Source organism: Thalassophryne amazonica, chromosome 5, assembly GCF_902500255.1.
Source record: "Thalassophryne amazonica chromosome 5, fThaAma1.1, whole genome shotgun sequence".
Taxonomy (NCBI): Eukaryota; Metazoa; Chordata; class Actinopteri; order Batrachoidiformes; family Batrachoididae; genus Thalassophryne; species Thalassophryne amazonica.
Window position 1 is genome coordinate 69,363,274 of NC_047107.1, and position 72,089 is coordinate 69,435,362.

General features: G+C 42.0%; 1 protein-coding gene across 1 annotated transcript; it reads left to right on the forward strand.

The window, feature by feature from the left end:
- Positions 1 to 30,391: 30,391 nt before the first annotated feature.
- On the forward strand, positions 30,392 to 32,243 carry atoh1a (atonal bHLH transcription factor 1a). Its single transcript, XM_034169469.1, has 2 exons — positions 30,392 to 30,616; positions 30,714 to 32,243. Exons 1-2 carry the CDS (start codon positions 30,403 to 30,405, stop codon positions 31,514 to 31,516), a joined length of 1,017 nt encoding a protein of 338 aa, XP_034025360.1. The 5' UTR covers positions 30,392 to 30,402; the 3' UTR covers positions 31,517 to 32,243.
- Positions 32,244 to 72,089: the final 39,846 nt, after the last annotated feature.

Consider the following 72,089-nt stretch of genomic DNA (forward strand, 5'->3'; position numbering starts at 1 on the left):
TGAACATTTTTTGAATTTATTTTAACTATTTATAAACCACCCTTTTCTCCTAACTCTAACCATAACATGTCTCCCTTCCCCTAACCATAACCCCCCAGACTCCCCCTCCCCCCGTCACCCTCTATTTTGTGCCCCATCACAAAATGAATTTGTGCTCCCATCACAGAAAGCACCCCATTTTCATGACGATGTCACTAACCCATAGATTAAACTGCCATGAAACTGGGCTGAATATTCCAGGTTCAAGGCTGCCGTAGCCCATCCTTCTGGAGCTGGAATTGTGTTAGAAAAGGATCATCAACATGTGGATCCCCTGCCCCACAAAAACAGCACATAGTATAAAGCCTTAAAACTCATAATGATTAAGATGCTCATAACTATTAACATCATGATAAAATCATGATGACAGTGATGAAGACTGAATGTTCATTCAGTTGCAGTTGATAAGTGTTACCATGACAATGAAAACGTAATCTTAAAATTAAATAAAGAACCAAGTTCGTAGTCACCTCTTTGTTGGGAAAGTGTAAGTACACGGACCCACAACAGGGGGCGCAAATGAACGGACAATAGAATAGGTCAAATAACAACACTTTACTGTTGCGAACGTGCACAACAAACACAACAGATTACACAATAGATCAAAGGTCAAATTACAAGGTGTCGTGTGGGCAGGCTCGAAGATAGGAGACGCCTGTCCAAAGCAGAACCGGAACCACACGATTTCCTCCGCCACCAGACCCCGGGAATACTGGAGCCGCCAAGTCCCGAACTCCCAGGTGGCCACTGCCTCCGCGTGTCGTACCTGGTACTGCTGGCGAGGAACAAAAACACAATTAAACGTGGGTGCGTCTGCACCCAGCAATCTGCACGGCAGGGAAGCTACCTCCACCTCTCGTTGGAGAAAAAGTCTGTTATCACTCACAAAAATCACAACAAAAAGGCTTTCTATCAAGCAGTCAGTCTGAGGATATTACCTTTCAGGTAGAACGATATCTCGGCAAAGAGGTGGAGATGACGTCTTGCTGATATACCGATGCAGATCAGATGAGAGTGTCAGCTGTCACCCCGGCTGCTCCTGTGAGGCGGCAGCGCCCTCTGGTGCCTGGAGCCCGCACTCCAGGCAGGGTGCCCTCTGGTGGTGGTGGGCCAGCAGTACCTCCTCTTCAGCAGCCCACACAACACTCTTGACACTAATGTGCAAGTTCCAAAAAGTAAGCATGCAGGAGGGACCAACCCAGTCTCACAGCAGTTCGTGAGACTGGGTCACAAAAAGTACATTAATGTATGAGTTGGTGATGGGGTACGAAAATGGGGTGCTTTTCGTAACGGGGGCATGAATTAATTTCATGACAGGGACACAAAATGTTGGGTGAAGTGGGTTGGGGGATCTGGGGGTTGTGGAGGATGTGAGAGTTGTGGATTTTTTTTATTATATTGTTATTTTTTAGCAGCTACTTGAGCATTATTGGCACTGCTGATTTTAAAATGTATGTTTAGGAATAAATGCAGCAGAACCAATTTTAGATCATTGGAATATTTGATAAAATGTCCAAAATTACTGAAGAAAAACAACAGCTAAACTGCTTGCATATAGAAAAAAAATTAACCCAAACATGAAATGCATGCATGGCACAATTTTTCACGTCCATGAAGGAATTTGCAGTAAAATGTCACTTTATGCATATCTTTGAAATGACTTGCTTTGTGATTTGGCACCATCTAAATGAATAGAACTGAACTCAGTTTACGTATGTGAATGGAACATCTTGCTTTTGACTGGAGTATGTATCAGAAATTATCTTGTGCATGCTTGACACTGTACACAGTACGTGCACTAAATATCTGAAGGGACATAATAATTGTTTAATGCTTTTGAAGAACAGCTGCAGCACCAATATTCCAGCACCTCCTATTTTTAATAAACTAATATTTGTCTGTATTGTAACTGCAGCATTGAACCAACATTGAAGGCACTGAAGGGACATTGCTGAAAATGAAATAAATTTCATTAAAATGGCTTCAAGTTTGTGTAATGTCCATAAGAGTTCATTTGCAAACAAAATAAGTTAAATATTTGAGAATAATCTCATAGCTCTCTCGTGTTCTTATCCATGTGAACCTGCATGCTCACAAAGTTATCAAACACTTTCATCAAATACATTACTTTACTAATAAATAAAATCTGTTAAATGGCCTTCAGGTGTTTCTCAATTATTTATTTTGTTTAATGTATCTATGATGTATAACCAGTTATTTGAAAGTGCAGAAATCAAACTGACTAATTATTTAAAATCATAAATAACACAGTAATATGCCCAATAATATGGATTGTTTCTTTTCCTACAATTTTCAAGTATTAGCAAGTTGATTTTAGAATCCTACCAAAATGGACTGAAGTCGATTTTGATTCAAGAAAGAAATTGTTCTTAACTTACATTTTCATTTTCATCTTTTTAAAAAGCTGTAAGTACACATCTATTTTGTTTCACTTGTGGGTTTCTTGAGTTCTGTGTTTTATGTCTTTATTACAAGACATTCAGTCTTATTGCAAGTGTTTCCTTGCACTTGAGTTAAAAAAGACTTTTGCCTTCCATACAATCTGTATTTGTTTTTGGGTTCCTGTGGCAGCAGAGAACAGCCACTGACAGATAAAGCTCTCATTATTGTTCCTTTTACACATTGGGTACTGACTGTGGCATTCTGATCCACCTGGTAATTAGGTAAATAGATTATTTCCGCCCATTAATTAGCCTGTTGTTGGTCTTGATTTGATTTGATTTGTTTATTCGGCAGACAATACATACAAACACGCAACATGTAAATATGACATTATAAATCAGGATAACACATGAAATAAATGTTTATTTCCAATGTGGTCACAACTCAACAGACAATCATGGTTATGGGTACATTGTTTGTAATGCTAACAATTAAAAAAATGAACAAATATAATAATAGAGAAATAATACAAATGTAATTATGAAAATATCTATAATAATAATATCAATATAGAATAATAAATAAGTATAATAAACAAATTAATTATGACAAATAATGATAAAAGATAGGTGAGAAAAACAAAAAAGATAGGATACTAAAACAAAAACAAAAAAGATAAAATAGAAAACTAAACAACAGAATGACTGGTCTCAATTAGAATGACTAAAAGAGAAAGAGAACTAAACCAAAAAGGAAAAACTGGAACTGACTTTGCTAAAAAATACATAAAAGTGTTTTGCTCCTGGTGAGTTAATTCCCTTAAAAAAAAAAAAATCACATTTAACAGCTGATTTAAAATGATCAAGAGTGGTCTGAGTCTTTATACTGCTTGGAAGGCTATTAAATGCAGTAATGGAGGTGTATACAAAGGAAGATTTGCCGAATGCCTTGACGTGAGGAATCTGCAGGGAAGAGGCACATGATCGAGTACTGATGGAATGTAAATTTTGAACCAAGCTGACCTGATATGAAAAATAACTGGGGGCCATACCAAGAATAATTTTAAAAACAAGGTTCAGCTTGAGCTGGGCAATGCGCCTGTGGACTGCATTTTGACCTGATTGAACTCAGCAGCACCAACATGCATTGTGGCCGGTGCATCCAAAAGAAAACAAACAATTTTGTTCTGGGAAACCTGTAATCTGTCTTTGCATCTTTTAGTTAGCCCAGAATACATGAGTATTCTGGTGCATGCATAGTCATAGTGACTCTAAAATTTCCGAGACCAATGGTCTTTTAGTTTCTTGGCTAATGTGCTTAGCCTGCCGATACAGAAACTTCAATTTTGCATTGGACTTCCTGATTGTATTGTACATTATCAGATCTCCATCCAGAGATTGGTCCCAAAAAAGGCCCAGATATTTAACATACGAACGACTTTGCAAGCATGTTGCCATCACATTGCACCTGAATGGTTTTAGTTTTTCTGAGTCTTCTCTTTGAGGCAAAGAGTATAGACTCCGTTTTTCCTAAATGTAGGGATAATTTATTGTCGATCATCCATTCCCTGATAGATTCCAACTCCCTTGATAATCTATGTTCTATTACCTCAGGACTCGATTAATCTGCTATGGTCCACCATATCAAAAGCTTTTTGGCGGTCCAGCAACACCATCACAACACCCCTTTGTCCTGTTCCTGCCTGATAAAATCCAATAGGTGGACAAGACAGGTGTCAGTCGAAAATTTTGATCAAAAACCTGATTGATACTTGTATAAGAGTTCATTATCAGTGCGATACTTGTGCAACTGGTCAAACACAACTCTCAAACAATTTAGAGATGGTACTGAGAATTGAAACAGGTCTGTCAGGATCCGTCTTACTTGCCTTCTTATAAAGGGGAATCACCCTTGCTGATTTTAGATCAGGAATGACCCCGGAAGCAATGGACAGATTCAGAATACGTGCATGCTTGGGGTGATGAAATGAGCATGGCACAATCTTTAATAAACTTTGGGGACAGCTGGTCTAAACCGGTAGCCTTGCTGGAATTTAGAGTTGACAGGATCTTGTACACTTCATCTGCAGAAACCTCTAAAAAACAAAACTTATTTGGGTGAACACCTTTAGCAGAATAAAACAACTTACAACCATATTTGCCAACAGCAACTGGAAGTTTCTCAACCAGCTTGGATGCTACAGATGTAAAATAAGAGTTAAAACAATCTGACACTTTGTCATACACTTCCTCATCAATAATAAAAAAAATACATTCCTGCCAGTCACGGGTTAAGCACCTATGATTCGTCTCTTCTCGAGTGGGTCTGTCCGCGTGCAGCTTTTCAGCCTCGCGCCACATCCAACTCGTGTCGGGACGGCGACACCGTGCGCGAGCCCCCTGCTCATGTTTCTCTTCCCTTGATACTTTTTTCTTTCTTTCTTTGCCGACAGGGCGTTCCGAGACCGGATCAGAAATTTTCAGACCCCGGTGCAAAAGAAAAATGGAAATTGGAGATGAACCTGAACGAACCTGAAATGAAGCCGCACAGACCTCCACCTCTTTTGTTTTTAATAAATTTCCAAAAAAAAAACTGTCATTATGGGCTGCTATGAGTAGAATATTGAGGGAAAAATAAATTTACTCCATTATGGAAAACGGCTGTAACAAAACAAAATGTGGAAAAAGTGAAGCACTGTGAATACTTTCCAGATGCACCGTATATTCTATTTCTGCTCTAGATCCAACACACTGTCAAAATGTGAAAATTTGTTGATCAAACAACTCAGTTAGATGGTAAGAGTGGTAGCTCAAAGTTGAACCAGAAATATGTTCACTGTAAACACAGCATGGCTTTTACAATCAAACTATTGGTAAAGATTAGCATTGATCATTATGTTTTTTTATATTCACTCAAAAATATCTAAAGTGGGAGAACCATATTTTTCTTGATTTCAGTGAGTAGAATGTTTTAAAGAAATTATGAACAATCCTACAAACATAAATATGCAAATATTCATTATCTTCTTCTTAGGGATTAGGATTTTTTTTTTTTTTCTTGGTTCAGAAAATGATTTTTTTTTTTTTTTGAAGAACTAGAAAAACTAAATTGAACATTTCCTTCAGAAAATGAATGAATGATGAATAATATGCTAAAAAACATGAAATGAAACAATTATTACATCCGCCAAGGACATAATAAAATCATCTGCATTTATTTGACTGTTAGTAGGATTACGTCAAAACTACTGCATTGATTTTGATGACATTTTCACCACAGATACATATTAGGCCATGGACGAATCCATTAAATTTTGGAGGTGATCTGGTTCCAGATTCTGGATCAAGATTTCCTTTTATATAGGTTTTGAAGGATTTCTTCAGAATTCTCACCAACTTTGCACCACAGATAAATATTAGGGCATGGAAGACTCCACTGAATTTTGGAGGTGATCCAAATCCAGATTCTGGATCAAGATTTCCTTTGATTACGCTTTGAAGGATTACTTCAAAACTACTTAACATATTCTGACCAAATTTGCACCACAGATAGATATTCGGGCATGGAAGACACCACTGAATTTTGGAGGTGATCCGGTGTCGCAGACCAAACGGTCCCCTCTAAAAATTGGTCTGCCCTGCTTTAACTGCACATGCTTCATTTTGGACCACAGCAGCACACCCAAAGTGATCAAAGGGAATAATGTGATTATTAACCATCAGATGACAAGGTAAAGGTGCACTGACACTAACTGCATGCACTTGCACACACATTGTCATGATGATCCCACCCGCTGTGATCCCAGCTGGATGCTGTGCTTTGTTCCACCTCCTGCCACATGCTCTGTGCTGGACACTGCGTATATAAAATAATTATTTTGTAGCGGATTAATCATATTTCTCTGCAAGTTGTCTTTTGAAAGTGGCTGTAATCACTTCCAGAATCACAGAGGACCACTCCAGCAACTCCATTCGCGCGCGCTCTGAATGAGCTGGAGAAAGCATTTTGAGCCGTATAAAAAGTTAATTATATGTCATGTTTACATTATTATGGCTTGGTAAAACAGTTGCATTTTCTTTCCTTCTTGTGTGCAGCTGTTAAAGTATGTTTATGATAAATTTAACATCTCCTTATAATCACTCAGACGAGCTGCGCTCTGATGCGATCCACTGACGCAGTCACTCGCTCTGTTCATTTCTTCTTTACTCCACTTGACGAGCTGCACGTTGTGCTGGCGAGCAGATCATGCCACGTTGCACAACATTTATATGTGAAGGATTTTTTGAACATTTCAAAATTCTCTTTGTGCAGTTGCACGCACCGGTGCCCCTCTCACGTTCAGTCTGCACCCATTAAAGTTTAGTCTCCTGCACGACACAGGTCGTGCAAGTGTGTGAATCAGTGTCAGTGCACCTTAAAACCTCTTAAATCATTCTAAAGTCAGTTTTAAGCAGAAACAAGGCCATTTTAAACAGAAAACAAGGCAATAATTGGTGAGTCGTTACTGACACTCTGAAATGACAGAGGCGCAGTGAACGCAGCAGCAGCTGCTGTGCTCTGTGATCAGTCTGCCGTCTTTTATTACGAAATAATGCTGAATTTATGTGGAAATGATTGTTGTACAAAAAGCTTCAGAAATCTGTCGCTGAGATAGATAATTACTGGAGTGCAGTTTTAAGCAGAAATGAGGTGATAATGGTGAAAAGCTGGTGACGCTCAGCAGTGACGCATGCACAGTGAAGGTAGGCAGATCGATTTTGATTGTATTTTCCAGAGTAAAATATAAGTCATGTTTTGTTTTTTTACTCATTTGGGAGCCCGTCCAACTTTTATACCCAAAAAATGACTGTTATTCATAATAATAATAATGACAGTAAAGCCTAGTGTCCAGATGCTCCAGTCAGCTTGCAGAAATGCTCCAGATAAAATTTGGGAAGCAAATGGTATCCAAAGCCACAAAAAGGAAGGAGATTAATCTGGCAGTGACTTTGCCATTGGTGACATCTATTCAATGGATGAAATATTTCACCGCCTGCTTGCTGCACTGCCGCCGTGAGTTTTAGGATAACAGATTGGGTACAGATCTGCATCAGTGTTCGGTACAAATCTAATGCCGTCTTCTTGCAGCACGGTTCCCACGACATTGCAAATGGCTGGTTAAGCTGCCACAAGCTTACCAGTGACTCGGTCGAGTCCCTGATGATTTCTATCGCCGTTGACATTTTGAACAATCCAAAGTTTTGTTCCCAGTGATCCCGAAACTCCAGTTGATGGGCAAGATATTCCAGGATGACCATGTATGCTTGCCGATTGGTTGCAGCAGGGTTGGTGATTATCTCATGAGTTTTGCCATATTTTCTACCGGGAAGCCAACTGCAGCCTAACAGGATGCATGTGGACAGGGGGTTTAACTGTTTATATCAGAGTTTCACAGGAATCAAAGCAAAACAAAACAAACTTGTATAATAAAAGAATAAAAGTAAGTCCTTTTGGCTGCTCCCGTGTTTTTCACTCGGGATTACCACAGCAGATCCAAGTTGGAGCTGCATGTTGAATGGGCACAAGTTTTATGCTGGATGCCCTTCCTGACGCAACTTCACATGACATGGAGAACTGTGGCAGGTGTGGCGTTTGAACCGGGAACCTTCCACACTGTAACCAGTAAGAAGTACACTTTAATAATGCACAAAAATCCCAAATTAATGGGCTGATAATACAAAAAAAGTGTGACTTATACTCATGTGCGACTTATATATGGGTTCTTCCTCATCAAGAGGCCTTTTTTAACAGATGCTACTTATACTCCAGTGTGACTTATACTATGGAAATTTACTTTTGAAAATGATTCACTGAACAATGGTGATTCCTTGGATCTGAACATTATTCCCTGTTTGGAATGCTTGAAAAAAAAAACAATTGTTTCAGGAAAAAAAAAAAATCTTCACTGTAAAAAAGTCTTGATGAAGCATTTATTTCAGAAATAAATTGAGTAGTTCAGAATGCTAAAAACATTACAACAGTTGCATTATTTTTAATTACTTTTGTAAATGATTGAATCACTGTGGTGCATCTGGTGAGGGACAGGGATTCTTTGGTTTAGAAAAGGATTCAATTGGAGATGTCTGAAAAGCTAATTAAATATTTATTTCAGAAAATCATTCACTTTTATTGAACACACCAATTTGAAACAGCTGTTTTAAAAAATGCACCAAGCATGAAATAAAATATTTGACATGATGACTGGGCACTCAGACAATAAAGGAATCTTGAGATAATTAGTCACTGTTTCAAAATGATCATAAAACTGTAATGGTGGAAGTTGCCACAAAGAAAAAGGAGCTCCGGAGCATTCCATAGATTCTGAAACAAAGGTGTCTTTTCACCTTTCCACGATGTTCAGTTCCACAATTGTGCCCCTCTTTTCCTGTTGGTTAAATTTGTGCCATAAAAAACTACACATCTCTACTTTTACTTCATCCTAAATTTACATTTCATCTGTTAATTACAAATTATTAATTACAACATGAAACTGCTCCAGTTCTCGATAGAATTCATGCTTTCATTCCCTGAAGTGAATGCTGTGTGTTTTTTCGATGCACCATTAACTCTGTAATCAGTCTGTAAGCAGCCATGCTCTTGTATCATGCAAATAAAATGACAAACATTCAATTCACACACAAAAATAAATAAATAAATGATTTTTAAAACTTGTCAATGTAAACATGTTTTAATTTAAGTGTCTTTCACTTCAAACTTGAAAAGCGTGTGAACAGCTGGGTGCACAGTGTGCTGCTGAAGACTGCAATCAACTTCCACCAATTTATTGTCCTCCTTCTCACCACATGGTGGCACTGTTTCGCTCCTTCTTTATGTGACTGCAAAATCTCAGAATTTCAGACTAATCTGTGTGTTCATGACAACAAGAACTCTTCATATTAATTGATAAATTTAGTTTCGCTGGCTTTCATTGTGTCTTTAAATTCACAATAAGATTGAGAAATACCTTTAAAGCAAAGCCGGGATCAATACTGGATGTGGTACCTGTTTATATGATGAACTTTGAAGACATTTCTCGGGGAATATGAAGAGGTTTTGACTTGTATTGGTTTCACTCTCATCACTTTGATTTTCAAAGTCACAACAAAGAACATTTGCTTGTCTGTGTCGTATTTTGATTTACTGAGGTTACTGTGGAGGTTTATAGGGAGGGTCGAGACCCCCTGTCCTTTACTCCATCTCCGTCTCCGTCTCCCTGGAGATGGGAATGAGAGTGCAGCACGCAGACTCCTCTCGCGCATGGGGATGGGCGATCCCCCCACTCTCTTGAGGAGCACCCCCAGGCGTGACCAATGGAACATAGAGTCTCCATTGTGGCCGCAACACTTTAATAATCGCCAGATACAATATCCAACCTGTCGGTAGCTTCAGGAGCCCGCACGGTTGGGGCACTTGTAGGTGGGAAGAGGTGGGGGGGTGGAATGCTCGGCGCCAGGTCTTCGGACCGCAAGACGTCCCCTCTGATGAATTCATGAATAAAAAATAGGGAAGATTGATGTCAGTGTATGCCTGAAATAATGGCATTTTCCCCCACGGTTTGAGGCTGCCCACACTTTTAAGAGTTTTTGCATGTGGGAACATGCATTGGGCTTCTTTTAAATATTCTGCAATGTTTATGGAAGTGCTGTATTTTTACATGTGACATATTTCATTAATTTTTTGGTGAATCATCAGTTCTGAATAACCTGATATTTTAAAAAATGGGTAAGCTATACGCTTGCCACTAAATACACAATGCATGACATCATATATAGCGTTGTCCTTTCAAGTGTGCTTTGTGAATGAGTCTTCAAAAACTGACTATTCAGAGTTGCAGTACAAGCATTAACCACACAAGCAGATAATGCTGCATTTACATATTGCCCATAAGTGGCAGAAAAGAAAATAAGCCCCTTCAACTTCTCCCTTGTTTTCACGTGGGGTCGCCACTGTAGATCAGAGGTGGATCTATCTGCATGTTAATTTGGCACAAGTTTTTCACCAGATGCCCTTATTGATGCAATACATAGAACTCCTTTAGAGTTGTCACAGATATCAACTCCCACATGTGCCTCCTGGCAAACTCCAGCTGCAATTTACCATACTCACCTGAAAAGGGGCAATGGTAAACGCACGTGCATGCGGCCAATATTACGTTCACTGGAACATGCACCCCTCCATATATTTCCTAAAATGTCTGATTTCATCACAAATATCTCACCCGTTTAGTGCTCGGTGGTGACAGAACCATTCTGCCTTGAGCGCAAATCTCATACTGCAAACATTTAAATTGATTTGAATTGCGGCCTCAACTTTATCTAAAGTCTGGGTCTTTTAGTGAAGCTTAGGGCTGGTGGCTGGCGATCACCTTATTATTTCTTCTGTTTTTCTTGTTTCTAAATGCTGATAAATTATGCTGTATTTGTTGTCTTTCTGCTGCCTGTTTCTGTTTTTTTTCTCTCTCTCTCTGTTTGAGGTGTGGCTCCATCCAGAGATGGGAGTGGGTGTTACTTCTGCAGGCCTTCCTTCCTGTGCACCAGCATAGACTCCCAAAATCTTCCAAAATTTCCTGTATAATTTCCTGTATTGTCTATTGCGTCTGTAGCATGGCCCAAGCAGAGGGTCACCCCTTTGAGTCTGGTCTGCTTGTGGTTTCTTCCTCAAATCATCAGAGGGAGTTTTTCCTTACCACTGTCACCTGTGTGCTTGCTCTAGGGGTTGGTAAGGTTAGACCTTACTTGTGTGAAGCACCTTGAGGCAACTTTGTTGTGATTTGGTGCAAATAAAAGAAAATAAATTGAAATTGATATTATTGTTATGCGACTACAGTAGAAATTTATTCTACCCCACCTGGACGTCTTGTTAGTCTTCAAGACATCTTGTCACTCATCTAAGTCACTTCATCAGTTAAAAAAATAAATAAAAATCTTAATACTCTGTGCACTGCCAAGAAATAGAAAATTCAGTTGTTTTTATGGAAACAAATGGCAGCTGCTGTTGCCAGAATAATTTAGGAAAAAATATAGTAAAATAACTACCTTGCTAGAAAATACTGTAAATTTTACAGTATAAGACCATTGTAATTTGCATAAAATGAAATCATAAAAAGGAGAATCGGATACAAGCGTTGTGAACCAGGAACATTCTGTTTGGGAAGTTGCTTGCACCACCATTCTGTCACATGGGGTGACATAGTCTGAAAAAAGTAATGAACTGCAGATTCAGTTTTATTTATTGATCTATAGCCTACTCAATTCTAAACAGACATGTTTTTTTCAGAGCTCCTTGTATTAACATATTTTGTACAAATACTATAGCCATTCATTCATTCATTTGCTGTCCGGTTCAAAATGGTTTTTCATTTGCTGCCACTTATCTGTGTCTGGTTCAAAATGGCAGTAAACGAAGTACCTCATCCCACTCTTCCACATTCTAGACCAAATCCTACTCTTCTTGGGGGATCCTGAGGCATTCCCAAGCCAGCTGGGAGATATGATGCCTTCAACATGTCCTGGATCTTCCCCGGGGGCCTCCTCCCAGTTGGCCATGCCTGGAAGACCCCCCTGAGGAAACAACCAGAGAGTATGTCACCAGGTGCTCGAACAACCTCAGCTGGCTTCTTTCAGTGTGAAGAAGTAGTAGCTCTACTCCAAGTACCTCCCTGGATCCATGGATTGCCACCTTATCACGCTGCAGGAATTTGTGTGCTCCATTGATTTGTGTTGTCTGGAGCATTAGCTAGCTGGTAGGGCCACCTTTGGAAATTGGTCGGAGACGGACAAAGGGTGATTCAGGAAGGTCCTTTAGGATGTACACGTAATAATAGAGTCATCTTGCCTGCCTGGATGAGGGAAACTTAAGGTTCCTACTGGAACCAGGCCTGGGGATTGAGCTTGCAGGCGACTGCCTGTTGGCTGGGTCTAGAACCATGGGGCTCTGATGGGCTCAGCTGGAAAAAACAACATGGTGTCACTCAGGGTTCAAAGTAAGCCGGTGTGGTCCAGAATGTACTGGTAAAAGACTGAGAGGCGGTATGCAGTTGTGGTGAGAGAAGAGGGCTACTGTCTGCCAAAAACCCACATTCAAAACCAATCAGGACCACAGTTTCAGCATAAACACATCTGCTAACAACATGTCATCAGAAACACATGTTATTCTCCTCATCAAATGTTTGTAAGTCATCCTGAAATCCCTCTGAAGTCAGGGCTGGACTGGAACAAAAATTCTGCCCTGAATGTTTTGGGCCAGACTGGTCCACCACTACAATCCGCATGCAGATACGATACTGTGCCAAGTCAACCCCCGTTAAAGTACATATAAACACACAAGCCCTTAATAACACAACTATACTGAACGATATCCCTTTTTATTATATGGCTACGAACGTATGCTTGCTCTGATTGGCTGATTTCCGGTCTGATATTTTCCCATATCAGACCGTTACTATGACAATCAGCCCAAATCGTGTATCAGATATGCTATTTTGTTTACAATTTTCACGAATAAAACAAAACCAAAAGCTAACAAAAAAATTACAAGCGATGAAGAAGACCATTCTCCAAGCAAATTTTATTACACTGATGAGTTTGAATTGGAGTAATTAACAGCAAATGCGCTCAAAGTGCACATGGAAAATGAAGGCCGACAAGATGAAAACACAGCTCCGAACAACCATATAATAAACAAATTATTAACCTTGCTTGCTCTGTCTATATGGGAATATCAGACCCTGTACAGACTGTGTGCTCGGTTAATAATTCTTTAATATTCTGGAGCCTTGAATAAAATAAATGATGACGACACAGTATGTTGCTCACTTGGTCTTAAGAAGGATGCTGGAGAAAGGATTTAAGATTTAAGAGTGTTTATTTATCACTCACTCACTCATAGACGGTGAAATTGTCATGGCATTGACAGGCTGGCAGCAGGGCATACTGTAGGTCCACATCAGACAAATACATAGCCCTGTGAAAGACAGACAACAAAAGATCAATGCATTATTTAAGTGATTACTGAACAATATCCACGCAAGTTGTCAAGTCTTGACTAAAATAAATGTATAATAGATTGCCAAGAAAAGAGGAAAGTAAATGTATTGCTCTTCCAAGGAGGATGCTGGCTGAAGCACATCAGGACACTGACAGCAAAGAAGACAACTGTAGGTTTCACCGCACAACAACTCAGATCATTCCAGGTGTTCTCATAAAATACTCCATACTCTACTCTCGTAGAGCGCAGACATCCTAACGGATCAGATATCTCTGCTGCAGTAGATACGCTGAGTGAAACCCTTGTCAGATTTATTGTTAGTTACCCCCTGGCAGATCCCGAGCAGCCGGGAAAGCAGCCGGACTGGGTGACTGTGAGGAGGAAGCGTAGTTCTAAACAGAAGCTCCGTGTACACCGCCAACCCGTTCACAATTCTAACCGTTTTTCCCCACTCAACGACACACCCGCCGAGGATCAAACTCTGGTTATTGGCGACTCTGTTTTGCGAAATGTGAAGTTAGCGACACCAGCAACCATAGTCGATTGTCTTCCGGGGGCCAGAGCAGGCGACATTGAAGGAAATTTGAAACTGCTGGCTAAGGCTAAGCGTAAATTTGGTAAGATTGTAATTCACGTCGGCAGTAATGACACCGGTTACGCCAATCGGAGGTCACTAAAATTAACATTAAATCGGTGTGTAACTTTGCAAAAACAATGTCGGACTCTGTAGTTTTCTCTGGGCCCCTCCCCAATCAGACCGGGAGTGACATGTTTAGCCGCATGTTCTCCCTGAATTGCTGGCTGTCTGAGTGGTGTCCAAAAAAATGAGGTGGGCTTCATAGATAATTGGCAAAGCTTCTGGGGAAAACCTGGTCTTGTTAGGAGAGACGGCATCCATCCCACTTTGGATGGAGCAGCTCTCATTTCTAGAATCTGGCCAAATTTCTTAAATCCTCCAAACCGTGACTATCCAGGGTTGGGACCAGGACGCAGAGTTGTAGTCTTACACACCTCTCTCAGCTTCTCTCCCCCTGCCATCCCTCATTACCCCCATCCCCGTAGAGACGGTGCCTGCTCCCAGACCACCAAATACCAGCAAAAATCTATTTAAGCATAAAAATTCAAAAGGAAAAAAATAATATAGCACCTTCAACTGCACCACAGACTAAAACAGTTAAATGTGGTCTATTAAACATTAGGTCTCTCTCTTCTAAGTCCCTGTTGGTAAATGATATAATAATTGATCAACATATTGATTTATTCTGCCTTACAGAAACCTGGTTACAGCAGGATGAATATGTTAGTTAAATGAGTCCAACACCCCCGAGTCACACTAACTGTCAGAATGCTCGTAGCACAGGCCGAGGCGGAGGATTAGCAGGCAATCTTCCATTCCAGCTTATTATTAATCAAAAACCCAGACAGAGCTTTAATTCATTTGAAAGCTTGACTCTTAGTCTTGTCCATCCAAATTGGGAAGTCCCAAAAACCAGTTTTATTTGTTATTATCTATCGTCCACCTGGTCGGTACTGTGAGTTTTCTCTGTGAATTTTCAGACCTTTGTCTGACTTAGTGCTTAGCTCAGATAAGATAATTATAGTGGGCGATTTTAACATCCACACAGATGCTGAGAATGACAGCCTCAACACTGCATTTAATCTATATTAGACTCTATGGGCTTTGCTCAAAAAGTAAATGAGTCCACCCACCACTTTAATCATATCTTAGATCTTGTTCTGACTTATGGTATGGAAATAGAAGACTTAACAGTATTCCCCTGAAAACCTCCCTTCTGTCTGATCATTTCTTAATAACATTTACATTTACTCTGATGGACTACCCAGCAGTGGGGAATAAGTTTCATTACACTAGAGGTCTTTCAGAAAGCGCTGTAACTAGGTTTAAGGATATGATTCTCTCTTTATGTTCTCTAATGCCATATACCAACACAGTGCAGAGTAGCTACCTAACTCTGTAAGTGAGATAGAGTATCTCGTCACTAGTTTACATCCTCATTGAAGACAACTTTGGATGCTGTAGCTCCTCTGAAAAAGAGAGCTTTAATCAGAAGTGCCTGACTCCGTGGTATAACTCACAAACTCGTAGCTTAAAGCAGATAACCCGTAAGTTGGAGAGGAAAATGGCGTCTCACTAATTTAGAAGATCTTCACTTAGCCTGGAAAAAGAGTCTGTTGCTCTATAAAAAAAAAGCCCTCCGTAAAGCTAGGACATCTTTCTACTCATCACTAATTGAAGAAATAAGAACAACCCCAGGTTTCTTTTCAAGCACTGTAGCCCAGGCTGACAAAGAGTCAGAGCTCTATTGAGCTGAGTATTCCATTAACTTTAACTAGTAATGACTTCATGACTTTCTTTGCTAACAAAATTTTAACTATTAGAGAAAAAATTACTCATAACCATCCCAAAGACGTATCATTATCTTTGGCTGCTTTCAGTGATGCCGGTATTTGGTTAGACTCTTTCTCTCCGATTGTTTCTGTCTGAGTTATTTTCATTAGTTACTTCATCCAACCATCAACATGTTTATTAGACCCCATTCCTACCAGGCTGCTCAAGGAAGCCCTACCATTATTTAATGCTTCGATCTTAAATATGATCATCTATCTTTGTTAGTTGGCTATTGTACCACAGGCTTTAAGGTGGCAGTAATTAAACCATTACTTAAAAAGCCATCACTTGACCCAGCTATCTTAGCTAATTATAGGCCAATCTCCAAACCTTCCATTTTCTCTCAAAAATTCTTGAAAGGGTAGTTGTAAAACAGCTAACTGATCATCTGCAGAGGAATGGTCTATTTGAAGAGTTTCAGTCAGGTTTTAGGAATTCATCATAGTACAGAAACAGCATTAGTGACGGTTACAAATGATCTTCTTATGGCCTCGGACAGTGGACTCATCTCTGTGCTTGTTCTGTTAGACCTCAGTGCTGCTTTTGATACGGTTGACCATAAAATTTTATTACAGAGATTAGAGCATGCCATAGGTATTAAAGGCACTGCGCTGCGGTGGTTTGAATCATATTTGTCTAATAGATTACAATTTGTTCATGTAAATGGGGAATCTTCTTCACAGACTAAAGTTCATTATGGAGTTCCACAAGGTTCTGTGCTAGGACCAATTTTATTCACTTTATACATGCTTCCCTTAGGTAGTATTATTAGACGGTATTGCTTAAATTTTCATTGTTACGCAGATGATACCAAGCTTTATCTATCCATGAAGCCAGAGGACACACACCAATTAGCTAAACTGCAGGATTGTCTTACAGACATAAAGACATGGATGACCTCTAATTTCCTGCTTTTAAACTCAGATAAAACTGAAGTTATTGTACTTGGCCCCAACAAATCTTAGAAACATGGTGTCTAACCAGATCCTTACTCTGGATGGCATTACCCTGACCTCTAGTAATACTGTGAGAAATCTTGGAGTCATTTTTGATCAGGATATGTCATTCAATAGCGCATATTAAACAAATATGTAGGACTGCTTTTTTGCATTACGCAATATCTCTAAAATCAGAAAGGTCTTGTCTCAGAGTGATACTGAAAAACTAATTCATAGCATTTATTTCCTCTAGGCTGGACTATTGTAATTCATTATTATCAGGTTGTCCTAAAAGTTTCCTAAAAAGCCTTCAGTTAATTCAAATGCTGCAGCTAGAGTACTGATGGGGACTAGAAGGAGAGAGCATATCTCACCCATATTGGCCTCTCTTCATTGGCTTCCTGTTAATTCTAGAATAGAATTTAAAATTCTTCTTCTTACTTATAAGGTTTTGAATAATCAGGTCCCATCTTATCTTAGGGACCTCATAGTACCATATCACCCCAATAGAGCGCTTCGCTCTCAGACTGCAGGCTTACTTGTAGTTCCTAGGGTTTGTAACAGTAGAATGGGAGGCAGAGCCTTCAGCTTTTAGGCTCCTCTCCTGTGGAACCAGCCTCCCAATTCAGATCAGGGAGACAGACACCCTCTCTACTTTTAAGATTAGGCTTAAAACTTTCCTTTTTGCTAAAGCTTATAGTTAGGGCTGGATCAGGTGACCCTGAACCTCCCTTAGTTATGCTGCTATAGACGTAGACTGCTGGGGGGTTCCCATGATGCACTGTTTCTTTCCTCTTTTTGCTCTGTATGCACCACTCTGCATTTAATCATTAGTGATCGATCTCTGCTCCCCTCCACAGCAGTCTTTTTCCTGGTTCTCTCCCTCAGCCCCAACCAGTCCCAGCAGAAGACTGCCCCTCCCTGAGCCTGGTTCTGCTGGAGGTTTCTTCCTGTTAAAAGGGAGTTTTTCCTTCCCACTGTAGCCAAGTGCTTGCTCACAGGGGGTCGTTTTGACCGTTGGGGTTTTACATAATTATTGTATGGCCCTTGCCTACAATAATAAGCGCCTTGGGGCAACTGTTTGTTGTGATTTAGCGCTATATAAAAAAATTGATTGATTGATTGTTGTATGCTAACGGAATTAGCACTTTTAGAAGCTGTCAAGAGCTTCACCTGTTAGCTTCACTTAATGTATGAGTATGGAAAAAAAAAATACTTGGCTCATAACTTTTAATGTCCACAACAAGTAAACTGTTAGGAGCAGTGTTGCAAGGCGAAGACTCTTGCTTCTACTGGTGGTTGGCTCTCACTGCGGTATTGTATCACTTCCTGTTCCGGAGCACAGCGGTGTTTTGCTGTATCTGTTAGCTGTTTAATCTGCGCAGTTAGATTGATCTAGTTAACTAGATAACGATTTGTTTCACAGTGTAATCTTCACGTGCCTTAACTAAAGCACTGCCCTCTGCTGAATCACCTCTAAATTATTTACACATTATTCACTTTGTGTGTTTTTAGAAATCCGCTAGCTTAGCACAGCTACTAGCTCTTAGCCGGTTTAGCATGGCAGCTCTCCTGTCTCTCCCGCACTATTTCTGCTCTGGGTGTGAAATGTTTAGTTATTCCTCGCCTCCTTTAGCAGTAATGGTACTTGTAATAAGTGTAGCTTAGTTCGTAGCTTTGGAGACCAGGCTGGGCGAATTGGAGACTCGGCTACCGCACCGTGGAAAATTCTACAGCTAGCCAGGCCCCTGTAGTCGGTGCGGACCCAAGGTAGCTTAGCCGCCGTTAGTTTCCCTCTGGCAGATCCCGAGCAGGCCGGGAAAGCAGGCCGACTGGGTGACGTGTGAGGAGGAAGCGTAGTTCTAAACAGAAGCCCCGTGTACACCGCCAACCATTCACATTTCTAACCGTTTTTCCCCACTCGAACGACACACCCGCCCCGAGGATCAAACTCTGGTTATTGCGACTCTGTTTTGAGAAATGTGAAGTTAGCGACACCAGCAACCATAGTCATTGTCTTCCGGGGGCCAGAGCAGGTGACATTGAAGGACATTTGAAACTGCTGGCTAAGGCTAAGCGTAAATTTGGTAAGATTGTAATTCACGTCGTCAGCAATGACACCCGGTTACGCCAATTGGGGGTCCTAAAATTAACATTGAATCGGTGGTGTAACTTTGCAAAAACAATGTCGGACTCTGTAGTTTTCTCGGGGCCCCTCCCCAATCGGACCGGAGTGACATGTTTAGGCCGTAATGTTCTCCTTGAATTGCTGGCTGTCTGAGTGGGTGTCCAAAAAAATGAGGTGGGCTTCATAGATAATTGGCAAAGCTTCTAGGGAAAACCTGGTCTTGTTAGGAGAGACGGCATCCATCCCACTTTGGATGGAGCAGCTCTCATTTCTAGAAATCTGGCCCAATTTTCTTAAATCCGCCAAACCGTGACTATCCAGGGTTGGGACCAGAAGCAGAGATGTAGTCTTACACACCTCTCTGCAGCTTCTCTCCCCCCTGCCATCCCCTCATTACCCCCATCCCTGTAGAGACGGCGCCTGCTCCCAGACCACCAATAACCAGCAAAAATCTATTTAAGCATAAAAATTCAAAAAGAAAAAATAATATACACCTTCAACTGCACCACAGACTAAAAGTTACATGTGTCTATTTAAACATTAGGTCTCTCTATTCTAAGTCCCTGTTAGTAAATGATATAATAATTGATCAACATATTGATTTATTCTGCCTTACAGAAAACCTGGTTACAGCAGGAGAATATGTTAGTTTTAAATGAGTCAACACCCCCCGAGTCACACTAACTGCCAGAATGCTCGTAGCACGGGCCGAGGCGGAGGATTAGCAGCAATCTGCCATTCCAGCTTATTAATTAATCAAAAACCCAGACAGAGCTTTAATTCATTTGAAAGCTTGACTCTTAGTCTTGTCCATTCCAAATTGGAAGTCCCAAAAACCAGTTTTATTTGTTATTATCTATCGTCCACCTGGTCGTTACTGTGAGTTTCTCTGTGAATTTTCAGACCTTTTGTCTGACTTAGTGCTTAGCTCAGATAAGATAATTATAGTGGGCGATTTTAACATCCACACAGATGCTGAATTACGCCTCAACACTGCATTTAATCTATTATTAGGCTCAATTGGCTTTGCTCAAAATGTAAATGAGTCCAACCCACCACTTTAATCATATCTTAGATCTTGTTCTGACTTATGGTATGGAAATTGAAGACTTAACAGTATTCCCTGAAAACTCCCTTCTGTCTGATCATTTCTTAATAACATTTACATTTACTCTGATGGACTACCCAGCAGTGGGGGAATAAGTTTCATTACACTAGAAGTCTTTCAGAACGCACTGTAACTAGGTTTAAGGATATGATTCCTTCTTTATGTTCTCTAATGCCATATACCAACACAGTGCAGAGTAGCTACCTAAACTCTGTAAGTGAGATAGAGTATCTCGTCATAGTTTTACATCCTCATTGAAGACAACTTTGGATGCTGTAGCTCCTCTGAAAAAGAGAGCTTTAATCAGAAGTGCCTGACTCTGTGGTATAACTCACAAACTCGCAGCTTAAAGCAGATAGCCCGTAAGTTGGAGAGGAAATGGCATCTCACTAATTTAGAAGATCTTCACTTAGCCTGGAAAAAGAGTCTGTTGCTCTATAAAAAAGCCCTCCGTAAAGCTAGGACATCTTACTACTCATCACTAATTGAAGAAATAAGAACAACCCCAGGTTTCTTTTCAGCACTGTAGCCAGGCTGACAAAGAGTCAGAGCTCTATTGAGCCGAGTATTCCTTTAACTTTAACTAGTAGTGACTTCATGACTTTCTTTGCTAATAAAATTTTAACTATTAGAGAAAAAATTACTCATAACCATCCCAAAGACGTATCGTTATCTTTGGCTGCTTTCAGTGATGCCGGTATCTGGTTAGACTCTTTCTCTCCGATTGTTCTGTCTGAGTTATTTTCATTAGTTACTTCATCGAAACCATCAACATGTCTATTAGACCCCATTCCTACCAGGCTGCTCAAGGAAGCCCTACCATTATTTAATGCTTCGATCTTAAATATGATCAATCTATCTTTATTAGTTGGCTATGTACCACAGGCTTTAAGGTGGCAGTAATTAAACCATTACTTAAAAAGCCATCACTTGACCCAACTATCTTAGCTAATTATAGGCCAATCTCCAACCTTCCTTTTCTCTCAAAAATTCTTGAAAGGGTAGTTGTAAAACAGCTAACTGATCATCTGCAGAGGAATGGTCTATTTGAAGAGTTTCAGGTCAGGTTTTAGAATTCATCATAGTACAGAAAAAGCATTAGTGAAGGTTACAAATGATCTTCTTATGGCCTCAGACAGTGGACTCATCTCTGTGCTTGTTCTGTTAGACCTCAGTGCTGCTTTTGATACTGTTGACCATAAAATTTATTACAGAGATTAGAGCATGCCATAGGTATTAAAGGCACTGCGCTGCGGTGGTTTGAATCATATTTATCTAATAGATTACAATTTGTTATGTAATGGGGAATCTTCTTCACAGACTAAGGTTAATTATGGAGTTCCACAAGGTTCTGTGCTAGGACCAATTTTATTCACTTTATACATGCTTCCCTTAGGCAGTATTATTAGACGGCATTGCTTAAATTTTCATTGTTACGCAGATGATACCCAGCTTTATCTATCCATGAAGCCAGAGGACACACACCAATTAGCTAAACTGCAGGATTGTCTTACAGACATAAAGACATGGATGACCTCTAATTTCCTGCTTTTAAACTCAGATAAAACTGAAGTTATTGTACTTGGCCCCACAAATCTTAGAAACATGGTGTCTAACCAGATCCTTACTCTGGATGGCATTACCCTGACCTCTAGTAATACTGTCAGAAATCTTGGAGTCATATTTTGATTAGGATATGTCATTCAAAGCGCATATTAAACAAATATGTAGGACTGCTTTTTTGCATTTACGCAATATCTCTAAAATTAGAAAGGTCTTGTCTCAGAGTGATGCTGAAAAACTAATTCATGCATTTATTTCCTCTAGGGGGTCGTTTTGACCGTTGGGGTTTTTACGTAATTATTGTATGGCCTTGCCTTACAATATAAAGTGCCTTGGGGCAACTGTTTGTTGTGATTTGGTGCTATATAAATAAAATTGATTGATTGATTGATTGTATAGTAACGAAGTAAAAATACTTCACTACTGTACTTAAGTACGTTTTGGGAGACTTTGTACATTATTTGAGTTTTTTAATTCAGCTTACTTTCACTTATACTTCACTACATTTCTGACCTTAATTGCATACTTAAATACATACATTTTCTATGCTCCATGCCGTTACTCGTTACAAAAAAAAAAAACACACACACACATGAATAAAGTCCTGTTTTCACCCAGAGACACCACTGATTACTAGTGACTGCAACGAAGTCAAGCCGATTGTCATGAAGCATGTCCGGTAGGCTTTTTTTCAGTTGCGCACTTGGGGGGGTGTTTGTCAGGAAAATTATCATTTCTCTAAATTGATTATAGACCTGCAGTGGGTCTGTAATCAACTTTAGTGCAGCGCGGCTTTGCTTTGAACCTTGAACCAATCGAAGCAGTGATTCGCAGATCGCAGCACTGCTTTGATCTATGATTCGTGGATTCATTGTTTCATTTCGCTTTATCCTAATTTTTCCCTGCTAAAACCCTGAAGAGCATATGTCTGTGAGTATTATTTAATATTTTTATGTTAAACCGACCTGTTATGGTCTTCTGAAACATTTGATAGATGTATTTTATAACTTAAAAACGGGACCGATGCTAACGCGTTAGCGTGTCTATGGCGTTTTCAATGTTAAAGTTAGCATGTTTGTGTTTTCTGTATAAATAATGGCTCAGCATTCGTTGTCGTAATAGTAATTTTTTAATTTATTTTTATTCATATATTAATAATAATAGCAACAACAATAATAGTCTACATAATAGACAATAATAGTCAATAATAATAGACTAATAATGTTACAATACAATTTTTGAGAAAGAGACAAAAGAACCTAATGAAACAAAACACAACAGAAAAGATAAAAAAAAATGTAACAATGAAAATAAATAAATACATATACAAATAAATAACTGTTTCCTGTGAACTCCTGTGAGTAGCCTACTCTCGTTTAGGTTATGAAACCTTGTTTCTGAAGTGTTTTTGTGTGATGTGCACAATTTTCAGTATTTTGACTAATACTACCAGTTGTGCACAATTTTCAGTATTTTGACTAATACTACCAGTTATTTACAAGCCCAGATGAACTTTGTAATATAAAAAAAATCAGTCTGTTTTTGATTATTAACATTTACTTGTACTTTTACTTTCAATACTTGAGTACATTTAGTTGTACATTACTTGTCATACTTAAGTACAATAAATACTAGATACTTTAAGACTTTTACTTGAGTAGCATTTCAATCGGTGACGTGAACTTCTACCAAAGTCATTTTTTTTAATGGGTATCTATACTTTTACTAAAGTGTGATTTTCTGGTACTTTATACAACACTGGTTAGGAGAACCACCATGAGTCCCCAAAAATATGAAAACACCCGAACCTAGGTTAGATGGTTCAGACTTCATAAAGAGGTATGTTCGGGCATCTTTTGTCACACGTAGGACCACGCATGCTCTACCCCTTTATGCATTATTGAGTTTTGACTTTCTAATTGCCTGAGACTTGTACATAATGCCAGAAGTATCCTATGAACAAAATCTTGCAGGCTGGGAAAGTTACCATGAAAAAAACGAGCAGCCATTGGCCCATTTATTGATCGGTCCACCGGGAAAAATCCCGGTACTCTCAATGGTCAATCCACCCCTGTCTGAAGTGTCCATACAGTGATTTTGATTGGTACATGTCAGACGTTTATACATGGCTGTTATTCATGGTCACTATGAGAGTTTGGTAGGAGGATGTTTAAATCACCCAAATAAAATGTGTGGCTCTTTCATGATATTGTGTGCTTTTATGTGTGCCAGCATCACAGAAGGCAGGTACGACATTTTGGCCATGTGGTTACAGATGTGGGAATGGGCCGGTTGTTTGCCTGGGTAGTTCCATGTTGTGGTGTGGTGTTGTGGATGTGGATGTGGCAAAGTGCAGCACCAACTCATGGTCTCAGACTTGACTTAAGTTCCTGTTGTGTGAGAGCCGTGGGCCACAAACAGACAGCCTGCTTACTTCTCAGTTCTCACTCTTTTTTCATGCCCCATTCAAGAAAATGGAGCACTTTTTGTGAAACATTTTTTTGAATTTATTTTACTATTTATAAACCACCCTTTTCTCCTAACTCTAACCATAACATGTCTCCCTTCCCCTAACCATAACCCCCCAGACTCCCCCTCCCCCCGTCACCCTGTATTTTGTGCCCCCATCACAAAATGAATTTGTGCTCCCATCACAGAAAGCACCCCATTTTCATGACGATGTCACTAACCCATAGATTAAACTGCCATGAAACTGGGCTGAATATTCCAGGTTCAAGGCTGCCGTAGCCCATCCTTCTGGAGCTGGAATTGTGTTAGAAAAGGATCATCAACATGTGGATCCCCTGCCCCACAAAAACAGCACATAGTATAAAGCCTTAAAACTCATAATGATTAAGATGCTCATAACTATTAACATCATGATAAAATCATGATGACAGTGATGAAGACTGAATGTTCATTCAGTTGCAGTTGATAAGTGTTACCATGACAATGAAAACGTAATCTTAAAATTAAATAAAGAACCAAGTTCGTAGTCACCTCTTTGTTGGGAAAGTGTAAGTACACGGACCCACAACAGGGGGCGCAAATGAACGGACAATAGAATAGGTCAAATAACAACACTTTACTGTTGCGAACGTGCACAACAAACACAACAGATTACACAATAGATCAAAGGTCAAATTACAAGGTGTCGTGTGGGCAGGCTCGAAGATAGGAGACGCCTGTCCAAAGCAGAACCGGAACCACACGATTTCCTCCGCCACCAGACCCCGGGAATACTGGAGCCGCCAAGTCCCGAACTCCCAGGTGGCCACTGCCTCCGCGTGTCGGACCTGGTACTGCTGGCGAGGAACAAAAACACAATTAAACGTGGGTGCGTCTGCACCCAGCAATCTGCACGGCAGGGAAGCTACCTCCACCTCTCGTTGGAGAAAAAGTCTGTTATCACTCACAAAAATCACAACAAAAAGGCTTTCTATCAAGCAGTCAGTCTGAGGATATTACCTTTCAGGTAGAACGATATCTCGGCAAAGAGGTGGAGATGACGTCTTGCTGATATACCGATGCAGATCAGATGAGAGTGTCAGCTGTCACCCCGGCTGCTCCTGTGAGGCGGCAGCGCCCTCTGGTGCCTGGAGCCCGCACTCCAGGCAGGGTGCCCTCTGGTGGTGGTGGGCCAGCAGTACCTCCTCTTCAGCAGCCCACACAACACTCTTGACACTAAAGTGTGCAAGTTCCAAAAAGTAAGCATGCAGGAGGGACCAACCCAGTCTCACAGCAGTTCGTGAGACTGGGTCACAAAAAGTACATTAATGTATGAGTTGGTGATGGGGTACGAAAATGGGGTGCTTTTCGTAACGGGGGCATGAATTAATTTCATGACAGGGACACAAAATGTTGGGTGAAGTGGGTTGGGGGATCTGGGGGTTGTGGAGGATGTGAGAGTTGTGGATTTTTTTTATTATTATTGTTATTTTTTAGCAGAGCTACTTGAGCATTATTGGCACTGCTGATTTTAAAATGTATGTTTAGGAATAAATGCAGCAGAACCAATTTTAGATCATTGGAATATTTGATAAAATGTCCAAAATTACTGAAGAAAAACAACAGCTAAACTGCTTGCATATAGAAAAAAAAATTAACCCAAACATGAAATGCATGCATGGCACAATTTTTCACGTCCATGAAGGAATTTGCAGTAAAATGTCACTTTATGCATATCTTTGAAATGACTTGCTTTGTGATTTGGCACCATCTAAATGAATAGAACTGAACTCAGTTTACGTATGTGAATGGAACATCTTGCTTTTGACTGGAGTATGTATCAGAAATTATCTTGTGCATGCTTGACACTGTACACAGTACGTGCACTAAATATCTGAAGGGACATAATAATTGTTTAATGCTTTTGAAGAACAGCTGCAGCACCAATATTCCAGCACCTCCTATTTTTAATAAACTAATATTTGTCTGTATTGTAACTGCAGCATTGAACCAACATTGAAGGCACTGAAGGGACATTGCTGAAAATGAGAATAAATTTCATTAAAATGGCTTCAAGTTTGTGTAATGTCCATAAGAGTTCATTTGCAAACAAAATAAGTTAAATATTTGAGAATAATCTCATAGCTCTCTCGTGTTCTTATCCATGTGAACCTGCATGCTCACAAAGTTATCAAACACTTTCATCAAATACATTACTTTACTAATAAATAAAATCTGTTAAATGGCCTTCAGGTGTTTCTCAATTATTTATTTTGTTTAATGTATCTATGATGTATAACCAGTTATTTGAAAGTGCAGAAATCAAACTGACTAATTATTTAAAATCATAAATAACACAGTAATATGCCCAATAATATGGATTGTTTCTTTTCCTACAATTTTCAAGTATTAGCAAGTTGATTTTAGAATCCTACCAAAATGGACTGAAGTCGATTTTGATTCAAGAAAGAAATTGTTCTTAACTTACATTTTCATTTTCATCTTTTTAAAAAGCTGTAAGTACACATCTATTTTGTTTCACTTGTGGGTTTCTTGAGTTCTGTGTTTTATGTCTTTATTACAAGACATTCAGTCTTATTGCAAGTGTTTCCTTGCACTTGAGTTAAAAAAGACTTTTGCCTTCCATACAATCTGTATTTGTTTTTGGGTTCCTGTGGCAGCAGAGAACAGCCACTGACAGATAAAGCTCTCATTATTGTTCCTTTTACACATTGGGTACTGACTGTGGCATTCTGATCCACCTGGTAATTAGGTAAATAGATTATTTCCGCCCATTAATTAGCCTGTTGTTGGTCTTGATTTGATTTGATTTGTTTATTCGGCAGACAATACATACAAACACGCAACATGTAAATATGACATTATAAATCAGGATAACACATGAAAGCATAAATGTTTATTTCCAATGTGGTCACAACTCAACAGACAATCATGGTTATGGGTACATTGTTTGTAATGCTAACAATTAAAAAAATGAACAAATAAATAATAATAGAGAAATAATAATACAAATGTAATTATGAAAATATCTATAATAATAATATCAATAATAAATAGAATAATAAATAAGTATAATAAACAAATAATAATTATGACAAATAATGATAAAAGATAGGTGAGAAAAACAAAAAAGATAGGATACTAAAACAAAAACAAAAAAGATAAAATAGAAAACTAAACAACAGAATGACTGGTCTCAATTAGAATGACTAAAAGAGAAAGAGAACTAAACCAAAAAGGAAAAACTGGAACTGACTTTGCTAAAAAATACATAAAAGTGTTTTGCTCCTGGTGAGTCAATTCCCTTAAAAAAAAAAAAAAAAATCACATTTAACAGCTGATTTAAAATGATCAAGAGTGGTCTGAGTCTTTATACTGCTTGGAAGGCTATTAAATGCAGTAATGGAGGTGTATACAAAGGAAGATTTGCCGAATGCCTTGACGTGAGGAATCTGCAGGGAAGAGGCACATGATCAAGTACTGATGGAATGTAAATTTTGAACCAAGCTGACCTGATATGAAAAATAACTGGGGGCCATACCAAGAATAATTTTAAAAACAAGGTTCAGCTTGAGCTGGGCAATGCGCCTGTGGACTGCATTTTGACCTGATTGAACTCAGCAGCACCAACATGCATTGTGGCCGGTGCATCCAAAAGAAAACAAACAATTTTGTTCTGGGAAACCTGTAATCTGTCTTTGCATCTTTTAGTTAGCCCAGAATACATGAGTATTCTGGTGCATGCATAGTCATAGTGACTCTAAATAATTTCCGAGACCAATGGTCTTTTAGTTTCTTGGCTAATGTGCTTAGCCTGCCGATACAGAAACTTCAATTTTACATTGGACTTCCTGATTGTATTGTACATTATCAGATCTCCATCCAGAGATTGGTCCCAAAAAAGGCCCAGATATTTAACATACGAACGACTTGCAAGCATGTTGCCATCACATTGCACCTGAATGGTTTTAGTTTTTCTGAGTCTTCTCTTTGAGGCAAAGAGTATAGACTCCGTTTTTCCTAAATGTAGGGATAATTTATTGTCGATCATCCATTCCCTGATAGATTCCAACTCCCTTGATAATCTATGTTCTATTACCTCAGGACTCGATTAATCTGCTATGGTCCACCATATCAAAAGCTTTTTGGCGGTCCAGCAACACCATCACAACACCCCTTTGTCCTGTTCCTGCCTGATAAAATCCAATAGGTGGACAAGACAGGTGTCAGTCGAAAATTTTGATCAAAAACCTGATTGATACTTGTATAAGAGTTCATTATCAGTGCGATACTTGTGCAACTGGTCAAACACAACTCTCAAACAATTTAGAGATGGTACTGAGAATTGAAACAGGTCTGTCAGGATCCGTCTTACTTGCCTTCTTATAAAGGGGAATCACCCTTGCTGATTTTAGATCAGGAATGACCCCGGAAGCAATGGACAGATTCAGAATACGTGCATGCTTGGGGTGATGAAATGAGCATGGCACAATCTTTAATAAACTTTGGGGACAGCTGGTCTAAACCGGTAGCCTTGCTGGAATTTAGAGTTGACAGGATCTTGTACACTTCATCTGCAGAAACCTCTAAAAAACAAAACTTATTTGGGTGAACACCTTTAGCAGAATAAAAACAACTTACAACCATATTTGCCAACAGCAACTGGAAGTTTCTCAACCAGCTTGGATGCTACAGATGTAAAATAAGAGTTAAAACAATCTGACACTTTGTCATACACTTCCTCATCAATAATAAAAAAAAATACATTCCTGCCAGTCACGGGTTAAGCACCTATGATTCGTCTCTTCTCGAGTGGGTCTGTCCGCGTGCAGCTTTTCAGCCTCGCGCCACATCCAACTCGTGTCGGGACGGCGACACCGTGCGCGAGCCCCCTGCTCATGTTTCTCTTCCCTTGATACTTTTTTCTTTCTTTCTTTGCCGACAGGGCGTTCCGAGACCGGATCAGAAATTTTCAGACCCCGGTGCAAAAGAAAAATGGAAATTGGAGATGAACCTGAACGAACCTGAAATGAAGCCGCACAGACCTCCACCTCTCTCTCTCTCTCTCTCTCTCTCTCTCTCTCTCTCTCATCTCTCTCCTCTCTCTCTCTCTCTCCTCTCTCTCTCTCTCTCTCTCAATTTCGATTATTTATGCAGTTTTGGCAATGTACGGAAATTTAATAAAACTGTCAAAAACTAAAACGGTACTTCTGTTTTTAGATATGAGTAATACAAGCCGAATTATTTACCTCTTTCCAATGAAGTTGTTTTCAGTAGTTCGTCTGTAGCACGATTGTTATTTAAATAAATAAATAAAACAATCTGCATTACTATCTCTTGAGAAAATAAAAAAATGCTCAATCTCGCAATGTTGATGTAAGACTTAAATAAAAACAAGCTTGATCCGCCTCCTTAATCGGATCTGCTTCAAAAGTTCATAATTTCCTCCACTTTCACCGAGTTTAAAGAAGTTTTAAGAAGTTTTAATCCCGCCAACACAAACAGCACGGAAAACAGGTCATTTAAAAGTTTCAAAATCAAATGAGACAAATTACACATTACATACATTATATATAATTATATGACAACCGGATTGTTTTATTAATTGAAAACTTTTCATTTTGCAACGACTGATCCAATGTGGCAGACCTTGAAGTGTGTGTGTGTGTGTGTGTGTGTGTGTGTGTGTGTGTGTGTGTGTGTGTGTGTGTGTGTGTGTGTGTGTGTGTGTGTGTGTGTGTGTGTGTTGTCTCCTCTCAATTTTAGTGGGGCTTTATTGACATGGGAAACATACTATTCATTGTCAAATAAAAATTAAGATGTACAGACAATTAATAATATTCTACAGTAAATAAAGGTGTAAATCTCTCTCTCTCTCTCTCTCTCTCTCTCTCTCTCTCTCTCTCTCTCTCTCTCTCTCTGACCAACTGTTGTCTCTCTCTCTCTCTCTCTCTCTTACCGTCACATCCCCGCGTGCGTCCTGTGGGAGTGTCCTCTTACGTCCCCTCGCGCGTACATTCCTTAAATCGGGCGGTAATCATATAAACACTCCGGGTGTGGGGGGCATAATCAGCCCTCTCGGGCTTTAAGGAGACTTCTCATTGGACGTTAACACGCGACCAGCGCGAGGAGGGGGGCAACGGACGCGTGCCACTTTTTAAACCGACGTCGCGCCTCGAGACACCAGAGAAGGAGTCCCGCACGCGACACATCCGTATACTGTGAACACAGTAAACTTCAGAGGAAAAAAAAAGAAAAAAAAAATACCCCAAACTCGTCAAGCCTCTGTGTGTTTGGAGAGTTTAACATGGATGCTCTAATGGGAGAAGACTGGAGCGATGGAGCGGGCTCGCGGGGCGGGCAGCAGCAGCTCCACGAGCCCCACTTCGAAGCTCATGTGGCGCTCGTGGACGGCGGCAGTGACCCACGCGCTTGGCTCGCTCCGGTGCCGCCTTCTGACACCTGCGCGGCACGCGACACCTCACCGGACTACCTGCGTCACTCACCGTGCTCCAGCACGAGGTCCTACCACGGTGAGAACACCTGCTTTGAGCTTAGCAAAACATTTTCAGCGACTTTTTTTCGTTTTTATTTATTTATTTTTTGAATGTATAACGCTGCTTCTTTCAGAGAGTGGCTCTCCGGGCTCCTCGTGCCACTCCAGTCCTCCCAGCTGCAGAAAGCCTCCCAGGAGCACCTCCTCCTCCTCCTACTCCTCGTCCTCTGTCAAAGTCAGGGACCTGTGCCGTCTAAAAACCAGCAGGAGCGTGGAGGAGGCGGCTACGCGGCAGAGAGCCTCGTCCACTAAACCCGTCACAGGCATCCAGAGGCAGAGGCGCGTGGCCGCCAACGCGCGCGAGAGGAGGCGGATGCACGGGCTGAACCACGCGTTCGACGAGCTGCGCAGCGTCATTCCAGCGTTCGACAACGACAAGAAGCTCTCCAAGTACGAAACCTTACAGATGGCGCAGATTTACATCAACGCCCTGGCGGAGCTGCTCCAGGGCCCGGTCTCCTCCTGCTCCTCCTCTGATGTCAGCACCGACACCTCTGCCAGCTCCTCAAACTGTGACGTTCTGCTCTCCTCCTCTTCCTCCTCCTCGGTGCCGGTTTCAGATGTGAGCAACAGCGGGGGGTCTTTCCGCTCCTCCTTGAACGCCATAGTGGAAGAAGGGATGTGTTCGCCTTCCTCCTCATCCTCATCCTCCTCCTCCGCGTGCGCGACCGGCTCGATCGCAGCTGGGATAAAAGGGTCCCCACGGAGCGACGGGGAGTTTTCCCCACGCTCCCACTTCAGTGACTCAGATGAAATGGCGCTGGAGCTCAGCGAGGAAGATGAGCTGACGGACCTGAAGCTGCCCAGCCATCATCATCACCACCATCATCATCATCACCATCATCACCAAGAAGCGCAAACCAACAGACTCTTTTAGTTCACAGCGAGTGTCAACAGCATCATCTGTTCCTAAAACTTATTTTTAACAAAGCTTTGCTTCTTCAGAAGAATAATAAGTTTCGGTTTTAACACCAGTTGCATATTCTAAAGGTGATTTTATATGACATATAGGCCTAATTCGGTTCTGCCAATGTAGCCGATCATTTTAGTGACAGGAAAAACCCCTCTGCCATGTTGCGCGCAGCACAGCCACGGGTACCTCCCACGTCACGCCGACCAAAAAGCTGTCTTCCACCAATACCCTAACTGCGTATATTTGGTAATGTTCAAACCATTTTATAGTTATAAATCTTTTTTGATTATTTGCGATGTATGTTTTATTTGCTTTTTAATTATTGTTTCGTTTTTGCAACTTCTAAGTTAAGGATGTGCACTTTAAGTTTGACAAGCCAGAGGCTTGAGCTCATTTGTTTTCAAACCATACATACAATACCTTTTTTTGTTTTTTTTGTTTTTAGCGTAGTACTGCCAAGTTCGAACAAATAGCCTATTTAATGTAGCCATTATTGCAAAGCCTCCTTTTGTATTTTGTATTTTCACATGGACTTGTGTGTCTTTGCTTTCACTGGATGAGATTAATTGACATGTATTTATTGCTGATACATTTCATTTGATTGTTTTTTATAATTCAGTAGATAAAGCTATAATTTTTGCCATTTGCTGTTACGTTCATTTGTTTTTGAGAATAAAAAATCCAAAGCGTTTATGTTGTTCTGTCTCATGTTTTCAGATATTAATTATTACAACTAATATATTGTGGTCATATATCTTTTCATAAATGTTTCAATGCCGTCACATTTTATTTTTGCATTTTTATTATTATTATTATTATTATTATTATTATTATTATTATTATTATTATTATTATTATTTAACTAGGTTAGTCCCATTGGGATCGAGACCTCTTTTGCAAGAGAGACCTGGACAATTATAAAGTTTCCAATTCACCATGACTTTCTTGCTGTGAGGCAAAACAGCACTTGTGTAAATTATTAAACACAAAAAAAATGTTTAAAAATACACAAAAAAATTATTAAATAATAATAACAACAATAATAATAATAACTATTATTATTATTATTATTATTATAGAAATATACAATTACTTTATTTTATTAATAACAATTTTAATTATGAATATTTGACATGCAAATTATAGTCTGTGAGTCCTCTAAGGTTGAATTTAATCTCTTGACTGCATATTCAACATCCCAAAAGCCTAATTTAAAATACGTCTAACAGTTAGCAGTTATAATGCTATCATGTTCAGCATTATGATGCGCAATTTGACCAATATTAACTTGAACAAGGTTCTGCAAAACAAATTTTTCATATTCATGACTGGGAAAATAATGTAAGAACTTTTAAAACTTCTTTGCCTTCCTTAAATTTAAACGAATATATAAAATAGTTCACGCAGTATTTTAAATACAATTTATATTCAACTAATAATGAAATGTGCCCCGCTTGCCATATGCTGTTGGCGCATGCGCCAAGTATCTTAAGCAGTTTGACCTCCAACCCTCAAAAAAATAAAAAAAAATAAATAAAATAAAATCTTGCATTAAATATTATCGATACCAGTATGAGTCATCTTAATGGACCGTTTTTTTTTCTTCCTGTTGTCATGTGCATTCAGTAATGGGCAGTGCGCGTTCATTTAGTCTATTGTTGTCAGGCTCGTGCGGGCCGAGGTGTTGGGTGTCCTCAGTGGAACACGCGCTGTCAGCTGGTGAGCGCTCGCGGGTCCCCGCCGTGTCCCCGAGGACGTGACTCGAGAGGAAACACACTTTCGCTCGTGGACGGACGGACACACACACACGCACACACACACACACGCACACACACACACACACACCACCTCCTTCTGCAGAATGCTCCCTCTTTCCATCAGCTTTTAACAAACGCACTCGTGGACGCAGACACGCGCACACCGATACGTCAGTCGACCCCACCTGCTGCGGAACGTGTTCGAGCTGGAAATGTCTTTCTGTCCATTCAGGGTTTAAAAGCCATTCACCCCGGTGGACAAAAGGGCGTGGCACACCGAAATCAAACCTCGTATAATTATTGATGAAGCTACCTGTTTACTACCTGTCTGAACCAATCAGCACTCTGCCCCGTGCGCGCCTTCTGAAGGCACAATAATGGACAATACACTGACGATGGAGTGTTTAATAATTTACACAATTTATGCAGGTAGGAGTGTATCTGATATGATGTGAAAGCCATCTGCCGAAAGTTCGTCTTGCGGTGAAGAGAGATCAGGTTGCCGTAAACATGTTCAAACGGTTACAGTGGAAACATCAGACTTTAAAATTCTGTGTAGGGATGTTGTTCTTCTTCTTCTTTTTCGTCTTCATTATTATTATTATTATTATTATTATTATTATTATTATTATTATTATTATTATTATTATTATTATTATTATTATTATAATAATAAGAAGAAGAATAACAATTATTATTATTATTATTATTATTAATAATAATAATAATAATAAGAAGAAGAATAACAATTATTATTATTATTATTATTATTATTATTATTATTGATAATAATATTTTCTTCTTCTTCTTCTTATTATTATTATTATTATTATTATTATTTTACAAATGCATACTTAAAGATTTGCTTTGACCTTTATTGACCCTTAAATTTGTCATAGTAGCAGTAGTAATAATAATAATAATAATAATAATAATAATAAGAAGAAGAAGAAGAAGAAGAAGAAGAACAATAATCGATTTATTGTATTATTTGGGTTACTGGGCAGGTAACAAGGTTGGAAACTTTACACAAACAATAAATTGATAGGGGGAAATATTTCATTTGGTTTCAAATAATTAAAAACCAAATGGTATCCACATTTATTTGGATTGTGAAAGAGAAATGTGGTTGTTTTAGTCATTTTTAGGAACACGTTTGTCTATTGTAAGAAATTCAGTTTACTTTATGTAGATGTATACGTATATATAAATAAATTACACAACAGGAAAAAAGCAAAATGTAAAATTGCCACATATGAAAGCATCACATTAATTTATGAAACAAAAGAATTGCAGAGAATGCAAATGAAAAAAACTTAATAAATGGTAAACCATTATAATCAATTCAACCTTTAAAGTAAAAACACATTTTGTAAACAAGTCTACCGGGAAAGGTTGGCACATCTATTCAGTTGTCATTTGTGGCCGTTGAGGCTTCATATAATCTTCTTAATTTTGTGGAGGTCTACAGCATGCTTTTTGTGTGTGATGGAGTTAAAAAGAGGAGGCACTGTGTTCAACAGGTGGGATGCTGAGCAGGTTGATACTTCGCACATTAATTATTGAAGTGGAGTTGGAGAGAACCTGAGATGCACTGATGCCTCTGTGAATGTGAGAAGAAGGAAAACATCATGCAGGATTTCAAAAAACACAATGAGATCAAACATAATCCATCTAGAACAACCTCCCAGAACACAGTGTTTAAAGATAGTAGTCTTATCAGACCATGAAAATAAGAACAACAAAAACAGAATAAACTGTGAGTTCTTGGTCCATAAAAAATACAGGTGTGCATGCAACACTTTTAAACTTACTTTTATAACAATAACATCATGCATTAAAGCTGGTTTGCATGAAAAAAACTGCAAAACGTTCCAGACGATGTGATAAAACCGATTCTTTCAGAAAAACATTCAACATGTTTGAAGCCTGTGTAGTCATGCTCATTATAATAAACATATTCAGAATATGTGCATTCCACAGCTCGTGTTTTTAATCAAAAGAGAGGCCCTTGCATTTTGTATGAGATACAGGGAGCCGGCCTGTGTGCTGTCCAAAAAGCCACCAGTCTCTCTGGGGACCTGGAACAAAAGGCAGAACTGGGCCATAGTCTCCATCTGCTGTCTGACACAGAGAGAGAGAGAGAGAGAGAGAGAGAGAGAGAGAGAGAGAGAGAGAGAGAGAGAGAGAGAGAGAGAGAGAGAGAGAGAAAACAAGACAGAGAGATGGACAGACAACGCAAGAGACAGACAGAGAAGCAGAGAGCAAGGAAAAGAGAGCAAGTGAAGGAAACAGAGACAATACGATCACTTAAATAGTCTTTCTTCCCTAAACTACAAAAAAACTTTCCTCAATTTTGGAGCCGTCGTCAACAACAGCAAATTGGCCATAATTCTCAGTGAAGGGCCTTCTGCTACCTCGACATCAAAATATGTCTTACAGTGCCATGATCTGAGGGAATCCACCTCAAGAAAAGTTGTGTCCACACACACACACACACACACACACACACACACACACACACACACACACACACACACACACACACACACACACACACACACACACACACACACACACACACACACACTGCCGTATTTTATTTCTTTAGTTTTTTCTCCTTTTTTATTTTCACTGCTTTGGTAACACTGTACTCAAAACAATCATGCTGATAAAGCAATTTGAATTTGAATTTCAATTTGACAGAGTGGAAGAGAGAGAGAAGACAGACAGACACAAAGCAAGAGAGAGATAGAAAGACAGACAAATAGCAAGAGAGCTAAACTGAGAGAGAGTGTCAGACAGACAGACAGACAGACAAACACAGTGCAAGGGAGCAAGTGAGAGAGACAGAGACAGACAGAGAGCAAGAGAGCCAGACAGAGAGCCCAGGAGAGACAGACAGACAATGAAAGAGAGTCAGAGATTTCTGACGTTCGCCAATCTGCATCACGTCCAAAATTCAGTGGAGTCGCCATGCTCTAATATCTTTCTGTTGCCTCATAGCAAGAAGGTCATGGGATTGATTCCCACCTGTGGCTTTTCTGTGTGGAGTTTGCATGTTCTCCCCATGTTTGTGTGGGTTCCCTCCAGGTGCTCTGGCTTCCTCCCACATCCAAAGACATGCAGGTTAGGTGGATTGGAATCTTTTAAATTGTCCGTAGGTGTGTGTGGGTGTGAATGTGTCTGTCTATGTGTGGCCCAGCAACAGACTGGCTTCCTGCCCAGGGTGTAACCTGCCTCATACCCTGTGACTGCTGGGATAGGCTCCAGCCCCTCCTTGACCCTTAATTGGAGTAAGTGGTTGAAGATGAGTGAGTGTTACCTCCATTCGAAATAGGGTTTTGGGAAACAGTTGTGCTCCAGCTGAATAACTCCAACCATTTAAGTTGCAAATGTAGTCAGCAATGATGCTTTCGGGAAATGTACCCTAGTTCAGTGATCAGTCTGGCTTCATGCCGAAGAAGTCAACCATCAACCACATCTTTGTTCTGCAAGTATTCATTCAATGCAAATTAAATAATCAACATTGTTCTCTTTGTAGCCTATGTTGAGTTTTGCAGTACATTTGATTCAGCTGTCAAGGCTGCACTGTGGGACATGCTGAGAATTGCTTTATCCCTAATAAGTTACTGGACATCATAGCTGGCAGAATCTTTGGCTTCTTCCCACTGAGGGCTGGTGTTCATCAGGGGTGATGTATTAGTTCTTGCTCTGCTCAGTGCTTGCATGTACTGGGTGTTGGACAGGGTTGTGGAAACCAGTAGCTTAGTTGCCTTTGTAAGCAAGGAAAGGTTTGGTCGCCTCAAATTCACAGATGATCAAAATGGGTCAAAATGCATAGAATACTGCCATCTAGTGGATGGCAGTGTGAATAGCATGCAAATATCACTGTCACTGTTTGTTGCACTGAATCAGACTTAACAGAATTTGCAGTTTTGCAAATGCCATTTTTTACAAATGAAAAACACATTTATTTGTAAAAACCAACACACACGTTACAGTAACTTGTGTGTTGGGTTTTTACAAATAAATAAACCAACCAACCAGTGATGAGCAGAGGCTCCTTTTCCCATAATGCCTTTTGGCATCTGCATGTGTTCATGCTCAAACCTTCAGAATTAGTGCATTACTTTAAAACTAAAAAATATGCATTATATTTTCACTCTGTAAAAATGACACCGTTGACATTAATGTAGTTAAGCCATCCAGATTAATTTGGTCTGTAAATCAAAACAATAAGTCAAACCTGCTTTCCTTTTCAGGACTTCTGCCTCACATCTCGACCACTGTATGTTGAATGTAAATGACATTTCCTTACAGCGGTGGGCAGGGTGCACAAAGACAGAAGCTCTGACTCATTGTTTGTGATTACCTTTGATTGTACTCAGAAGTGTCAGCAGTGCTTAAACTCAAAACTGGGTTGTCAGTAGCTAACAGTTTACCGGTGTGAATAAAGTTAGTGGTTGGCTGTAGCTTCTGCTAAATTTTTTAGTGGTTTATTGGTTTAGCATTATAAAAGTTAACATTTCAGTTAGCAGATAAGTGGTTATTGAAGCTTACTTTTTTGGTTAGCTGTGCCCACCACTGTCTGCCACACCAAAACTGCTTTGTTTGTGTGTTAAATATAACATGTTTCTCATTTACCTCTGGTGTGATGTCATTCACATTTAAAACTTATTACTTCAATAGCCACAGCATCGATTTTAGTGATGATGATGATGATGACAGTGTTTGAGACAGTAGATGCATGAAGGCAAGAGAACAGGATTTGTGACTAGAGTTGCCAGTCCGAAGTAAAAAAGCACTTGGCCCACCATTATTGCTACCGCTGTTGTGACCTAGAGCAAGGTTAAGTGAGCTGTGAATGTTGCTGTGCTGGGAAACTGCAGCTGAAAAATAATGTTATGAGAAATGAATAAATTTAGGGGGAAAATTATATTGCAAGTACAACTCCAATTCAATGCAGTTGAGACATTGTGCGAAATGTAAATAAAAAAAAATACAATGATTTGCAAATCCTCTTCAACCTATAATCAATTGAATACACCACAAGTCAAGATATTTAATTTCAAACTGATAGACTTTTTTGTTTTTGTGCAAATATTTGCTCATTTTGAAATGGATGCCTGCAACACGTTTCAAAAAAACTGGGACAGTGGCAAGAAAAGACTGGGAAAGTTGATGAATGCTCAAAGAACACCTGTTTGGAACATTCCACAGGTGAACATGTTAACTGGAAACAGGTGAGTGTCATATTGGGTATAAAAGGAGCATTCCCAAAAAGCTCAGCAGTTCACAAGCAAAGATGGGGCGAGGATCACCACTTTGTGAACAACTGCATGAAAAAATAGTCCAGCAGTTTAAGAACAATGTTACTCAACGTTCAATTGCAAGGAATTTAGGGATTCCATCATCTACAGTCCATAATATAATAAGATTCAGAGAATCTGGAGAACTTTCTACATGTAATTTGCAAGGCCGAAAACCAACAATGAACGCCTGTGACCTTTGATCCCTCAGGCAGCACGGCATTAAAAACCAACATCATTGTGTAAAGGATCTTACCGCATGGGCTCAGGAACACTTCAGAAAACCATTGTCAGTTAACACAGTTCATGACTACATCTACAAGTGCAAGTTAAAACTCTACCATGCAAAGCGAAAGCCATACATCAACAACATCCAGCCGCCTTCTCTTGGCCCGAGCTCATTTGAAATGGACAGATGCAAAGTGGAAAAGTGTGTCCACATTTCAAATTGTTTTTGGAAATCATGGACGTCGTGTCCTCTGAAAAAAAGAGCAAAAAGACCATCCAGATTGTTACCAGTGCAAAGTTCAGAAGCTAGCATCTCTGATGGTATGGGGGTGTGTTAGTGCCCATGGCATGGGCAACTTACACATCTGTGATGGCACCATCAATGCTGAAAGGTACATCCAGGTTTTAGAGCAGCACATGCTGCCATCCAAGCAACGTCTTTTTCAGGGACGTCACTGCTTATTTCAGCAAGACAATGCCAAGCCACATTCTGCACATTACAACAGCGTGACTTCATAGTAAAAGAGTGCGGGTACTAGACTGGTCTGTCTACAGTCCAGACCTCTTTCCCATTGAAAATGTGTGGCGCATTATGAAGCGCAAAATATGACAATGGAGACCCCGAACTGTTGAACAACTGAAGTCGTACATCAAGCAAGAATGGGAAAGAATTCCACCTACAAAGCTTCAAAAATTAGTGTCCTCAGTTCCCAAATGCTTATTGAGTGTTGTTTGAAGGAAAGGTGATGTAACACAGTGGTAAACATACCACTGTCCCAGCTTTTTTGAAACGTGTTGCAGGCATCCATTTCAAAATGAGTAAATATTTGTACAAAAACAATAAAGTTTATCAGTTTGAACATTAAATATCTTGTCTTTGTGGTGTATTCAATTGAATATAGGTTGAAGAGGATTTGCAAATCATTGTATTCTGTTTTTATTTACATTTTACACAATGTCCCAACTTCATTGGAATTGGGGTTGTAGAAAAAAGGCATACAAAGGCATATTTTCATTTATTTATTGTACTTTTGTTGAAAGCCTTTACATAAGTGTTGAACCATTTAGACACAATACATCCTGTGGTTTCCGAGACGATGACCAGCACATCTTTTACGTCTGCGTACACACCTGGATACAAAGACACACAAAGCAAACACACACTTGTTTTGGGAGAAGGAAGAAGATCATTTATCTCTGTTTCTTTCCATGAAAGATGTCTGTGGGTGAAGCAGGGTCTCCCGGGGCTTTGTTCTGGGCAGGGATCAGCTTTTTGTGTCCGCCACCTTCAAAGCAAATGTACATGAACACGAACATGAGGCTTCTTGGGTAACCGGCCTATTGAAGAGCAGCACAATAGTCCTACCAATTATCCACAGTGCTCAATGCTCCAGTGGAATCAGTTACACAGCGTTTTGTGTGTGTGTGTGTGTGTGTGTGTGTGTGTGTGTGTGTGTGTTTGTCTGATCATCATGTGTGGATATGTAGAAATGTTTAGTTTATGTGCATGTATCGTACACGTGTGTAATTCTGTGTCTAAAATATAATACATCTTCACATATATTGACAGTTCTGTTCAGTGTTGGTTGGTGCTGAAAAAAATTACATATTTACAAGTACACATTTATTTGTAACAACCAACACACACGCTACAGTAACTTGTGTGTTGGTTTTTACAAATAAATAAACCAACCAACCAGTGATGAGCAGAGGCTCCTTTTCTGCTGGGCTGATGGTGCTCAGGAAGATGAGAAGCCAGGAGATGGGAGTGGTGGTCCTCTTACTGGACCACTCTGCCGTCGTTACCTTGCCAGGTGTGTGGCTGTGGTTTGGTACTAGTACTGGAAATTTGCAGGCTATGTGAACAGGCTCACAACAGTGGCACAGGCAGAAAGTCAGACAGGATGTGTGTCACTGCCACAGTCGAGTCCATCATTGCAACTACTGTTGTGGAAGCGAGGCTCCTCATCCTCCTCATCATCATCTGGTTGAAATGAAACATGGTTAGTTAGTAGGAGTCTTCTACTGGCTAGTCCACATAGATAGCACCACCTAAGTCCATTCTGCTTCTTGGAGAGCCTTGTTGAAGGATTAGAACACAGCAAGATGAACATCCTGGTGCACCCATTCTAGTGTAAGGCCCTGCAAGAATGTGTGGAAGACTTGTTCCACTGGTGTGAATGATGTTTGGCATACAGCTCACCATCTTGGCTGCAGTGGTGGCTGGATAACAGCTCTTCACACTGTTCAGAAAAGGTTCTTTGCCTGAATTGTCTCCCTCAGGGCCTAGGGATCCATCTGCTCTTTAGAGGCTATGTTGAGGAGCACCTGCATTGTCTTTCCCTAGTTTGGGGTGGATGGATGCCGCCTTATTGCACCAGCTGCTGTGCTATGCCAGACGGGGCGATGGTTCATCTTTCAGCAGGACAATGACACTAAGCACACAGCCAAGACATTAAAGAAGTGGCTTCAGGACAACTCTGTGAATGTCCTTGAGTGGCCCAGCCAGAGCCGAGACTTGAACATTTTTGGAGAGATCTGAAAATGGCTGTCCACCAACGCTACCCATCCAACCTGATGGAGCTTGAGAGGTGTTGCAAAGAGGAATGGACAAAAGTACCCGAAGATAGGTGCGCCAAGCTTGTGGCATCATATTGAAGAACACTTGAGGCTGTAATTGCTGCTGAAGGTGCATCAACAAGGTATTAAGCAAAGGGTGTGAATACATATTTCTTAGTTTTTTTTTTTATTTGCAAACGTTTAAAAAAAATCATGGTGTCATTATGGGGTGTTGTGAGTAGAATTTTGAGGGAAAAATGAATTTTGGAATAAGACTGTAACATAAAATGTGTAAAAAGTGAAGCACTGTGAATACTTTCTGGATGCACTGTATTTGATGAATTTGAAGCTGCACAGCAATGAGCCTGACCATCCGGCGTAAAACTTGTACCAAATATCAATGCGGAACTGGTTGTACCTGCTGTGGCGACCCCGAACAAGCACGGGAGCAGCCGAATGGACAGCAACAACAGCAATAAGCTTGAACACGTGCCATGGACATCCTCATTTTGTGTGTGTGTGTGTGTGTGTGTGTGTGTGTGTGTGTGTGTGTGTGTGTGTGTGTGTGTGTGTGTGTGTGTGTGTGTGTGTGTGTGTGTGTGTGTGTGTGTTTGTGGGTCCACTTCCAAGAAACACCTTAACTGCAAAGCTACTTCCTTTTTGGACATCGAACAGTGTCAGGTTACCAAGTATGCAGTCGGCCCTCCTCCTCAGTGAGGTAGAAAACATCACCCTGTCTTCCTCTGCACACATGAAAGAAAACTTTGGAAGTTTAGGAAGTGATTTAGCTCAAGGAGATTTTCAATTTTCTCACACCTTGGAACATGAGAGGTCTGTGGGACTGTGCAGAGATGAGTGATTGGTGTCTCATTGTGTGTGCATGCATGTGTATGTTGAGCCTGCACACTTGTTTTGAATCATACATAACCTCAGTGAAAACTGATAAATTCACCTTGTTGCATGCATGTAAACATGAAACAAAACCTGATGATTTGCATCAAAGTCTGTAACTCAACTAGATGGTCAAATGTAACATCTTCATCCTTATGATGCGTTTGCATGGCCATCTTCCTCTCTGCATATAGGTTTAGATTCAGCCCTTCACTTTGGATATTATTCTTATTGTAAACACAAAATGTATGATGTAGTTTTCCATTTAAAGTTTAATAAAATGTAGGGGATAACTATGGAAATGTACAATCTAGACTCTATCCCCCGCTGACCAAAGGCCCAAAGGAGGATTATGTCATGGTGATTTCCGTCCATCCGTCTGTCCTTCGCAAAAAGCGTGTAAGCGTTCTGAAATCAACTTCTCTCACAACTGTAGGAATTTCATTGTACCACATTTCATGAAACATGGTACAAGTCCTTGTTATAGGTTGGTAATATGCATATTATTACATCATTTGAGTTGGGCCTATTTTATCAGAGTTATGGCCCTTGATTAACAAACCTAGACACTGCCAGTTTTCAAAAATAAACAGCTAACAATTAGCATATAACGTACTGCAATAAAAAGTACTCACCCTCAGCAGGAATTAAGCATTTGTCCAATCTGCAATCACAGATGTTTGGGTTTTTTTTTTGTGGGTGTCGACTGTTATACATTTGTGTGGTATATCAACTCCTGACACAGACCTCAAAAGCTTCACTCTTCACAGCTTTGTCTTCACTGGGTGAAGCCTTGCTCCATCTGATTGGTTGCCTGAAACTGTTACATCATGGCACTTTTCTGAAACATTTAAGGATTTTCATCTTAAGACACTCATAAAAAAAAGTCAAACGCTCTGAAAAACATGCTGGATGTGGCACTTTTTGTGGAGATGGATGCATGAGACTGCATGCCCTCTGTTCTTATTCACAGCAATTGAAATAACATGCTAGCACTAAGAACAAATCTCTGTGTGGACACAGGGTTTTAGTGTATGTGCATATAGAACCTGCCTGTGGAAAGCATATTTGAAGATTGTACTGCATAAATAACAAAAGCCCTGTGCTTCACTTTCAGCCATATGTTTGGTTGTCTATGGCATAATCAATTCAGTTTATTTATAGAACACCATATGAAAACAAAGTTGCCTCAAGCCCCTTCACACGGGTAAGGTCTAACCTTACCAATCCCCCTAAGCAAGCACACAGGCAACAGTTGTAAGGTAAAAAAAATACCCTCTGGTGTTTTTGAGGAAGAAACCTTAAGCAGAACAGGCTCAGAGGGGTGACCCAATGCATAAGACATTTTAACAGTTACAAAGTTGCAAGCAGTTACAAAATGAACACATAATGGTGCAAAGTCCATCTCAAGGCCAAGCCCACAAAGTCTGAGATCTTGATTTGGATGAGATGTTTTAGAAGTTTTTGGCAGGGTTATAGACTATTCTTGACCAGATTCTCAGCATGTAGCATCAGCCTCACCAGTCTTTTATCCCTGTCTCTGGTAGCGGCAATTATTGTGATTCTGTGTTGCCCTGGTTAGTTGCCATCCATGTGGGGCAGGTCGCATCCCATCCATTCACTCAGGATGTGACTCCCATACTCCTCAGGCTCAGCAGCAATACCTCAGACAGAGAGAAAAAGAACAGAATCAATTAGACAAAACTAATAGCACCTAGGACATTCGTTTCAATAGCAATAAATCAACAGAGAAACATAGGGGGTACTAATGTGGTCCCTAGCAACTTATAGACTCAGAATTAAACATAATGAGGCTGAGACCTGTTCTACTGTTAATAACACACTTTAAAGGGAGAGGAGAAATGGTTTGACATTACACAAGTATGTTAGCCATATGAAGGGGAAAACAGATGAGTCTTTACTCTGGACTTGATTCCAGAGAATCTAAGTGTTTCATCTCTGCAGGCAGATCATTCCACATAACAGACACATGAAAAGAGAATGCTCTGTGGCCTGCTAACTTCTTTTTAACCTTAGAGACACATAATAATCAATCCTGCATCCCGAGAACACAGAACATGGGCTTGTCCGTACCAACCAACCAACTAAACAAGCACTTTAAAACAAGCACAATGGACCAAAGTGCTGTACAGAAGAATAAATAAAAATCATCATATAAGACATAAAATTGTAAACAAAATACTACTAAAATAATTAAAAGCCATAAAAACATGAGAAAACATAACAACCATATGATAAAAAGCAATAAGATAAAATCAAATAAATGACACAAGGTTTAATTAGGTTGGCTAAGTATAGGGAGGCGCTTGTCCATAAATAATTTTGTAAGTAAGTAATTAAAACCTTAAAATCAGACCTCACAGAGACAGGAAGCCAGTTCCTGACGAAACTAATGCACCTGATCACACTTCATTATGAAGCCAACATGGGTGCACAAATGTACTTTAAATGGTAAATGGACTGCATTTATATCACACTTTTACATCTGAATCAGAAGCTCAAAGCTCTTTACAATGATGCCTCACATTCACCCATTCACCCAGACACACTCACACACCGATGTCAGGGTTCTGCCATGCAAGGCGCTCACTACACACAAGGGGCAACGAAGGGATTAAGGACCTTGCCCAAGAGCCCTTAGTAATTTTCCAGTTTGGCTGGGTTTAGAACCGAGGATCCCCTGGTCTGAAGCCCAATGTTGAACCACGACACCATCACCTCCCCCACTGGGTGTGAAATGACAAGAGTTAATTGAAAACTAGCAGTGATACTTGTACAGTGTGGCGTTTTGCAGCAGGTGCAAAATAGGGCCCATATTATTAGACTTTATTATGTATGTATGTCTGCATTGCAGCAGGTAGCAGATATATTCCTCTTTTTTCCTCATTTTTCTTTATCCCTGGCTATTTTTCACCTGAAGTTCACTGGGCTGTCATCTCCTTTCCGCTCTGCTGTCCTCTCTTGTCTTCGCTGGCTCCATTGTACAGTTGCCTTTGCAGATCTCCTTTCAGCTCGCTGCCCTACTCAGGTGAGGGATACAGTATATTGAAGGAGATTTTGCTTGTATTTGATTCCACTCCTTTTCATAGTGGCTGAAAGCCTGGCCTCCATGCTGCACCCTCCCTCCCTCCGTGTGCTGTCCAGTTCCCAGGGGACCCCCACTCTCTGCCGGGCTGGCCTGGGTGGAGCGGCCTCAGAGTGGGGCAAGTAGGGAAGACACAAGGATATCACTTACAGCCTCCCTCCCACCGCCACACCAAGCGCACCTCTTCGTCACACCCTTCTCCCTCTCTGCACGGGGACATAGGTGCGTGCGCTACCACACGCACATCTTTTCCTCCGCTTTACAATTAGAGATACATGTCCTATCGTTTTCACCCTCCTCTTTTCAAACTGTCCATTCAGCCACCAATCCAGGAAGAAGGCCAGGCACAATGGAGTTGAGGAAAGCCACTTCTGTGCACTGAAAAGTGAGCAATTGAGATTTGGTGGCTCACAGTGGCTGAAGAATTCAAATGGAGAGAAGCACAAGTCCAGTCACAGGGACAAAAGCATCAAACCACAGGCACTGACACTCATTCCAGCACAAACTCAAGACGATGAATTGAAGTTACCTTGGGTGTCCCATATTTATTAGCATGCCCTATACTCACACAACCTTTGACCTCCTATGTAAACTAGCTGCATATGTCAAAAAACCCTCCTGCTCCTACGGCTTTAAAAACATCATGTTTAAAAACGTCTCACTTCAGATATGGAGGAAATAAGTAAAAGAAATGTGACTTTTTCCCATTCGCTCTATTGAGGTTTCAAATCTCACAAAATCTCAGAGCAGTGGCTGTGCAGCGAGATGTCAACAACATTGAGAACTGCTATAAGATGCTCAGATCATTTAAGACGCTCTGCAATTTAACCACTGCAGATGGACAACAGCATCAACATTGCAAGGTAAAACTCTTTCTATATTGTGTGTAAAACTCTCATGAATATATTATCTGGGTTTTTAGACATTGTTATTGTGTTTATTTTATGTAAACATGCGAGAATCTCAAGTGATTTCTCCGTTATTTACAGTGGGAATTGTCGTTAAACATGATCGCTTCCTGTTCATGTAATTGTTGTGGAAAATGAAGTTTGTTCTCTTAACCTCCTGCTTATTGTCCTTTACACTGTCCGTGCTGTTTGTTCCACAGTAATATATTAAGATGTCTGAAATTCAGTTTGCGTTTATGAAGTTCTACACAGGTTGAAGGCAGCAGACATGGAATATTTGTAATATTTGTTTTAGCTAATGTTCAGGGTCTCATGCATGCATTCTCTTATAGATGTTATGAAAGGCATCAAAATGTGCATTTTGGTAGTATAATGTTCATTTGCAATTGTCGTCATTTGGTTTCTCCATAGTAGAGAAGCTTGAAGTCTTTCAGAAAGCGCTGTAACTAGGTTTAAGGATATGATTCCTTCTTTATGTTCTCTAATGTCATATACCAACACAGTGCAGAGTAGCTACCTAAACTCTGTAAGTGAGATAGAGTATCTCGTCAATAGTTTTACATCCTCATTGAAGACAACTTTGGATGCTGTAGCTCCTCTGAAAAAGAGAGCTTTAAATCAGAAGTGCCTGACTCCGTGGTATAACTCACAAACTCGCAGCTTAAAGCAGATAACCCGTAAGTTGGAGAGGAAATGGCGTCTCACTAATTTAGAAGAGCTTCACTTAGCCTGGAAAAAGAGTCTGTTGCTCTATAAAAAAGCCCTCCGTAAAGCTAGGACATCTTACTACTCATCACTAATTGAAGAAAATAAGAACAACCCCAGGTTTCTTTTCAGCACTGTAGCCAGGCTGACAAAGAGTCAGAGCTCTATTGAGCTGAGTATTCCTTTAACTTTAACTAGTAATGACTTCATGACTTTCTTTGCTAATAAAATTTTAACTATTAGAGAAAAAATTACTCATAACCATCCCAAAGATGTATCGTTATCTTTGGCTGCTTTCAGTGATGCTGGTATTTGGTTAGACTCTTTCTCTCAGGTTGTTCTGTCTGAGTTATTTTCATTAGTTATGAAGTAACCATCAACATGTCTATTAGACCCCATTCCTACCAAGCTGCTCAAGGAAGCCCTACCATTATTTAATGCTTCCTTCTTAAATATGATCAATCTATCTTTATTAGTTGGCTATGTACCACAGGCTTTTAAGGTGGCAGTAATTAAACCATTACTTAAAAAGCCATCACTTGACCCAGCTATATTAGCTAATTATAGGCCAATCTCCAACCTTCCTTTTCTCTCAAAAATTCTTGAAAGGGTAGTTGTAAAACAGCTAACTAATCATCTGCAGAGGAATGGTCTATTTGAAGAGTTTCAGTCAGGTTTTAGAATTCATCATAGTACAGAAACAGCATTAGTGAAGGTTACAAATGATCTTCTTATGGCCTCAGACAGTGGACTCTTCTCTGTGCTTGTTCTGTTAGACCTCAGTGCTGCTTTTGATACTGTTGACCATAAAATTTTATTACAGAGATTAGAGCATGCCATAGGTATTAAAGGCACTGTGCTGCGGTGGTTTGAATCATATTTATCTAATAGATTACAATTTGTTCATGTAAATGGGGAATCTTCTTCACAGACTAAGGTTAATTATGGAGTTCCACAATGTTCTGTGCTAGGACCAATTTTATCCACTTTATACATGCTTCCCTTAGGTAGTATTATTAGACGGCATTGCTTAAATTTTCATTGTTACGCAGATGATACCCAGCTTTATCTATCCACGAAGCCAGAGGACACACACCAATTAGCTAAACTGCAGGATTGTCTTACAGACATAAAGACATGGATGACCTCTAATTTCCTGCTTTTAAACTCAGATAAAACTGAAGTTATTGTACTTGGCCCCACAAATCTTAGAAACATGGTGTCTAACCAGATCCTTACTCTGGATGGCATTACCCTGACCTCTAGTAATACTGTGAGAAATCTTGGAGTCATTTTTGATCAGGATATGTCATTCAAAGCGCATATTAACCAAATATGTAGGACTGCTTTTTGCATTTACACAATATCTCTAAAATTAGAAAGGTCTTGTCTCAGAGTGATGCTGAAAAACTAATTCATGCATTTATTTCCTCTAGGCTGGACTATTGTAATTCATTATTATCAGGTTGTCCTAAAAGTTCCCTGAAAAGCCTTCAGTTAATTCAAAATGCTGCAGCTAGAGTACTAACGGGGACTAGAAGGAGAGAGCATATCTCACCCATATTGGCCTCTCTTCATTGGCTTCCTGTTAATTCTAGAATAGAATTTAAAATTCTTCTTCTTACTTATAAGGTTTTGAATAATCAGGTCCCATCTTATCTTAGGGACCTCATAGTACCATATCACCCCAATAGAGCGCTTCGCTCTCAGACTGCAGGCTTACTTGTAGTTCCTAGGGTTTGTAAGAGTAGAATGGGAGGCAGAGCCTTCAGCTTTCAGGCTCCTCTCCTGTGGAACCAGCTCCCAATTCAGATCAGGGAGACAGACACCCTCTCTACTTTTAAGATTAGGCTTAAAACTTTCCTTTTTGCTAAAGCTTATAGTTAGGGCTGGATCAGGTGACCCTGAACCATCCCTTAGTTATGCTGCTATAGACTTAGACTGCTGGGGGGTTCCCATGATGCACTGAGTGTTTCTTTCTCTTTTTGCTCTGTATGCACCACTCTGCATTTAATCATTAGTGATTGATCTCTGCTCCCCTCCACAGCATGTCTTTTTCCTGGTTCTCTCCCTCAGCCCCAACCAGTCCCAGCAGAAGACTGCCCCTCCCTGAGCCTGGTTCTGCTGGAGGTTTCTTCCTGTTAAAAGGGAGTTTTTCCTTCCCACTGTCGCCAAGTGCTTGCTCACAGGGGGTCGTTTTGACCGTTGGGGTTTTTACGTAATTATTGTATGGCCTTGCCTTACAATATAAAGCGCCTTGGGGCAACTGTTTGTTGTGATTTGGCGCTATATAAATAAAATTGATTGAATTGATTGATTGATTGATTGATTGAATCTTCGACTGGACTGGGTTGCTTGACGTGAGGACGTTTCGCTTCAAATCACAGAAGCTTCCTCAGCTAAAATTCTTGCTCTGGTAGTCTGACTTCTGTCTTGACTCTTGTAGAGAAGAATAAACCAGAAGCCAACAAAAGCTGGAGTTTTTTAACCTAATCAGACCCCACCTACCGAGAGGCTGACTGCTATAGGCTAGTGACTAAACAATAGCTCTAATTAGCACCTATTGTGCTCTAGTTAGCACTCTCCTAATGACAGGACGGAAGCCTCCCCTGATGGCTCCCTTGATGACTCTCTCCTGATGACGTGAATGACTCATTACCATGAACAAAAGACTGAAACTGCTTTGACCTGAGTACCACATTGTAAACAGGGGCCAAAGCATGTCTGAGACCCGCTTCACGGTTAAGGCTGGGTTTCAACTGTTTTACAAAGAATGCTTCCTTGACACCTCTCTCAAACCATTTCTTCTCTCTGGCTAAGATTTTAACTTCCTTGTCCTCAAACGTGTGGTTAGTGTCTTTCAGGTGGAGATGAACTGCAGACTGAGGTCCACTGGCAACCTCTCTGCGGTGCTGGTATAGCCTCTTGTGTAAAAGTTGCTTCGTCTCACTTATGTAGTGTTCATTACAGTTTTCTTGACATCTGATATGATACACTACATTGCTCTGTTTGTAACTAGGGATCCTGTCCTTAGAGTGAACTAATTTCTGTCTCAAGGTGTTGACTGGTTTAAAGTAAACTGGGATTTTGTGCTGTCTGAAGATCCTCTGTCGTTTTTCCCCTACTCCTGCTAAATAAGGGAGAGACACTCCTCTTCTTCTTGTCTCCGTCTCCTGTCTATCTGGTCTCTTTGTTTTCTGGGACTTCTGCACTTTGTCCAGGGACCAACGTGGGTGCCCACATACTGTGAGGGCTTTCCGTACAAGTTGTTGCTCTTTAGCCCTTCCCTCTGCAGTTGCGGGCACCTGTAGGGTTCTGCCCACAACTGTAAATAAATCAAACCACAGCTATCCATAAATTAAGGTATGTGTAATAATGTGAAATGACACAGGGAAAAGTACTGAACACCCGAAGAAAGGGGGGTGCAAAAAGGCATGAAAAGCCAAGACACCATCTGAAATCTATCAGTAATTAGAAAGCAGTCCTGCCCCTTTGTCAGTGCAAATTAATATCATTTGGTTCCGTTCCAACTGATGGCCTATAACAAGGTGTGTCAATCATGATTGGTAAAAACAAAGAGCTCCACCAAGATCTTTGCAACCTTATTGTTGGAAAACATACTTATGGCATTGGTTACAGAAGGATTTCTAAACTATTGAATGTTCCAGTGAACACAATGGGGCCATAATCTGAAAGTGGAAAGAACATCATTTCACCATAAACCTTGCAACCTTGCAAGATTTTTGGTAGAGGAATGAAAAGAATTATCAGAAGAGTTGTCCAAGAGCCAAGGAGCACTTCTCAAAGATGTGGAATTTGCAGGTATAATTGCTTCAAAGAAAACAATAAGTAATGCACTCAGCCACCTTGTCCTGTATGTATGCTCACCACGCAAGACTCCTTTGCTGAAGACAAAGCATGTTGAATCTCATTTAAAGTTTGCTACACAACATTCAGACAAGCCTGTGAAATAAGGGAGAATATAGTCTGGTCAGATGAGACCAAAATTGAACTCTCTGGATGTCAAGTGGCAATGCACATCACCCCAATAACACTATGCCAGCAGTGATGTTTGGAGGTGGGAACATCATGGTGTGAGGCTGTTTTTATGCATACAGCACTGGCAAACTTAATATAATTAAAGGAGGGATAAATGGAAAAATGTAGACATTCTTGATTAAAAAAAAACAATCTGCTGCCATCTACCTGGATGACTTCTACAAGACAATAATCCCAGACACACAGCCAAAGAAACTGTCGTAAAATGAAAATAAAGCTACTAGAATGGCTCAGCCAATCATTTGAATTAAATCCTTTAGAAAATCTAGGGAAAAAATTAAAGATCAGTGTTCATAGAAGAGGTCCATGGAACCTTCAAGATTTGAAGACTGTGTGGAAGAATGGGCCAAAATCACACTTGAGCAGTTCATGCAATTAGTTTCTGTATGCAGGAGGCATCTTGAAGCTTGAAGTTATTATCAACAAAGGCTTTTGTACAAAGTATTAAATAAATTTCAGTAAGCGTGTTCAATACTTTTTCCCTGTGTCATTTCATTTTATTACACATAACTTAATTTGTGTACTTCTTTGTTTTGGTTTCTTTGCATGTGTGAATTATGTGGGTTGTTACAGACATCTGGTAAAAAATTTCAAGTCAATAGCACCATTACAAATATATTTACTGACAAAAAATGGTGATGTGTTCAATAAATATTTTTCCCGCTGTATGTGGTGTGGTTTCCTTGTTTCCAACCAGAGGAGGTAAATATTGTGTTATGTACCTTATAAATGTTGGTCTGAGAGATCAGCTTCCTTAATGTTTGATGGACAGGCTAATATGAAAAGACAAATAATGTTCAAAATAGCTATCACTTAGGTTAAATAATGTGCATTAATGAAAGCATGTAGAGTAAAACATTATCAAAATATGTCAATATATAGTTTTATAATAGCTGAAAGATAGATACTGTGTTTCACAACTTACATGGGATGTAATTAACCCCTACTGCATTTGGTTCGAATTGATTTGCAAATGATTGATTTGTTACAAATTGATTTGTAACAAACTAATTCTTCAAAAGTTTTGGTTTGAAGTTCTATAGCATGCATGATGCAGTATTTCACAAGCCACCCTTCAAGAATTTTGTTTGTTTTTGCATTGGTTGTACAATCTTGATGTTGGTATCAAATCATTTCCCAGTATACAAAACAAACCCCTTCCAAATTTCATCACCATAATTTAGGCATTTAACTGTGATTCTTTACATTGTTTTGTTTATGATGTCCACCAAGGATGTAATAAAATCATCAACGTTTATTTATTTTTTGTTCATCCAAACTACTGAACAGATTTTAACACAATTTTCATCACAGATAGATATTTGGCCATGGAAGACTCTACTGAATTTTGGAGGTGATCCTGATCCAGATCCGGATTCTGGATTAAGATATTCCTTTATATAGGCTTTGAAGGATTATGTCAAAACTACTTCATGGATTCTCACCAAATTTGTACCACAGATAGATATTATGGCATGGAAGAATTCACTGAATTTTGGAGGTGATCTGGATCCTGATTGGCGGACGTCAGAAATCTCAGATTGCTCTTGTTTCTTCTATTGTAAATGACATAGAAATGCAGGGTCTCTAATTTAAGACCAAAATGTGCTCCTTCCCCTCATTGGTTACTAAGATACAGCAAGGTGCCATTTAATTGAGGTCAGTTGTTAAAACTGACATTTCCAAGCTGTTTTACGAAATATGTTTTGCTAGATCAAATACAAATGTGGGGTTTCTGATCATTTAAACCTAACATCGGTTCATCTCAGTGGTGACTTAGATCTGAGTACTGGGTGAATTTTCTTAACTTTGGACATTATCATGGTAATACTTGAGTTTCTGATAAACTCTTAGAGTGTGGAGAACCCTGTATCTTACAAATAATTTCATATAAAAATGAGTAACTTTTTTTTATCAGTTTACTTAGGTCACTGAATTACCCAAGTCAATACATGGGTGCACAATGAAGGCTCCATTTGCACTTGGGTTTAAAAGGTGTCTTGAAGCTGAATATCTCAGCTTCAAGACACCTTTTACACTCTGGACAGGCCGCCAGTCTATCGCAGTGCCACATATAGACATATAAACACATTCACACTCACCTATGGCCAATTTGAAGTTCCCAGTTCATCTAACCTGCATGCTGTTGTTAGACGGAGGAAGCTGGAACACCCGGAGGGAACCCATGCAAACAACAGAAGAATATGCAATCTCCACACAAAGTACCAGGTGGAAAGTGAACCTGCAACCTTCTTACTGTCCACTAAAGCCCCGTTTACACATAGACGGTAAGAGCTCCCGGAAGTGTCCCGGAAGAGTTTTTGGCCGTGTTAAGGATCACACGCCGTTGTTAACGCCAGCACTAGGGGGCGTGGCTTAGTTCCGGCTTTACCGGGAATCGTCGAAAAAATTATTCAACATGTCGAATAATTCTGGGAGCGCTCCCGGAGAATTCGCATGACGACGGAGACAACGCGAACAATGGCGTTTGATACTCTTTAATCGCCGTTTCATCCTGCCCCTTCCTGTAGTGCCGCAGTTTACACCGCCGTAATTGGCGGCCGGCGTCGTATCCCTAATCAACGGTGTGTAAAACGGCGATAGAGCCCACATCAGCATCCTCAAGGGCATTTTAACCGGCGACAGAGGCAGACAAAACGGCGGCACTAGCGGACAGTATGCCGTTCTAAATGCCACCTCCCAGTTAATGGCGTTCCAAACGGCCGATAGGCGGCGGTCAATGTAAAAATGCTAGCGCGCTGCATGCAGGCCTCTCACTCGCGGCCAGCTCCAGATATTTTTGCAGATATTTTTCCAGTATGCCTCCTAAAAGAAAATTGGCAGTGGCAAGGACTTACCAAGAGGTCTGGTTCAGAAGCAGAGGGTAGCCCTGTGGTGGAGATGGAGCAACACGTTGAGGAGGGTAAAAGGAAGGAGAAGAAAAGGCTGAGTATGATCTCCCTCCCCCTGCAGTGACAGAGGCATGTATTCCTGCTGCTTCAGCCTATTATACTCTGGGGGCGGTGCCTATATGCAAAAGTTCCTGGAGTAACGCAGGATTTGCCTGGATAAATCCAGCGGTACACAGGGCATTATCGGCGGCAGCAGAACACCGCCGTTCTCACGCGCATCTTAACCTGCGATTGTAAAGGATAGAACTGGGTATTAACCCCCGTTGCCTGACGTGTGCCAGATGCTACGGCGTCAAAACGCCGCTTTATTCAGCGGATTTAGCGGTGTTTTATTGGCGCATTTGCGGATAGTACTGCGGCCAAAACGCTGGCGAAATGCTCCGCCCCTTTCCACTGCGAAAACAGCTGGAACTACCGCGAACTTCGGTCTACATACTGCCCGCCGACAAAACCGTCTATGTGTAAACTAGGCTTAAGCCAGCATACCACCCAAAATTTCACATGCTGAGGATAATTTGGCAAGAAAATTTGTGGGGGCGGTGTGCGCTTATAGGGGGCTGTGTGCCCCCTATAAGATGGATAAGATCAGACAGGAGTCTCCATGGACTATGATGTTTGCCGATGGCATTGTGTTCTGTAGTGAGAGTAGCAGGTTGAATCTAGCCTGGAGATGTGGAGATATGCTGTGTGTGAACGATAGGGAGCCCAGTGGAATAGTGCAGTTACACGGAGTACAAGTGGTGAAAACATACTTGCAAGTGGTACTCTAGTAAATTCTTATTCTTAAACTCTGACTAAGACTGAAATGATGGTTCTTGGTCAATTTGACCAGCTAGCGCTTGACCTGGGTTCGTTGTCATACATCATACGGATAAGGTGAGGAACCTTGGGGTGATTTTTGATCCTGCGTTGTCCTTTGGCCTCCATATAAGGGATATTACGACAATTGCCTTTTTTGAGCTGCGAAATAGCGAGGATTTATTCCATCCTGTCTATGGCTGATGCTGAGACTCTGATCCATGCTTTTGTTTCTTCCAGATTGGATTATTGTAATGTCCTAATTCAGGGTTACCATAGTCCAGGATTAGTGGTCTTCAGATGGTTCAGAATGCTGCTGCCAGACTTTTGACACGAAGCAGAAAGTTTGACCATATTACACCAATTTAATTAAACCCTATGTAGTGGCCTGGGCTCTGCATTTACTGGATGTACTAGGACTGCTCTGTGTCCCAAGTTTGAAGAAAAAGTCTGCGGGACAGAGAGCCTTTTCATACCATGCCCGTTTTGTGGAATGATCTCCCAGCCTCAATAAGACATTCGGATTCTGTGGAGACTTTTAAGAACAGACTAAAGGCACATCTTTTTTATTCAGTCTTATAGTTAGAATGTTATGTTGGCATCTTTTTTAATTATTTTAACTTTTGATTGTGCTTTTTTTGAACTTTTAATTGTGCTTTTGATCTTTTAATTTTATTTTCCATTGTTCTTGAACTGTTTTGTGTGAGGCACCTTTTGGCGATGTCACAAATTGGCATGTTATAAATTTAATAAATTGTGACTGAAGAATGAAGAGTGAAGGGGAAAGTTTACAAGACAGTAGTGAGACCAGCTATGTTGGAAAGGACAGGAGGCAGAACTGGAGGTGGCATAGTTGAAGATATTACAATTCTCTTTGGGAGTGACAAGAATGGACAGGATTAGGAATGAACCTATCAGCTCAGGTGGGGCAGTTTGGAGACAATGTCACAGAGGTGAGATTGAGATGGTTTGGACATGTGCACAGGAAGGACCCAGATTATATAGGGAGAAGGATGCTCATCAAGTCATGAATGTTCTTCAAGTATTTTTGAGAAAATGGTACTTAAGCCCTGGTCCCACCAAATAATGAAGGATAAATAATGAGCCACACAGCATTTTTTTTTTTTTTTTTTGCTACAAGAGGAATTATTCAACTATCTTGGGAGAATAGTGGCTCTGAGAGGCTCTTAGAGGTAGTATCTTAGGTTAAAGAGGCTCATCTCTGAGCGTGGCGTTAATTTCAAGATCTTCAAAATTTAGCAACAACAGCGTGGGGCAGTTTGGGTGTGAGTTACTACGAGGACTAACGAGGATTATAGAGGCATGTTTGTGGTGAGGATGAGGCTGTTAAAGCTTATTATCCGAGCACCTGGCAGCCTACTTTGTGCGCCGGACGCTGTATTATAAAATATTTTTTTTTGTAGCGGATTAATCATTTTCTGTCAGTTTGGATATTGAAAACACCTCTAATCACTTCTGGAATCACAGAGAACCGTTTCATCTGGTCCCTATTTGTCCCCTCTCTTACCTGCTCGATGAAGCGAAGAACATATTTGGCAACAGCTTAAAAGGTAACTAGTTTTTATTGTAATAGCTTGGTAAAACAGTTGCATGTTCATTCCTTCCTTATGAGCGGCTGTAAGGCGTGCTCTGAGCGCTCTGACACAATGACTTGCACTCAAGAGGAGCATTTACACAGAGCACGAGCGTGCAAAAGAGGGATTTTGCAGACAATAATGGACGAACACAAAGTTAAAAGTTGGATCAGGGTGTCAAATGTATGTTTAAAGGCGTGGAGGGAAAGGAAGCTAGCGAGGAGCACCGAGGCGACTGTTCAAGAATGCTGAATGGCAGAGCGCACAAAAGAGTGATTTTTCTAGTCAATAACGAACTAACACAAATTTAAAAGTTGGATCACGGTGTAAAATGTGTGTTTAAAGCCACGGAAGAAGCCAGTTGGAAGGAGAGCAGAGGCAAGTGTCCAAGAATGCAGATCGCGCGCACGCAAAAGAGCGATTTCACAAACATTAACGGACGAACACGAAGTTAAAACTTGGATCGTGGTGTCAAAATGCCTGTTAAGCTGCAGAAGAAATAAATCCAGGAACCCGTGGTTCGGTTCTACTGCATTAAATGACTCTGGAACACAGATGAACAGCAGCCTGGCACTCGGTGCACACCCGCCAGACTGTACTGGAGCGTCTTTTTTTGAACTGCATTTAAAAAATGTGACAACATCTTGAATGGATGGTGTGAATTGAAAACCCACAGTTTAAAGGGACCAAGTGTAAGAGGGCTGGAGGTTTGGACCAAACCCATGCCTAAACGTGCACCCACGTTGCATTATCTTCTTCTTTGTCTTTCGGCTGTTCCCGTTAGGGGTCGCCACAGCTCTGCCTCCTGTCTTTTTGTTAGTGCCACTGTCTCTAAACCATACAACATAGCTGGTCTCACTACTGTTTTGTAAACTTTCCCCTTCACTCTTGCTGATATTCTTCGGTCACAAATCACTCCTGCCACCTTTCTCCACCCACTCCACCCTGCCTGCACTCTCTTCTTCACCTCTCTACCACACTCTCCATTACTTTGAACAGTTGACCCCAAATATTTAAACTCATCTACTTTCACCACTTCTACTCCTTGTAACTGCACTATTCCACTGGGCTCCCTCTCATTCACACACATGTACTCAGTCTTGCTTCTACTGACTTTCATTCCCCTTCTCTCCAAAGCATATCTCCACTTCTCCAGACTAGACTCAACTTGCTCTCTACTCTCACTACAGATCACAATGTCATCTGCAAACATCATAGTCCATGGGGACTCCTGTCTGATCTCATCTGTCAACCTGTCCATCACCACTGCAAACAAGAAAGGACTCAGAGCTGATCCTTGGTGTAATCCCACCTCCACCTTGAATGAGTCTGTCATTCCGACTGCGCATCTCACCGCTGTCACACTATTTTTGTACATGTCCTGCACTACCCTAACATACTTCTCTGCCACTCCTGACTTCCTCATACAATGCCACAACTCTTCTCTTGGCACCCTATCATAAGCTTTTTCTAAGTCCACAAACACACAATGTAACTCTTTCTGTCCTTCTCTGTACTTTTCCAACAGTATTCTCAGAGCAAACATTGCATCTGTAGTGCTCTTTCTCGGCATGAAACCATATTGCTGCTCACAGATCTTCACCTGTTTTCTAAGCCTAGCTTCTACTACTCTTTCCCATAACTTCATGCTGTGGCTGATCAGCTTTATGCCTCTGTAGTTACTGCAACTCTGCACATCACCCTTGTTCTTGAAAATAGGAACCAGCACACTTCGTCTCCACTCCTCAGGCATCCTCTCACTTTCCAAGATTTTATTAAACAATCTGGTTAGAAACTCTACTGCCATCTCTCCTAGACATTTCCATGCCTCCACTGGAATGTCATCTGGACCAACTGCCTTTCCACTCTTCATCCTCTTCATAGCAGCCCTCACTTCATCCTTGCTAATCTCTTTTACTTCCTGATTTACTCTCACCACATCATCCAGCCTTTTCTCTCGCTCATTTTCTTTATTCATCAACTCTTCAAAATATTCCCTCCACCTTCTCAGCACACACTCCTCACTTGTCAGCACATTACCATGTGCATCTTTTACCACCCTAACCTGATGCACATCCTTTCCAGCTCTGTCCCTTTGTCTGGCCAATCGGTACAAGTCCTTTTCTCCTTCCTTACTATTCAATTTCTTGTACAGCTCGCAATATGCCTTTTCCTTTGCTTTTGCCACTTCTCTTCTCGCCTTACGCCGCATCTCCTTGTACTCCTGTCTACTTTCTTCATCTCTCCGACTATCCCAAAACTTTTTCGCCAACCTCTTTCTCCTTATGCTTTCCTGGACCTCTTCATTCCACCACCAAGTCTCCTTGTCTTCCTTCCACTGTCCAGATGTCATACCCAGTACTGCCCTAGCTGTCTCCCTCACCACATCTGCAATACTTTTCCAGTTGTCCAAAATTGCTTCCTCTCCAACTAGTGCTTCTCTCACCTGCTCGCTAAATTTCACACAACAGTCTTCCTCCTTCAGCTTCCACCATCTGATCCTTTGTTGAGCTCTCACTCTCGTCTTCTTCTTTACCTCTAAAGTCATCCTACAAACAACCATCCTATGCTGTCTAGTGACACTCTCTCCTGCTACCACCTTACAGTCTGTGATTTCTTTTAGCTTGCATCTCCTATAAAGAATGTAGTCCACCTGTGTGCACCTTCCTCCACTCTTATATGTTACCCTGTGCTCCTCCCTTTTCTTAAAGTAGGTATTCACCACAGCCATTTCCATCCTTTTTGCAAAATCAACTACCATCTGTCCTTCCCCATTCCTATCCTTGATACCATATCTACCCATTACTTCCTCATCACCTCTGTTCCCTTCACCAACATGCCCATTGAGGTCTGCTCCTATCACCACTCTTTCATGCTTGGGCACACTCTCCACCACCTCATCTAACACACTCCAGAAATCTTATTTCTCCTTCATCTCACAACCTACCTGTGGGGCATATGCACTGATGATATTCATCATCACCCCTTCAATTTCCAACTTCACACTCATCACCCTGTCAGACACTCGCTTAACCTCCAACACACTTTTAACATACTCTTCCTTTAAAATGACCCCAACACCATTTCTTTTCCTGTCCTCACCATGGTACAACAACTTGTACCCACCGCCGATGCTCCTGCTCTTACTTCCCTTCCACTTGGTCTCTTGCACACACAATATGTCTACCTTTCTCCTCTCCATCATATCAGCCAGCTCTCTCCCTTTACCAGTCATACTACCAACATTCAAAGTCCCCACTCTCATTTCCACCCTTCTAGTTTTCTTCTTCTCCCGCTGTTCGTGGCAACGTTTTCCTCCTCTTCTTCGTCGTCTTCGCCCAGCAGTAGCCCAATTTCCACCGGCACCCTGTTGGGCAATAGCACCGGTGGCGGACGTTGTTAACCCGGGCCACGACCGATCCGGTATGGGAATTCGATTCTGAGTCTGCATAGTTGGGTTGGCTTGTTTTATGCCGGATGCCCTTCCTGACGCAACCCTCCTCATTTATCCGGGCTTGGGACCGGCACTCAGAATGTACTGGCTGCACACCCCATGTGGCTGAGTTACCCACGTCGCATTATCATGGCACTAAATCAATCATATTAGGCTCGATGTGGATCGTATGAGGCAATACGAGCCATTTGAGGCTGGACGGGGCTCAAATGACAGGTCACTCGTGGTTCACTAGAGGCTGATACCTGACACATGTGAGGTACTTAGAGGCACATAGAGGCTTCTTCATAACGGATACATAATAGATGAAAACGTGGATCATTCTTCAAATAATCGCTGACACACCCATGCGTGGCTCATTATTCATGGTTTATTATTCAGTGGGACCGGGGCTTAACTCGACTCGCACAAAAAAATTCATGCTACGTGGCTCATTATTCATTGTTCATTATTCGGTCTGACTAGCGATTTAGTATGTGTTATGTGTTGGGTAGTGCCTGTAGTGCATGTTTTACTTAGACACATCATCCCAGCAGGATAACACAGCTACACTGCATGTGGAACGTATTCACAGCGCTTCACTTTTTTCACATTTTCTTATGTTACAGCCTTATTCCAAAATGGTTGAAATTAATTTTTCCCCTCAGAATTCTACACACAATACCACATATTGACAATATGATCTTTAGATTTTTGCAAATTTATTTAAAAAAATAAAAACAAAGAAATCACATGTACATAAATATTCGCAGCCTTTGCCATGAAGCTCAAAATTATGAGTTGTTAGTTTTTGTTTTTGTTTTTTTTATAAACTGGCAAAAATCTAAAAAAAAAAAAAAAAAAAACTTTTTCACATTGTCATTATGGGGTATTGTGAGTAGAATTTTGAGGGAAAACATGAATTTCATCCATTTTGGAATAAGGCTGTAACATAACAAAATGTGGAAAATGTAAAGCGCTGTGAATATTTTCCAGAAGTACTGTAATACATCTTGACATTTCCTATTGTAATAGATTAGAAAGTCTCTCTGCAGGGTAACACAAACAGACATGAAATGGTAACTGGACTGACTGTGCTATCACACTCACATTCCACTTCCTCTTAACCTCACTATTTGCTCAATGAGCTGTTTTCCCTCATTTCATTTTGGATGTGTTGCCAAACTTAAGACACACCTTTTGAAGTGTCATGGAAATTGTCGAACTTTCTCCAAAAATAATGTTACTTTACAGGGGGAAAAAATCAGGACAGATAATGGCTTTGAAATTAAATCACTTAGTTACAGCTGCCTCACAAATTAAAGAGCGTTGTTCATTCAGACATGAGACATTTGTAAGCTTCTTCACTGTTTTGTTTGCAGACAATTTGTTTGTCTTTATCATTCTCCTCCTCCATTAATAGCACTAAAGTCTCCCCTTTTTCACACCATTAGGACCGGTCTGCATCCTCTTCTTCTGGGGGCAAAAGGCTCCCGTGGAGATCAGTGACGCCTCAGTGACCACATCAATCAATCATTCTCTCCCGGACTACCTCTCTCCCACTCTCTTTTGTCTCTCTCTGTGTGCACTCTCCATATCTGGCTGTCTCGCCTACACAACTTTAATATCTTCTCATCACTCTTTCCCACACGACATGGGAACTGCTTTTCATATAAACACAGAATATGCTGCTGTTGCAAGGAATTCATGAAGAATTGTAGTATAAAAATGTCCATTGGTTATTATCAGGAAAAAAAACTATCATGGATTGAGACCTGTTGCTTGTCACATACATCATCATGATCATTATTGTTATTATTATTTACACAAAAACAGGTGTCCTGACTAAACACATAATACAGTTTAAATGACGCTTCTATTTATTAGCAAAAAAAACACTACCAATTGGGCCTGTGTGAAAACTTATTTACCCCTTTGTAAATCTGTTCAAGGGCACTCCTGCCCATTCTCCGTGTAATGTGGAGTTGCGTCAGGAAGGGCATCTGACATAAAACGTATGCCAAATCAACATATAGATCCACCTTGGATCTGCTGTGGCAACTCTTGAATGAAATGAGGGAGGAGCTGAAGGAACGTATTAGTAAATCCACAAATCATAATGATAACTTGGTTCTGCTGGGCTAGACACATGCCCATTCTCCTAATTACTGCCAGCCGTATTCAATCACCAAATGGAACAGTTTCAGCCATGTAAAGTTGATTGTAAAGAGTATACTGACAACAAAAGGAAGTTCAGAAAATATGAGTTAGAATGTGGTCAAACACATCAGTCTCAACTGTATCAAAGGCTTTGGAAGTCCATAGAATTTCCAATGGTGAACAAGGGCCACAAGAGTGAACTTTTCCTTATGTGATCAAATTTTCAAAATTGTTCTAAAAGCACCTTAATGACTCATACAGAAATTCCCAGCAAATCCTGCAAATGCTTCCAGACAGCTTATGGCATACTGGATTTGGCTGTTTCTGTTACAAGAATGAGCACTGTCAATAAAACAAACCCCGCCATGTTTGTTTTTAAACTAAGTGCTGTCACCACTAGTGTGAGCAAATGTGGTGATGGCACTGTGCAATGGTACAAAATGTACCAAATGTACCAAATTTGCACAGTCAATGGAACATAAAGGTAAATGGGACGAATGATCCATATTAGGTGACATACAAACCACCAATCGAATTTCAAGAATCTATTTAGGTGTTATGTAATATACAAATAATGAATGTATATGAGTGCAATGGTAAGAATATTTAATGTGGCACTGCATAGAATATTCTTTCCACTGCACAAATGAAAAACATTCATTATTTGTTTGTAAAATAGATCCTTGTCATTTGATATTTAATGAATTTATAAACAAGAGAAAAGACACTGTGTGTGTCACTGGTCCTTTGAGGTCAAAAGGTTCCAAACAGTCCAACACAAACTTTAAATAGCAGTCCAATCCAATTCAAAATTGTTCTCAGTCAATTTCTTATATAGCGCCAAATCACAACAAACAGTTGCCCCAAGGCGCTCAATCCTGGCGATATGGTCTGTACCTGATGCCGTGCATTGAGTTCAAGTTCAAGTTCAAGTAGTTTTATTGTCATTTCAACCATATACACAGTGAAACGAAACAACGTTCTCCAGGACCAAAGGTGCTACAAAGAATATTATTATGGTTTATCACGATAAACAATAATAAATACAGGTAAGCAGTAAAGTGCGGTTGTGACCATTTTTTATAAAATGAAAAACATAGCAGCAGTTATTGACCATAAACATTGCACTCTTAAAAGATGAGAATGTGTGTGCGTGCGTGCGTGCGTGCGTGCGTGCGTGTGTGTGTGTGTGTGTAGAATGTGGTGAGGATGCGAGGTGGGAGATGTGCCTTCTTCAGCCTTCGCAGGAAGTAGAGACGCTGCTGGGCTTTCTTGGTTATGATGCTGGTGTTGAGGGACCAGGTGAGATCCTCTGCCAGGTGAACTCCAAGAAACTTGGTGTTCTTGACGATCTCCACAGCAGAGTCGTCGATGTGCAATGGAGCGTGATCAGGCCTTGTCCTTCTGATGTCAACAACCATCTCTTTGGTCTTGTCTTTGTTGAATGCTGAACTAAAGTCTATGACCAAGTGTCTATGAATAAGTGTCTCTGTTGTCCAGATGGGTGAGCGCCAGGTGAAGGGTGGTGGATATGGCGTCGTCCATTGAGCAGTTGGGACACTACGCAAACTGCAGAGGGTCTAGTGAAGGAGGCAGCAGGGTCTTGATGTGCCTCATGACAAGCCTCTCGAAGCACTTCATGATGATGGATGTGAGTGCGACGGGATGGTAGTCATTGAGGCAGGACACTGAAGACTTCTTTGGCACAGGTATGATGGTGGTTGCCTTGAGACACGTTGGGATGGTGGCACTGCTCAGGGAGATGTTGAAGATGTCAGTACAGACATCTGTTAGCTGGACTGCACATTCCCTGAGCACTCTACCAGGAATGTTGTCTGGTCCAGCAGCTTTCCGTGGGTCAACTCTGCGTAGAGTTTTCCTCACGTCAGCTGCTGACTCCTTTGTGTACAGGCTGTCATCTTCTTTTCTCAGTCCAGCGAAAAATCACAACAGAAATTTGTCAAGCTCTTTATCCGACAACATTTTTACTTCAGCTAGAGATGCCCCAGCGAATACTGCAAATACCTCCAGGCAGCTTACGGCGTAGTGGACTTGTTTTGTTCTGTTAGAAGAATTAGCAATGTCAATAAGCTCGTTCAAATTGTCTGTCACCAAAACAATTCCTGCCATGATTGGTTTTAATATAAGCGCCGTCGCCGCTAGTGTGAGCGTGCGGTGCTCACGGTGTGCAATGGTATAAAACGTATGGAACTGAAATTGCATTGTAAATGGAACCAAAATTGCATGGTAAATGGAACAAAATGGCAAATGGGATGAATGATCAATAGCACATGAAATACAAACAGTAACGCATTACTTAGTAATTTAGTTACTTAGTAATGAGTTACTCTAATCTGACCACTTTTTTCAGTAACGCGTAATCTAACATGTTAATCTTTCCAAATCAGGAATCAGATTAAAGTTATTTCTCCAAGTCACTGTGCGTTACTATTATTTTTGTATTGTGTGTCAATCACAGCATTAAAACTCCCGTAAACTGCCCACTTTTGTTGTGAAAGTGTAGGTACACGGACCCACAACAGGGGGCGCAATGAACGGACAATGGAGAAAAGTAAGAACAAGTTTTACTGTTGTGAAAATAGCACAACTGATACAACAATTAGCAATTTGTAAGCCGAAATCTGCTGGTGTCTTGTGGGCAGGCCCGAAGGTAGGAGACGTCCGTCCTAGTTGAACCGGAACCACCCAGATCTCCTCTGCCACCGAAACCCAGAAGTACTGGAACCGCCAAGTCCCGAATTCCCAGGTGGCCACTGCCTCCGCTCATCGGATCCGGTACTGCTGGCGGGAAAGAACACAAACACACAGGTTGGGATGCGACCGCACCCAGTAGATGAGAGGGGCAAAGCCGCCTCCACCTCTTGTCACACTGAAGCAGGAAAGGTGAGTACTTATCCGAACACTTGGCCTTCCGCTGTCCTGAAAAGTTGATAATGTATCGTCACAAAGATACAATATCTGTTGCAGAGGTGATTACCTTAAACTCAAGGTGATATCTCGGCACTGAGGTGGAGACGCTGTCCTGCTGATATACCTCCGTACTGAGTGAAGTCAGCTGTGTCCAGTAATGGTGACAGCTGTCATCCTGGCTGCTCTCATCAGGCGGCGGCGCCCTCTGGTGCCTGGAGCCCGCACTCCAGGCAGGGCGCCCTCTGGTGGTGATGGGCCAGCAGTACCTCCTCTTCAGCGGCCCACACACAACAGGACCCCCCCCTCAACGGGCGCCTCCTGGCGCACGACCGGGCTTCTCCGGATGGCGACGGTAAAAGTCGGCCAGGAGGGCCGGGTCCAGGATGAAGCTCCTCTTCACCCAGGAGCGTTCTTCGGGGCCGTACCCCTCCCAGTCCACCAGGTACTGAAGACCCCGGCCCATTCGACGGACATCGAGGAGCCGACGCACGGTCCAAGCCGGTTCCCCGTCGATGATCCGGGCAGGAGGTGGTGCCGGACCCGGGGTGCAGAGGGGTGAGGTGTGATGGGGTTTTATCCGGGAGACGTGAAACACTGGGTGAATCCGCAGTGAGGCCGGAAGCTGAAGCCTCACTGCGGCGGGATTGATGACTTTGAGGACTTTGAAGGGACCGATGTATCATTCTTGGAGCTTGGGGGAGTCCACTTGAAGGGGAATGTCCTTGGTGGACAACCACACTGCCTGCCCAGGACGATACGTGGGAGCCGGGGCCCGCCGCCGGTCTGCATGTGTCTTCGCCCTCGTCCGGGCCTTCAACAAGGCAGAGCGGGCGGCACGCCACACCCGACGGCACCTCCGTAGGTGGGCCTGGACCGAGGGCACACCGACCTCTCCCTCGACCACCGGAAACAAGGGGGGCTGATACCCCAAGCACACCTCAAACGGGGAGAGGCCGGTGGCAGATGACACTTGGCTGTTGTGAGCGTACTCGATCCAGGCCAGGTGGGTACTCCAGGCCGTCGGGTGCGCGGCTGTCACACAGCGTAGTGTCTGCTCCAATTCCTGATTCGCCCGCTCTGCTTGCCCGTTGGTCTGGGGGTGATACCCAGACGAGAGGCTGACCGTGGCCCCCAGTTCCCGGCAAAAACTCCTCCAGACGTGTGAGGTGAACTGGGGACCGCGATCGGAGACGATGTCTGATGGGATGCCATGCAGACGGACGACGTGGTGGACCAGGAGGTCCGCTGTCTCCTGGGCCGTTGGAAGCTTCGGGAGGGCCACGAAGTGGGCCGCCTTGGAGAAACGGTCCACTATCGTGAAGACGACGGTGTTTCCCTGGGACGGCGGGAGACCCGTGACGAAGTCCAGGCCGATATGGGACCAGGGGCGATGAGGCACGGGCAGTGGCTGTAGCTGCCCTGAGGTCTTCTTGTGGTCAGCCTTGCCCCTGGCGCAGGTGGTACAGGCCTGGATGTAGTCCCGGACGTCGGCCTCCAGGGATGCCCACCAGAAGCGTTGCCGGACGACTGTCACGGTCCTTCGCACCCCTGGGTGACAGGAGAGCTTAGAACCGTGACAGAAGTCCAGGACTGCAGCCCTAGCCTCTGGTGGGACGTATAGTTTGTCCTTTGGTCCGTTTCCGGGGTCCGGGACACGGGTCAGGGCCTCCCGGACGGTCTTCTCCACGTCCCAGGTGAGGGCGGCCACGATAGCGGACTCCGGGATGATGGGATCCGGGGGATCCGACGGTTCCGTTTTGACTTCATCCTCGTGCACCCGGGACAATGCGTCCGATCTTTGATTCTTGGTCCCGGGGCGGTAGGTAATCTGGAAGTCAAAACGGCCAAAGAACAGTGACCAGCGGGCTTGCCTGGGGTTCAGACGCTTAGCGGTCCTGATGTACTCCAGGTTCCGATGGTCAGTGAAAACCGTGAATGGCACGGCTGTTCCCTCCAACAGATGTCTCCACTCTTCGAGGACCTCTTTCACAGCAAGGAGTTCCCGATTGCCGACGTCATAATTCCGTTCAGCGGGGGTCAACCTGCGAGAGAAATAGGCACACGGGTGAAGGACCTTATCGGTCTTCCCGCTCTGGGAGAGCACCGCTCCTATCCCTGAGTCCGAGGCATCCACTTCAACCACTAACTGGCGGCTAGGATCGGGCTGCACCAGAACTGGTGCAGACGAGAAGCGCCGTTTCAACTCCTTGAACGCGGCCTCGCACCGGTCCGACCAGGTGAAGGGAACTTTTGGAGAGGTCAGGGCTGTCAGGGGGCTAACTACCTGACTGTAGCCCTTAATGAACCTCCTATAGAAATTAGCAAAGCCGAGGAACTGTTGCAGCTTCCTACGGCTTGTGGGTTGGGGCCAATCTCTCACCGCCGCAACCTTGGCCGGATCCGGGGCGACGGAGTTAGAGGAGATGATAAACCCCAGGAAGGACAAAGAAGTGCGGTGGAACTCACACTTCTCGCCCTTCACAAACAGACGGTTCTCCAACAACCGCTGCAGGACCTGACGGACATGCCGGACATGAGTCTCAGGATCCGGGGAAAAGATGAGTATATCGTCTAGATATACGAAGACGAACCGGTGCAGGAAGTCCCGCAAGACATCGTTTACCAACGCTTGGAAGGTCGCGGGAGCATTAGTGAGACCGAACGGCATGACCAGGTACTCAAAATGACCTAAGGGGGTGTTAAATGCCGTCTTCCATTCGTCTCCCTTCCGAATCCGAACCAAATGATACGCATTCCTAAGATCCAGCTTGGTGAAAATCTTGGCTCCATGCAAGGGGGTGAACACTGAATCCAACAAGGGCAACGGGTATCGGTTGCGGACCGTGATCTCGTTCAACCCCCTGTAATCAATGCATGGACGAAGTCCGCCATCTTTTTTACCCACAAAAAAGAAACCTGCGCCCATCGGTGAGGTGGAATTCCGGATCAACCCTGGCGGCTAAGGAGTCCCGGATGTAGGTCTCCATTGATTCGCGTTCCGGCCGTGAGAGGTTGTACAGCCTACTGGACGGGAACTCACTGCCTGGAACCAAATCAATGGCACAATCGTACGGGCGGTGGGGAGGAAGCGTGAGAGCCAGATCCTTGCTGAACACGTCAGCGAGGTCATGGTACTCCGCTGGCACCGCCTTCAGATTGGGCGGGACTCGGACCTCCTCCTTAGCTTGGGAGCTGGGAGGAACCGAGGAACCGAGACACTCCCGATGGCAGGTTTCGCTCCACTGCACCACTACCCCGGACGGCCAATCAATCCGGGGATTGTGCTTAAGCATCCATGGAAACCCTAAAACCACACGGGAGGTGGCCTGAGTCACGAAGAACTCGATCACCTCCCGGTGGTTACCTGACACCACCAGAGTTACTGGAGGTGTCTTATGCGTGATTGGTGGGAGTAGGGAGCCATCTAGTGCTCGAACCTGCACAGGCGAGGTAAGAGCCACCAGAGGGAGCCCTATCTCCCTGGCCCATCTGCTGTCAAGCAGATTCCCCTCAGAGCCCGTGTCCACCAGTGCTGGGGCCTTCAGGGTCGAATCCTCATACAGGATTGTGACTGGGAGTCGTGTAGCAATGTGGGTGTGTCCCACGTGAATGTTTTGGCCCACCCCTGGCCCAGTCTCTAAGGGCGGGCGTTGGAGTTTAACCGCTCGGGGCAGTCGTTTGCCATATGCTCACTCGAGCCACAAACATAACAAGCTCCGTGGGCCCGCCTCCTTTGTGCTCCAGGTGCCCTAAATGTTGCCCTGCTCGTGTCCATAGCTTCGTCAGCAGGGGGAGCCGTAAGCGCACGGAGCGCAGGAACAGAGGAGCGTGGGGAGGGCGGAGCTCGATCGGACCCGGAAGGGAGAGGGACGACGCGTGCCTGGCCACGCCCTTCGCCTCGTTCCCGACGGCGTTCTTCTAACCGGTTGTCGAGTCGTATGACTAGATCAATGAGCCCATCTAAATCTCGCGGTTCGTCCTTAGCCACCAGGTGCTCTTTTAGGACCAGAGACAGTCCGTTTACAAAGGCAGCGCGGAGGGCAGTGCTATTCCAGCCGGATCTCGCCGCCGCGATGCGGAAGGCGACTGCATAGGCAGCTGCGCTCCGACGTCCCTGTCGCATGGACAGTAGTGCGGTTGAAGCGGACTCTCCTCTGTTGGGATGATCGAACACCGTTCTGAGCTCCCGTACAAACCCATCGTATGTATGAAGGAGCCGAGAGTTCTGCTCCCAGAGCGCTGTAGCCCAAGCGCGTGCCTCCCCGCGAAGCAGGTTTATCACATAAGCTACTTTGCTAGCATCAGTCGCGTACATCACGGGACGCTGAGCGAAGACGAGCGAACACTGCATAAGAAAGTCCGCGCACGTCTCCACACAGCCTCCGTACGGTTCTGGAGGGCTTATGTATGCTTCTGGGGACGGAGGGAGGGACCGTTGAACGACCAGTGGAACGTTACTTTCGCACGCAGGGTCCTCGGGAGGGAGAGCCGCAGCGGCGCCCGAAGGGCGTGCCTCCACTTGTGCGGCGAGAGCCTCCACCCTGCGGTTTAGGAGAACGTGTTGCTCGGTCATTAAATCGATCCGAGAGGTGAAAGCGGTGAGGATCCGCTGCAACTCACCGATTACCCCTCCCGAAGCCTCCGCCACGTCTTGGTCTTCCAGTGGCCGTTCAACAGCCGGTTGACGCCCCTCGGGATCCATGACGCTGGCCGAGATATCCTGTTGTGAAAGTGTAGGTACACGGACCCACAACAGGGGGCGCAATGAACGGGCAATGGAGAAAAGTAAGAACAAGTTTTACTGTTGTGAAAATAGCACAACTGATACAACAATTAGCAATTTGTAAGCCGAAATCTGCTGGTGTCTTGTGGGCAGGCCCGAAGGTAGGAGACGTCCGTCCTAGTTGAACCGGAACCACCCAGATCTCCTCTGCCACCGAAACCCAGAAGTACTGGAACCGCCAAGTCCCGAATTCCCAGGTGGCCACTGCCTCCGCTCGTCGGATCCGGTACTGCTGGCGGGAAAGAACACAAACACACAGGTTGGGATGCGACCGCACCCAGTAGATGAGAGGGGCAAAGCCGCCTCCACCTCTTGTCACACTGAAGCAGGAAAGGTGAGTACTTATCCGAACACTTGGCCTTCCGCTGTCCTGAAAAGTTGATAATGTATCGTCACAAAGATACAGTATCTGTTGCAGAGGTGATTACCTTAAACTCAAGGTGATATCTCGGCACTGAGGTGGAGACGCTGTCCTGCTGATATACCTCCGTACTGAGTGAAGTCAGCTGTGTCCAGTAATGGTGACAGCTGTCATCCTGGCTGCTCTCATCAGGCGGCGGCGCCCTCTGGTGCCTGGAGCCCGCACTCCAGGCAGGGCGCCCTCTGGTGGTGATGGGCCAGCAGTACCTCCTCTTCAGCGGCCCACACACAACAACTTTGCCCACTTCGCCTGCTTTCAACAAGCTGTGAGCTTTTCACCTGTGGTTTTGTGCGGCAGCTCCAAGTTGAAAAACAGTTGTTTCTCAAAGCACTATGCCTTTTTTTTCCATCTTTAAAACTCTAAAAAAAACAGCTGATCCTCAACGTGTTATAAACAAATATTAACACTTTTTTCCACCCAAATTCACCTACAGTCTCTTTCTGAAGAACACTGATAAAACTTTCTTACCTGTCAATCTGGTTGTGTTTTCTGCATAAATAAACATTATCCATTCTGCTACTTAAACAGCAAGCCAGATGCGAATCTAAGCAGGAAGGGGGTGTGGGGGAGTGGGGGGGGGGGAGAAGCGTGGCTCCCTACAACAGCCCTTGATTAAAGGTCCACTTTTGATTTTTTCATACTATTACTACTACTAATACTACATATAATAATAATAATAATAATAATAATAATAATAATAATAATAATAATAATAATAATAATAATTTCAACAACTAAAATGTTTAAAAAACATTTAAAGGTTAGAAAAATGTTAGAAAGAATTTAATAGTTATGTTTATAAACAATGTTGGTTATACAGTGAGGTAAATAAGTATTTGAACATCCTGCGGTTTTGCAAGTTCTACCACTTAGAAATCATGGAGGGGTCTGAAATTTTCATCTTAGGTGCATGTCCACTGTGAGAATCCGGAAATCACAATGTATGATTTTTTAAATAATTTATTTGTATGTTACTGCTGCAAATAAGTATTTGAACATCTACCAACCAGCAAGAATTCTGGCTCACACAGACCTGTTAATTTTTCTTTAAGAAGCCCTCTTATTCTGCACTCTTTCCTATATTAATTGAATTTGTTACCTGCATAAAAGACACCTGTTTACACACTCAATCAATCACACTCCAACCTGTCCACCATAGCCAAGACCAAAGAGCTGTCTAAGGACAGCAGGGACAAAACTGTAGACCTGCACAAGGCTGGGATGGACTACAGGACAACAGGCAAACAGCTTGGTAGAAGACAACAACTGTTATGATTATTTATTAGAAAGTGGAAGAAACACAAGATGACTGTCAATCTCCCTCAGTCTGGGATTCCATGCAAGATCTCACTTTGTGGGGTAAGGATGATTCTGAGAAAGCTCAGAACCACACAGGAGGACCTGGTCAATGACCTGAAGAGAGCTGGGACCACAGTCACAAAGATTACATTAGTAACACATAATGCTGTCATGGTTTAAAATCCTGCAGGGCAGCAAGGTCCCCCTGCTCAAGCCAGCACATGTCCAGGTCCGTTTGAAGTTCACCAATGACCATCTTGATGATCCAGAGGAGGGATGTGAGAAGGTCATGTGGTCAGATGAGACCAGAATAGAGCTTTTTGGAATCAACTCCACTTACCATGTTTAGAGGATGAGAACAACCCCAAGAAAACCATCCCAACCGTGAAGCATGGGGGTGGAAACATCATACTCTGGGGGTGCTCTTCTGGAAAGGGGACAGGACGACTGCACTGTATTGAAGGGAGGATGGATGGGGTCATGTATTGTGAGATTTTGGCAAACAACCTCCTTCCCTCAGTAAGAGCATTGAAGATGGGTCATGGCTGGGTCTTTCAGCATGACAATGACCCCAAACACACAGCCAGGGCAACTAAGGAGGTGCTCCGTAAGAAGCATTTCAAGGTCCTGGAATGGTCTGGCCAGTCTCCAGACCTGAACTCAATAGAAAATCTTTGGAG

Excerpts from the sequence above, each read along its gene's own strand:
- atoh1a (XM_034169469.1), top strand. The coding sequence starts at position 30,403 with ATGGGAGAAGACTGGAGCGATGGAGCGGGCTCGCGGGGCGGGCAGCAG. Across the intron at positions 30,617-30,713 it reads CAGCACGAGGTCCTACCACG|AGAGTGGCTCTCCGGGCTCC; the intron begins GTGAGAACACCT and ends TGCTTCTTTCAG.